Below are 72089 nucleotides of genomic sequence, written 5' to 3'. Positions count from 1 at the left end.
CTGTTTTCCATAGTGGCTGTACTAGTTTGCATTCCCACCAACAGTGTAAGAGGGTTCCCTTCTCTCCACACCCTCTCCAGCATGTATTGCTTGTAGACTTTTGGATCGCAGCCATTCTGACTGGTGTGAAATGGTACCTCATAGTGGTTTTGATTTGCATTTCTCTGATAATGAGTGATGTTGAGCATCTTTTCATGTTTGTTAGCCATCTGTATGTCTTCTTTGGAGAAATGTCTATTTAGTTCTTTGGCCCATTTTTTGATTGGGTCATTTATTTTTCTGGAGTTGAGCTGTAGGAGTTGCTTGTATATTTTTGAGATTAGTTGTTTGTCAGTTGCTTCATTTGCTATTATTTTCTCCCATTCTGAAGGCTGCCTTTTCACCTTGCTAATAGTTTCCTTTGATGTGCAGAAGCTTTTAAGTTTAATTAGGTCCCATTTGTTTATTTTTGCTTTTATTTCCAATATTCTGGGAGGTGGGTCATAGAGGATCCTGCTGTGATGTATGTCAGAGAGTGTTTTGCCTATGTTCTCCTCTAGGAGTTTTATAGTTTCTGGTCTTACGTTTAGATCTTTAATCCATTTTGAGTTTATTTTTGTGTATGGTGTTAGAAAATGTTCTAGTTTCATTGTTTTACAAGTGGTGGACCAGATTTCCCAGCACCACTTGTTAAAGAGATTGTCTTTACTCCATTGTGTATTCTTGCCTCCTTTGTCAAAGATAAGGTGTCCATATGTGTGTGGATTTATCTCTGGGCTTTCTATTTTGTTCCACTGATCTATATTTCTGTCTTTGTGCCAATACCATACTGTCTTGATAACTGTGGCTTTGTAGTAGAGCCTGAAGTCAGGTAGGTTGATTCCTCCGGTTCCATTCTTCTTTCTCAAGATAGCTTTGGCTATTAAAGGTTTTTTGTATTTCCATACAAATTGTGAAATTATTTGTTCTAGCTCTGTGAAGAATACCGTTGGTAGCTTGATAGGGATTGCATTGAATCTATAAATTGCTTTGGGTAGTATACTCATTTTCACTATGTTAATTCTTCCAATCCATGAACATGGTATATTTCTCCATCTATTGGTGTCCTCTTTGATTTCTTTCACCAGTGTTTTATAGTTTTCTATGTATAGGTCTTTAGTTTCTCTAGGTAGATATATTCCTAAGTATTTTATTCTTTCCGTTGCAATGGTGAATGGAATTGTTTCCTTAATTTCTCTTTCTGTTTTCTCATTATTAGTGTATAGGAATGCAAGGGATTTCTGTGTGTTGATTTTATATCCTGCAACTTTACTATAATCATTGATTAGTTCTAGTAGTCTTTAGGGTTTTCTATGTAGAGGATCATGTCATCTGCAAATAGTGAGAGTTTTACTTCCTTTTTTCCAATTTGGATTCCTTTTATTTCTTTTTCTGCTCTGATTGCTATGGCCAAAACTTCCAAAACTATGTTGAATAGTAATGGTGAAAGTGGGTACCCTTGTCTTGTTCCTAACTTTACAGGGAATGCTTTCAATTTTTCACCATTGAGGATAATGTTTGCTGTGGGTTTGTCATATATAGCTTTTATTATGTTGAGGTATGTTCCTTCTATTCCTGCTTTCTGGAGAGTTTTTATCATAAATGGATGTTGAATTTTGTCAAAGGCTTTCTCTGCATCTATTGAGATAATCATATGGTTTTTGTTTTTGAATTTGTTAATGTGGTGTATTGCATTGATTGATTTGTAGATATTGAAGAATCCTTGCATCCCTGGGATAAAGCCCACTTGGTCATGGTGTATGATCTTTTTAATGTGTTGTTGGATTCTGACTGCTAGAATTTTGTTAAGGATTTTTGCATCTTTGTTCATCAGTGATATTGGCCTGTAGTTTTCTTTTTTTGTGGCATCTTTGTCAGGTTTTGGTATTAGGGTGATGGTGGCCTCATAGAATGAGTTTGGAAGTTTACCTTCCTCTGCAATTTTCTGGAAGAGTTTGAGCAGGATAGGTGTTAGCTCTTCTCTAAATTTTTGGTAGAATTCAGCTGTGAAGCCGTCTGGACCTGGGCTTTTGTTTGCTGGAAGATTTTTGATTACAGTTTCAATTTCCGTGCTTGTGATGGGTCTGTTAAGATTTTCTATTTCTTCCTGGTCCAGTTTTGGAAAGTTTTACTTTTCTAAGAATTTGTCCATTTCTTCCACGTTGTCCATTTTCTTGGCATACAATTGTTGATAGTAGTCTCTTATGATCCTTTGTATTTCTGTGTTGTCTGTTGTGATCTCTCCATTTTCATTTCTAATTTTATTGATTTGATTTTTCTCCCTTTGTTTCTTGATGAGTCTGACTAATGGTTTGTCAATTTTATTTATCCTTTCAAAGAACCAGCTTTTGGCTTTGTTGATTTTTGCTATTGTCTCTTTTGTTTCTTTTGCATTTATTTCTGCCCTAATTTTTAAGATTTCTTTCCTTCTACTAACCCTGGGGTTCTTCATTTCTTCCTTTTCTAGTTGCTTTAGGTGTAGAGTTAGGTTATTTATTTGACTTTTTTCTTGTTTCTTGAGGTATGCCTGTATTGCTATGAACTTTCCCCTTAGGACTGCTTTTACAGTGTCCCACAGGTTTTGGGTTGTTGTGTTTTCATTTTCACTAGTTTCTATGCAAATTTTGATTTCTTTTTTGATTTCTTCTGTGATTTGTTGGTTATTCAGCAGCGTGTTGTTCAGCCTCCATATGTTGGAATTTTTAGTAGTTTTTCTCCTGTAATTGAGATCTAATCTTACTGCATTGTGGTCAGAAAAGATGCTTGGAATGATTTCTATTTTTTTGAATTTACCAAGGCTAGATTTATGGCCCAGGATGTGATCTATCCTGGAGAAGGTTCCATGTGCGCCTGAGAAAAAGGTGAAACTCATTGTTTTGGGATGAAATGTCCTATAGATATCAATTAGGTCTAACTGGTCTATTGTATCGTTTAAAGTTTGTGTTTCCTTGTTAATTTTCTGTTTAGTTGATCTACCCATAGGTGTGAGTGGGGTATTAAAGTCTCCCACTCTTATTGTGTTATTATTAATTTCTCCTTTCATACTTGTTAGCATTTGTCTTACATACTGTGGTGCTCCCGTGTTGTGTGCATATATATTTATAATTGTTATATCTTCTTCTTGGATTCATCCTTTGATCATTATGTAGTGACCATCTTTGTCTCTTTTCACAGCCTTTGTTTTAAAGTCTATTTTATCTGATATGAGTATTGCTACTCCTGCTTTCTTTTGGTCCCTATTTGCATGGAAAATCTTTTTCCAGCCCTTCACTTTCAGTCTGTATGTGTCCCCTGTTTTGAGGTGGGTCTCTTGTAGACAACATATGTAGGGATCTTGTTTTTGTATCCATTCAGCCAGTCTTTGTCTTTTGGTTGGGGCATTCAACCCATTTACGTTTAAGGTAATAACTGATAAGTATGATCCCGTTGCCATTTACTTTATTGTTTTGGGTTCGAATTTATACACTGTTTTTGTGTTTCCTGTCTAGAGAATATCCTTTAGTATTTGTTGGAGAGCTAGTTTGGTGGTGCAGAATTCTCTCAGCTTTTGCTTGTCTGAAAAGCTTTTGATTTCTCCTTCATACTTGAATGACCTCTTTGCTGGGTACAATAATCTGGGCTGTAGGTTATTTTCTTTCATCATTTTAAGTATGTCTTGCCATTCCCTCCTGGCTTGAAGAGTTTCTATTGAAAGATCAGCTGTTATCCTTATAGGAATTCCCTTGTGTGTTATTTGTTGTTTTTCCCTTGCTGCTTTTAATATTTGTTCTTTGTGTTTGATCTTTGTTAATTTGATTAATATGTGTCTTGGAGTGTTTTGCCTTGGGTTTATCCTGTTTGGGACTCTCTGGGTTTCTTGGACTTGGGTGATTATTTCCTTCCCCATTTTAGGGAAGTTTTCCACTATTATCTCCTCAAGTATTTTCTCATGGTCTTTCTTTTTGTCTTCTTCTTCTGGGACCCCTATGATTCGTATGTTGTAGCGTTTAATATTGTCCTGGAGGTCTCTGAGATTGTCCTCATTTCTTTTAATTCGTTTTTCTTTTATCCTCTCTGATTCATTTATTTCTGCCATTCTATCTTCTAATTCACTAATCCGATCTTCTGCCTCTGTTATTCTACTATTTGTTGCCTCCAGAGTGTTTGTAATTTCATTTATTGCATTATTCATTATATGTTGACTCTTTTTTATTTCTTCTATGTCCCTGTTAAACCTTTCTTGCATCTTCTCAATCCTTGTCTCCAGGCTATTTATCTGTGATTCCATTTTGATTTCAAGGTTTTGGATCAATTTCACTATCATTATTTGGAATTCTTTATCAGGTAGATTCCCTATCTCTTCCTCTTTTGTTTGGTTTGGTTTGTTGGGCATTTATCCTGTTCCTTTATCTGCTGGGTACTCCTCTGTCTCTTCATCTTGTTTAAATTGCTGATTTTGTGGTGTCCGTTCTGTATTCTGGCAGTTTGTGGAGTTCTCTTTATTGTGGCATTTCCTCGCTGTGTGTGGGTTTGTACAGGTGGCTTGTCAAGGTTTCCTGGTTAGGGAAGCTTGTGTTGGTGTTCTGGTGGGTGGAGCTGTATTTCTTCTCTCTGGAGTGCAATGAAGTGTCCAGTAATGAGTTATGAGATGTCTATGGTTTTGGGGTGACTTTGGGCAGCCTGTATCTTAGAGCTCAGGGCTGTGTTCCTTTGTTGCTGGAGAATTTGCTTGGTATGTCTTGCCCTGGAACTTGTTGGCCCTTGTGTGGTGCTTGGTTTCAGTGTAGGTATGGAGATGTTTGATAAGCTCCTGTCAATTAATGTTCCTTGGAGTCAGGAGTTCCCTGGAGTCAGGGTTTGGATTTAAGCCTCCTGCTTCCAGTTACTGGTCTTATTTTTACAGTAGTTTCAAAACTTCTCCTTCTATACAGCACCGTTGATAAAACATCTATGTTAAAGATGGAAAGTTTCTCTACCGTGAGGGTCACCCAGAGAGGTTCACAGCGTTACATGGAGAAGAGAAGAGGGAGGAGGGAGTTAGAGGTGACCCGAATGAGATGAGGTGGAATCAATAGTGGAGAGAGTGGGCTAGCCAATAATCACTTCCTTATGTGCACTCCACAACTGGACCGCTCAGAGATGTTCACGGAGTTATACAGAGAAGAGAAGACGGAGGAAGGAGACAGAAATGGCCAGAAGAATAAAAGGAGGGAATGAAAAGGAGGGAGACAGATCCAGCCAATAATCAGTTCCCTAAGTGTTCTCCACCATCTGGAACACACAGAAATTCACAGAGTTGGGTAGAGTAGAGAGGGGTTAGGGAGGAGACACAGGCGACCTGGTGGAGAGAAAGGAGAGTCCAAAGGGAGAGAGAGCAGTTAAGCCAGTAATCTCATTCCCTAGTGAAAAATGGGTCCTGAAGATTGGGTTCTTAAAGGTACAAAATTGGTAACAAATACATAAAAGCAAAAATTAAAAATCTAGAGTAGAGTTTGGAATTTTAAAAATATGATGTTAAAGAAAAGAAGAAGGAAAAGAAAGAGGGGAAAAAACGAACAAACAAAAACAAACAAGGTCACGAAAATTATAAAGAAAATATAGGTACAAAATTGATAACTAATACCAAAAAGCAAAAGTTAAAAATCTAGAGTAGAGTTTGGAATTTCAAAAATACAATGTTATATAAAAGAAGAAGAGAAAGAAACAGAAAAAAAAAAAAGTGACAGAAATTATTTAAAAAACTATAGGTACAAAATTGATAACAAATACCAAAAAGCTAAAATTAAAAATCTAGAGTAGAGTTTGGAATTTCAAAAATACAATGTTAAAGAAAAGAAGAAAAAGAAAAAAAAGAAAAACAAGGTCAAAAAATTATAAAAAAAAAAAAAAATATATATATATGAAGTTTGCTGAAGAAAAAAAATAGGGTCTTTTTTTTTTTTTTTTTGCAAAATAATAGGTTTCAAAAGTGAAAATTAAAGGAATAATAAAGGACTTAAAATTTTTTTTAAAAAATTAAAAGAAAGAAAGAAAGAATGATCGTAAAAATAGTAAAAATATATCGAGGACTTTCTCTGGTTTTGTTGTGAGTATGGTGGGTTCAGCTCATTTTTGGCTAGTTCCTTGGTCCGGCTTTTATTTCTCAAGATCTATAGGCCCCTTCCTATGTAGTCAGTAGTAACCACAGGGTTTTAATCTATTGCCTGTAGCTTCCAAGGCGGTTCCCTCTGTTATAGCTTCTTCTGTTTGCTGGACTCTTCAGTGTCTGGTTTCCACCCTGACACAAAGGGGACAGTGGAGGACACTTTTTTTTTTTCTTTTTAGGCTCACTTGTTCAGTCGCGCTGTGGGGAGGGAGGGAGGGATGCTGCAAACAAGTAACACTGGCGTGTGCTCGCAGTGCCTCAGCCACACTGGGTCTGCCCCTGCTCACGGCGCGTGTAGCCTCCCTGCCCACACTGCTCAGGCTCTAGGTTGTTCCACCGGGAACCACCCGTGGCCGGCCCTGCGCTGCCTGCACCTCCCAGGTCCAAGCCGCTCAGGTTCAGGCACTCGGGTGGTCCTCAGAGGCACAGACTCTGTTGGGTCTGTGTTTTGTGCCCTTCGCAGGGCCGAGCAGCTCAGGTGATGAGGTGTTTAGTGAGTGCGATTGCTGCAACTTATCGCCTCCCCACCACTCAGTTATCTAAGTGTACAACCGGCGCACCTTCTCAGGGAGATGTTGACCGTCCAGACCCCCAAGAAGTTTTAGTTAGCAAAGAAGCCTGCTTACAGTTTTATAGATAATGTCTCTCTGGGGCTGCGATTGCCCCCTTCCGGCTCTGGCTGCGTGTCACCGGAGAGGGAAGGTCTGCAGCCAGCTATCTCTGTTCAGTCCTTTGTTCTGTGCGCGGGCCTGGCGGTGTCTTAGGTTAGGGCTGGCTTTTTGCGTGATAGATATCCCACAGTCTGGTTTGCTAGCCCGGATTATTTCACTCAGATAGCGCTCAGGGTATTCAGGCCAGGTCCTTACTCTAAGCGATGCAGCCCATGCCGAGCCTCCCTGCCCAGCCCCCACTTGCTAATGGCGTGTGCAGGCGTCTGAGCTGCTTCTCCGCTGGGGGAGTTACCGTAGGGCTCGAAATCTGTGAGTTTTAATTGTTTATTTATTTTTTCTCCCTGTTATGTTGCCCTCTGTGCTTCCAAAGCTCGGCACAGATTCGGCAGTGAGAAGGTTTCCTGATGTTTGGAAACTTCTCTCTTTTTAAGACTCCCTTCCCGGGACGGAACTCCGTCCCTCCCTCTTTTGTCTCTTTTTTTGTCTTTTATATTTTTTCCTACCTCCTTTCGAAGACTTGGGTTGCTTTTCTGGGTGCCTGATGTCCTCTGCCGGCATTCAGAAGTTGTTTTGTGGAATTTACTCGGCTTTTAAATGCTCTTTTGATGAATTTGTGGGGGAGAAAGTGTTCTCCCCATCCTACTCCTCCACCATCTTGGCTCCTCCCCCTGTTTATTATTTTGATACTGAGCTATTTGTAGATTTTAGAGACAAATCCCTTGTTGGTCATCTTGTTTGAGAATATTTTCTCCCATTCTGTGGATTGTCTTTTCATTTTGTTTTTGGTTTCCTTTGCTATGCAAAAAATGTTGAGTTTAATTAGGTCCTATTTGTTTATTTTGTTCTATTTTCATTACTCTAGGAGACATATCAGTAAAGCTATTGCTGCAATATGTCAAAGAGTGTTCTTCATATGTTTTCCTCTATGAGTTTTATAGTTCAGATTTTACATTCAGGTCTTTAAACTAGTTTGAGTTTATCTTTATGTATGGTGTTAAAGGGGAAAAGGCAATGGCACCCCACTCCAGTACTCTTTTGCCTGGAAAATCCCATGGACAGAGGAGCCTGTTAGGCTTCAGTCCATGGGGTGGCTAAGAGTCAGAAACGACTGAGCGACTTCACTTTCACTTTTCACTTTCATGCATTGGAGAAAGAAATGACAACCCACTTGTGTTCTTGCCTGGAGAATCCCAGGGATGGGGGAGCCTGGTGGGCTGCTGTCTATGGGGTCGCACAGAGTCAGACACAACTGAAGCGACTTAGCAGCAGCAGCAGCATGGTGTTAAAGAATGTTCTAATCTCATTCTTTTACATACAGCTGTCCAGTTTTCCCAGCACTGTTTATTGAAGAGACTGTCTTTTCTCCATTTAGTCTTATTAAAGGATTGTTGTAGATTAACTGACCATAGTTGGGTGGGTTTATTTCTTGCTTTTGTATCCTGCTCCATTGATCTGTATTTTTTGGGGGGCCAGTAGTATACTGTTTTGATGACTGCAGTTTTGTAGTATAGATGTGGACCTTATTTGTGATTAAAACAGACAAACTGTAAAATGTGATATGAGACAATTGGAAATATGAGCACTGATTTAATTATATTAAAGAATGTATTCAAATAGCCAAGACATTATTGTTATTCAAAGAATAATGTTCCTTGGAATATTCAGGGAATATATTCAAAGAATTATTATTATATTTTGTTTGATTAAGGTACTGTGCTATGTTTTCATAAAGAATTTTTAATCTCTTAGCAATTCATATTGGAATATTTATACATGAAATCATGTAGCATCTAGAATTTACTTTGAAATAATATTTAAAATTCAAACATACTTCATTTTTTGCCCTCTGCTTTATTGATATTAACAAAACCTTTTATAAATTGAAGATTTGTGACAACCCTCTGTTGTTAAATGATTAGCATTTTTAGCAATTAAGTATTTTTAAATTAAGGTACATACTTTTTTTTTAGGTAGAATGCTACTGCACACTTGATGAACTAGTGCATAGTGTGAATGTAACTTTTATATGTATTGGAAAACCAAAATATTCATGTGACTTACCTTATTGCTGTGGTCTGGAATGGAACCTACAGTATCCCTGAAGTATGCAATACTAGATTGAACAAGATTGACCTTCAGTTGACAATTGTTAAAGCTGGGTGATGGGAGCATCAAGTTTCATTATGTTATCCTCTCTACTTTTTTATGTTTGAATTTCCCCATAATACAAAAGTTATTAAAAAAAAAAATGAAAATGCACCAGGCCAAGTCCTTTCACAGAATTCTAACAGGAAACTATTATGTTTTATAAATTTTCTAGAACATCAGAAAAGATGAAAAGCTTCTGAACTCCTTGGAGACAAGTATAACTCTAATATAAGAAGCAGACAAGGATATAGTATTAAAAAAGAAAACTCTAGGCTAATATCATTCCTGAATATACTGGTGAAAGTCACGTATAGTGAAAGAACATACACGTATAAGAGTAGCAAATTGAATATGGCAATGTATTAAAGAATAATGCAGCATGAGCAAGGTAGGGTTTATTCTAGGTAAACATGGCCAGTTCAACATTAAGAAATCACTCTGGGTAATTTATAGCACTAAAAGATTAAAGGAAAAATAGTATTTTAGAAAAGTCAATGCTCATTCATGTTAAAAAAAAAAAAAACAAGTTTATAGCAAACCAGAACATAAAAATCAACTTACACTTTTTACCCTAGATACTTCTGAATTCTATAAATGTTTAAGATAACTTATGTGTTCAATACTTGTTTGATTTTTAAAAGGTTGCCATGTACAAAAGTTACATGATCAAATTTATGACATAATTTTCCAGCTCTCCACTTTTATATTTCTAGCAACATACCCTTTGTTGCAAGACCAAAAATAATATGAACTTCAATTAGATAAATAAGTATGATCTGTATAAATTTATTTCCTATTTTATTTTTAACACATATCCATATACTAATTGGAATTCAAGGACCATGGGACATGTATGCCCTCCCAGATTATGTAAGTCATCATATTTCAGTAGATTCACACACATCATTAATTAGTTTGAATGATTTCATTGAGAAGAACCTTGTGAATTCTTAGTAGTAAATGTAATGATTCTGGCACACAGCTTTAAAATCATTCTCAAAACTTAAATGTTGTTGGCACATGAAGGACTACACTTCAATAACCAGAATGTGGAAGTAGAATATGGAAAAAGTCATCTTCTGAAAGTGAAAATAGAATGTCATTATAGCAAAATAGCTGAAGAGACAGCTTACAAATGTGCTGTTGGTAGAATTGGAAAATGACCAATCTCTGTGTCAGGAAGACATGGTTCAAATGCCACTAACTAAAATGAAACTGTTCCTTCTCCCCAATGGCTCTGTAGCTTGCCTGGCACATTGAAATGCTGCCTGTGGAATTTGTCACTGTTTTCTGATTCTCTCCTAAAGGAGACTGCATTGATTCTAGAAAACCAAATGCTCTAATCTGGATAAAAACTATCCACAGAATAAAGAAAGCTATTGTCCCAGACTTAGATGACTTAATGGAGACATATTTTGAGAGCTTCTAACACTCTGTCCTATTCTGTATCAATATTATAAATATGTAAACTGGTTTTCAGAGGGAACCTACTGTACAGATAACAGGATCCCATTGTCAAGTCAGGTTTATTTCATATGGCACTTTATTAAATTTTCCCTTGAGGAAACCAATCTATTGTTGTCAGTTTAGTTAGTGTTTCATAGTCCTCTGTAGGCTGATCATCTTTGAGCAATCTGATGGTACTATTTCTGGACCAGCTCTAGTGTTAACACCATGGAGATACCTGTAAGCTATTTTTCACATGAAGAAAACAGTAGCTTCTCTTTTGCTTCTCTTTTAATTTGCAATAGATATATACTCTCAAAATTTAAAAATCAATAATAAATATCTGACTGTGTGGATCACAATCAACTGGAACATTCTGAAAGAGAAGAGAATACCAGACCACCTGACCTGCCTCTTGAGAAACCTATATACAGGTCAGGAAGCAACAGTTAGAACTGGACAAGGAACAACAGACTGGTTCCAAATAGGAAAAGGGTATGTACGTCAAGGCTGTATATTGTCACCCTGCTTATTTAACTTATATGCAGAATACATCATGAGAAACACTGGGCTGGATGAAGCACAAGCTGGAATCAAGATTGCTGGGAGAAATATCAATAACCTCAGATATGTAGATGACACCACCCTTATGGCAGAAAGTGAAGAAGAATTAAAGAGCCTCTTGATGAAAGTGAAAGAGGAGAGTGAAAAAGTTGGCTTAAAGCTCAACATTCAGAAAACTAAGATCATGGCATCTGGTCCGATCACTTCATGGCAAATAGATGGGAAAACAGTGGAGACAGTGGCTGACTTTATTTTTCTGGGCTCCAAAATCACTGCAGATGGTGATTGCAGCCATGAAATTAAAAGACGCTTACTCTTTGGAAGTAAGTCGACTGAGCAACTTCACTTACTCCTTGGAAGGAAAGTTATGACCAACATGCTGCTGCTGCTGCTAAGTCGTGTCAGTCGTGTCTGACTCTGTGTGACCCCATAGATGGCAGTCCACCAGGCTCCCCCATCCATGGGATTTTCCAGGCAAGAGTACTGGAGTGGGGTGCCATTGCCTTCTCTGATGACTAACCTAGACAGCATATTAAAAAGCAGACACATTACTTTGCCAACAAAAGTCCATCTAGTCAAGGATATGGCTTTTCCAGTAGTCATGTATGGATGTGAGAGTTGGATTATAAAGAAAGCTGAGAGCCAAAGAATTGATGCTTTTGAACTGTGGTGTTGGAGAAGATTCTTTAGAGTCCCTTGGACTGCAAGGAGATCCAAACAGTCCATCCTAAAGGAGATCAGCCCTGAGTGTTCATTGGAAGGATTGATGTTGAAGCTGAAACTCCAATACTTTGGCCACCTGATGCGAAGAGCTGACTCATTTGAAAAGACCCTGATGCTGGGAAAGATTGAAGGCAGAAGGAGAAGGGGATGACAGAGGATGAGATGGTTGGAAGGCATCACCGACTCAATGGACATGAGTTTGAGTCAACTCTGGGAGTTGGTAATGGACAGGGAGGCCTGGCATGCTGCAGTCCACGGGGTTGCAAAGAGTCAGACACAACTGAGCAACTGAACTGAACTGAATATTTATTTAGTGTTTGGCCATTTTCTCAAAATGCATTTTATTTCTTTGCGTATCCTAATAAATGGACAACACCAAAAGGAAAAAATTATAGAAAACAACTTTGTAAGAATGGAAAGAAACTGTTCCATTTGAAAAAATGATTTGTCTATTCCCAACGGTTTGATTTGTGCAGACTTCATCCCAAGTTATCCTGTGACTGTAGAAACAGAGGATCAGAACTCACTCTGAGGACAGGAAACCAGACAGGATGAAGCTAGGGAAACTGAAAGCTACAAAGACTGGTCTGAAACAAATGGCCAGGAAATCTCAGAAATAAAACTGAAGAGTGGATAGCAACATAATTTTTTTCTAATTATGGAAGCATTTGGGGACCAGGTATCCTTGCAGGCATCAGGACACAGAAAGGAGAAATCCAGATACTAGTCAAAACTCAGTATCAAGAAGATCATCTCTTAATTGTCTGTGTGTGCTAGTCACTCAGTTGTGTCCAACTCTTTGCAACCCTATGGACTATAGCCCACCAGACTCCTCTGTCCATGGGATTTTCCAGGCAAGAATACTGGAGTGGGTTGCCATTCCCTTCTCCAGGTTATCTTCCTGACCCAGGGATCAAACCCAGGTCTCCTGCATTGCAGACAGATTCTTTACCATCTGAGCTACCAGGGAAGCCCCATAATTGTCTAATCTCAAGCTTAAACTGCCCAAATTGAACTCATTAATTTGATACCCCAAAACTCTTTTTCTGAAGTTGTCCACAACTCATTAATGGAACCACCCAACAGTGAAAGCATCTAAGAATCATAACTGATCCTTCTCTTCTCCATACAACCCTTAAGAATCTCATCCTCTTTTGCACGTACATCTTATGTCTTGACAAGGCCTGCTAACTCTATTTCCAGATATCTCTGATCTGCCCATTTCTTTCTCTTTCTAGTCCTGTCATCTTAGTCCAAGCTATTAATACTGCCCACCTCTCACATGGACCACAGTGGTTGTTTAGCTGGGTTCCCCACTTATTCTCTTACCTCTTACAGCTATTCTGCATACAGCAACCATTCAATGCCAAGTTGATGAACAGAGTTAAAAAAGCCAATTGAGACCATAGGATCAAAGCCTCATGTCAAGGATGACAAAGCAAATAGATAGAGCGTGAATTTCTGAACCATTACCTAATTTCAGCACTGCTTATTCTCAAAGAAAGAAGTAAACTTAAATATTATTTAGGCCATTGTATTTTTGTTTTTTTGCTTCTTGTTACAGTCAACTAAGCTGACTGCATCCTAATACAGATTTTATGTGAAATAATATACTTGAACATAGGACACGGTTTTAGGTAATGTCTGCCCAGTGTTTCTCTGCCTTCCATGGTGGCCTCTGTAGATGGGGTACCGTCAGCCCACAGAGGACTGTAGCCTGTGTATCCTGGGTTCTAAGAACAGCAGGTAAACAGTGATTCAAGGTGAGATGTTAGAAGAGCAAGGCCAAAGTACAGTTTCTGAAGGGACATGAAATGTACTTCAGAAGGAGGGAAAAATAGTTCTTGGGTTTCCCCCTAACATTGTTTTCCCCTAGTAGGCAGATATTCTATCATATAATTCTCTGTAAGCCCAATAAGATCTTGAGTACAGTTATGAAATGTTAAATGTACGCTCGAGAAATGTTAATGAAATTGAATAAAAGCCTTTCTAAGATGCAGACAAACTTTGAGCCCAGGCTGAGCTTGGCCTCCCTCTTTGTCAGTGAAAATTATGAATATTTAACTCAATTATAATTCCTATATTTAATATTAAACCTCTAAGCAAAAGGTATTGCATCTTTTTATATAGCAGCTAGAATAGTACTACAAGAAATGCAGTGCTTAATAAATGTTTTGGAATGATAGTGCTAATGATTTATTGAACAGAAGCTCTTAATTTTTTAAAGTCTGGGCTTTAATGCACTAAAAAGCATCTAGATGGTACCTGAAAATTATTACTGTCAATATAAGAGTCAATATTGTGTTAGATTCTGAATAATGATACAGTAAGCATGTAAGGTAAGATTATAATTGGAGAGTAGATGAATAAATGTAGATGAGAGAAATCATTGTATAGTGATTACTCCTCATAGATATTAATGATCACTATGGAAAAGAGTATAAACATTTTTGCTGTGCTGTGCTCAGTTTTGTCCCACTCTTTCCAACCCCATGGACTGTAGCCTCTTCCAGGCTCCTCTGTCCATGGAATTCTCCAGGCAAGAATACTAGAGTGGGTTGCCATTTCCTACTCCAGGGATCTTCTTGAACCAGGGATCAAACCTGCATCTCTTAAGCCTCCTACATTAGCAGACGGATTCTTTACCACTGTGGCACTTTTGCTACACCACAATTTTTATGAGACTGCAAAGGAAGTAACGGCCTTTTTTTGCTTTAAAGTAGCAAAGCTGGGGGAGAACGGCAATGGCACCCCCCTCCAGTACTCTTGCCTGGAAAATCCCATGGATGGAGGAGCCTGGTAGGCTGCAGTCCATGGGGTTGCTAAGAGTCGGACACGACTGAGCAACTTCACTTTCATTTTTTCACTTTCATGCATTGGAGAAGGAAATGGCAACCCACTCGTGTTCTTGCCTGGAGAATCCCAGGGATGGCGGGGCCTGGTGGGCTGCCGTCTATGGGGTCACACAGAGTCAGACACGACTGACGTGACTTAGCAGTAGCAGCAAAGTTGGGGAAGGTGGGGGAAGGATGGGAGGAAGGGTGGCAGAAACAGGACTTTAACCTGCATATCCTGTTCAGGTTGATTCTGAGTACCAGGACGGCAACTAGGAATTCTTTTTACTTAAGATCGCCTCAAGCTATTGGAAGAAATTATGAAGAGAACTTCGGGAATGATAGAACTCCCTGGAATGGTGACATTATTACCCCCTAGTAAGAAAAGAGACAGAAGAGGCCAAGTCTAGATACAAATTCCTTCATGTAGACAAAGAATGAAGTCTCTCTGATACAGGAGATCCCTGAGGTACCTGATACGAAGATTATTATCTTCACCCAAGCAATGATCATTTAAAAAAAAAATTATTGGCATGTAGTTGATATATGATGTTGTGTTAGGTTCAGGTGTACAGCAGAGTGATTCAGTTATACATATAAATACATTTGTCCATTCTGTTTTCAGATTCTTTTCTCATATAGGTTATCACAGATATTGAGTAGGGTTTCCTGTGCTATGGAGTAGGTCCTTGTTGCTTATCTGTCTTATACATAGTAGTGTGTGTATGTTATCCCCAAGCTCCTGATTTATTCCTCCCCCACTACATTTCCCCTTTGGTAACCATAAGTTTATTTTTGATACCTGTAAATCTGTTTCTGTTTTGTAAATAAGTTCATTTGTACCATTTTTAGAATTAGATTTCATATATGAGTGATATCATATGATATTTGTCTTTCTCTGACTCATTTCACTTAATATGATAATCTCCAGGTCCATCCATTTTCTACAAATGGCATTATTTCTTTCTTATTATGGCTGAGTAATATACCATGGAACATCAGACTGGTTCCAAATAGGAAAAGGAGTACGTCAAGGCTGTATATTGTCACTCTGCTTATTTAACTTATATGCAGAGTACATCATGAGAAACACTGGGCTGGAAGAAGCACAAGCTGGAATCAAGATTGCTGGGAGAAACATCAATAACCTTAGATATGCAGATGACACCACCCTATGGCAGAAGGTGAAGAAGAACTAAAGAGCCTCTTGATGAAAGTGAAAGAGGAGAGTGAAAAAGTTGGCTTAAAGCTCAACATTCAGAAAACTAAGATCCATGACATCTGGTCCCATCACTTCATGGCAAATAGATGGGGAAACAGTGGAAACAGTGGCAGACTTTATTTTTCTGGGCTCCAAAATCACGGCAGATGGTGACTGCAGTCATGAAATTAAAAGACGCTTACTCCTTGAAAGAAAAGTTATGACCAACCTAGACAGCATATTAAAAAGCAGACACATTACTTTGCCAACAAAGGTCCATCTAGTCAAGGCTATGATTTTTCCAGTAGTCATGTATGGATGTGAGAGTTGGATTATAAAGAAAGCTGAGCACCAAAGAATTGATGCTTTTGAACTCTGGTGTTGGAGAAGATTCTTGAGAGTCCCTTGAACTGCAAGGAGATCCAACCAGTCCATCCTAAAGGAGATCAGCCCTGAGTGTTCATTGGAAGGACTGATGTTGAAGCTGAAACTCCAATACTTTGGCTACCTGATGCAAAAAACTGACTCATTGGAAAAGACCCTGATGCTGGGAAAGATTGAAGGCAGGAGAAGGGGACGACAGAGGATGAGATGGCTGGATGGCATCACCGACTCAATGGACATGAGTTTGAGTAAACTCCGGCAGTTGGCGATGGACAGGGAGGCCTGGCGTGCTGCAGTCCATGGGGTCGCAAAGTCGGACACGACTGAGTGACTGAACTGAACTGAACTTTCTCCAGATACACCCAGGAGTGGGATTGCTGGATCATATGATAGTTTCATTTCTAACCCCCTTCTTCCTTGATGGTGGAGCTTTCTTCCTATTCCAGAAACTGGATATGCCAACATTCTTACCTTTGTATTCTCCCTCGCAGCTAGAGCCTGGAGATATATATACAACTCTGGCCAGTGGGGCCCACGGAAAGTCTTTTGGAGGTTTCTGGGAAAGGTTTTCTCATCTAATAAGAGAGAGGTGCACATGAAACAAAACCCCACTTTCTCTTCTTCCTTCTGCATGTTTTTGTGTGAGGTCATGATTGTTAGAGCTATGGCAATCATCACATGACTTGTGTGACACAAACACTTCTTTAAACACATTGAGGATAATGGGGAGGGGGAGAAAGAGCTAGGAATCTCTATATTTTTGAGTTACTGAACCCACTCTAAAAAAACCTACCCCAAGACTTCCTGTTGCAGATGAAATTAAACCCCTATTTCTTAAGCCGCCTTTAAAGCAATTGTGTCACTCCTGCAACCGAAAGTACCCTATCTGAGAAAAGTGAGGAGAGGTCTTTTTATTAAACAGGATGGTACCATGCCAGCATCCTCTAGGTAAACCCTTGGAAAGTTGTTCCAAGTATCTGAGATGAGAGGATGATGAAAGCCAGAATTCTTTTTAAAGGCATATTACAAGTTGTAATCATTAGTGGGCAATAGCCTAACCCCATACTACCATTTATGGAAGTACAAAGCCATCACATGAGCACAACTGCAGGACATGTGGCTGCAGAAGGATAACAAGCAGGCTGGAAGAGGCTACTATTCATCAGAGCAAAGAGTAGAGAGAATGACCCCCAAATCCAAGAGTGATCAGCACATTGAAATGAGTCTCTTAGAAACCTTGGGAAGGGAGGAGCTGGGGTAATTTGGAAGGAGAAGAGAAGACTGTAAATGCTAAACCATTTTGTTTGTTTCTTAAGTTGTTGATTATCCCACAAGGTTGGTGTGACTTGGAAAAACAAAAGGAAATCTAGAACAATGACTTCTTATAGAAGTGTCCATTGTATCATAGATGTGGTTCAGAAGAACAGAACATTTTAAAGTCTTGGCAAGTGCCATGGGCTTTAATTAAATTGGATTACTTTAATTAAATAACATAAAGAGACATGCTGCTCAGTTTTCAGAGTAGCACCCCTGTTCATTCTTACTGAGTCTAGATGAATTTGAAGAGCAGATCAATTTCCTTTTATGCAACTGAGAGTATGAAATATCTGTGGGGAATTCAGTCCATACACCCAATTCAGAATTTTAGGTTTTAGAGCAGATCACAATGAAAAATGGGGACAGACTCTTTGGGACTGATATTTGCCCCAGGATTAACATCCCGGACAGTTCATTTAGTTCTTTAGTTCAAAGAGTCTCTTGATGAAAGTGAGAGTGAAAAAACTGGCTTAAAATTCAACATTAAAAAAACTAAACTCATGGCATCCAGTCCCATCACTTCATGGCAAATAGATGGGGGAACAATGGAAACAGTGACAGACTTTATTTTCTTGGGCTCTGAAATACTGCAGATGGTGACTGCAGCCATGAAATTAAAAGACATTTGCTGCTTGGAAGAAAAGGTATGACAAACCTAGACAGTGTATTAAAAAGCAGAGATATTACTTTGTCAATAAAGGTCCATCTAGTCAAAGCTATGGGTTTTCCAGTACTTATGTATGGATATGAGAGTTGGACCCTAAAGAAAGCTGGGCACCAAAGAATTGATGCTTTTGAACTGTGGTGTTGAAGAAAATACTTGAGAGTCACTTGGACTGCAAGGAGATCAAATCAGTCAATCCTAAAGGAAATCAGTCCTGAATATTCATTAGAAGGACTGATGCTGAAGCTGAAACTCAAATACTTTGGCCACCTGATGCAAAAGAACTAACTCATTGGAAAAGACCATGATGCTGGAAAGATTGAAGGCGGGAGGAGAAGGGGATGACAGAGGATGAGATGGTTGGATGGCATCACCGATTCAATGGACACGAGCTTGAGCAAGCTCTGGGTGTTGGTGACGGACAGGGAAGCCTGGCGTGCTACAGTCCATGGGATCACAAAGAGTCAGACACAACTGAGCAACGAACTGAACTAAACACCCTGGACAAAGATGGAGTCCAAAATGTTTCCTAGCCTCTGATTAACAGGTGCTGTAGGTGAATGGAAAATTCACCACTGGGAAAGAAAGAGGTAACTAGTCCAGAGTCAGATAATCTTTAAACAGGTGGTTTCTTCCTGTTTCAAGGCAGATGGAACTGTGAAATAATAGATTCGGACTTTCTTTGGAGAAAACACTCTTACTCTGTTGTCATGGGGAAAAACAAGAGGGATAATGGTTAAATGAAGAAAAGAAACTAAATCTGTTTTTACTGGTGTTACTAGCCAACATTTGTGAAATATAACCATTGGGTCTTACAGTGTATCTGGCCGAGGTATCAGTGCCACATAGACTAAACAAAGTAGAGAAGGGAGGTGTAGATCTCTTTTTCTGGAAAAGGAAGTTGGTCTTTTTGGTTTAGTTTTAAAATGGAAGATACTGAATTAGGTTTGCATGCTAAGAAGTCAGCAGAAATAAAGCATTTGAAAGTTTAGAAGAGAGAAAGGGTGATGACTAACAGGAATGGGACCTAAGGAGATGCGGGGGGGGGGGTGGGGGGTGGTGAGGTGGGAAGGGGTTGGGTCCATAGAACAGGTTAGGGAGATTAACCTGGGGTAGGAGAGGCACCTCTTTCCTTGAGCCTGGAGAAAAAAGAAAAGATGTGTGGAAGCTTATATCTGTCAGGATCAACCTAGTTATGCTTCAGTAACAGCCTCCAAAATCATCACGGGTTTACAAAAAGAAAAATGACTTCTCACTCCCACTACACATCCAGAGCCTATTCGCTCTGATTTGGTTCTGTGTCACTCACATTTCAGGATTTAGGCTTGTGGCTCAATGCCTGTCTGGAATCCTGCAGTATTCGTGGCAGAAAGAAAAGAGAGAATGGCAACCACATCTGAGTTCTTAAAGCTTCTGCAGGGAAGTGGTGCACATCAGCTCAGTCCACATTTCATGGCTAAAAACTCCTTTGGTCATGACTGAGTTTAATAGGATGAGAACAAAGAAGAGGGACTTTAAATAAGGGTGAACAATGCAATAACAAGGGGCTTTGAACACGGGCAAGCAATATAATCTACCACCCCACCCATCCTGCTTTTGTTGGTGATAGCAAGAGCTCCATTCAGTCAATAACTATTTACTAAATCCCTGCTATGCGCCTGACACTACACGTGGCTCTGAGAATAGACCTCTAAAATAAAACAGACCTCTTCTCTTAAAAGCTATTATAGGAAGTTCCTACTGATGGCTTGGTTTTTCTTACATCTGCTAAACGGAGAGAGTTGTTTGGGGTTAAGGAGTTTGAGGAGAGAGGTAAACATTTCCAAAAATGCTGAGCAAAATGGGAAAGAATGCTGAGTGGGGGGAATAAAAGGATTGTCAGGCAGCATCACATTGTCCTGTTCTGGATGATAGACTCATGGTGGTATGATGTTTCCTATTGGTGCTCAGCAGCCTGAATACTCTAAAGGCAAAAACAGTAAGTTTCTGGGGGCCAGCTAGGAAACAAGGGAGGCAGAGATGATGTTGACAGTGGAAGGAATGGGCCTAGGTCTAGATAAGGAAGAAAGTGAAGTCCTCTTGGGTAAATGCTGGGCAACAAAGCCCTAGGAGGAGGATGAATGAGTGAACTAGAAAGGCAAGATATACTGACCAGAGGAAACAAGGCTGCAACTTAAGGTTTCACAGGTGGAACAGTTCTTGGTACAGAAAAAGTCCAGGGTGTGGACATTGGGTTGGGGCCAGTTGATTTTTTTTTTTTTTAAACATTTTAGTGTGACGGCTAAATGGGCCTTTTTTTTTTTTAATTGAAGTATAGTTGCTTTACAATGTTGTGTTAGTTTCTGCTATTCAGCAAAGTGACTCAGCTATGGGGCTGGTTGATCTTTATCCGGGCCTTCATTGTTCCCCAGAAATTGTTCCTGCACTTAAGAGTCATATCCATATGCAGTTTTATCTTGATGTAACAATCCAATGCTTAATATACTGGGGATAATGAATTAACTACCTATATCGTTTTATTTCCCTCACCTCCAGAACCCAGTCATTTCATAGCTGCTTTGGAAAAGAACAAAGAAAAATGTGACATTTCCTTTTGAAGTCTTCATACTTCTCTGCACATAACTATGTATACCTGCTGTTCTTAGTCGCTCAGTTGTGTCCGACTCTTTGTGACCCCATGGACTGTAGCCTGCCAGGGTCATCTGTCCATGGGGATTCTCCAGGCAAGAATACTGGAGTGGGTTGCCATGCCCTCCTCCAGGGGATCTTCCCAACCCAGGGATCGAACCCAGGTCTCCAGCATAGCAGGCCGATTCCTAACCAACTGAGCCACCAGGGAAGCCTAGTGTTTTTATATTCTTATTTAACTTAATCATATTGGAACTGATTCCTTTTCCTGCTTCCTACTCAATAGCAAAAAACTCCTTTTGACATCAAGTTTCTATAAATGTTCAGCAAATTCAACAACTATCCTTTCTTTTTTTAAAAAAAGTTTGTATTGGAGTATAACTGATTTACGATGTTGTGTTAGCTTCAGATGTATAGCAAAGTAAATCAGTTATATGTATACATATATTCACTCTTTTATAGATTCTTTCCCCATATAGGTCATTACAGAGTATTGACTAGAGTTCCCTGTGTTACACAGTAGGCCTTTATTAGTTATCTATTTTATATAATAGTAGTATGACTATGTCTATTCCAAACTCCCAATTTATCCCTCCCTCCTCCTTTTTCCCCAGTTACCATAAGTTTATTTTCTAAGTCTGTGACTCTATTGCTGTTTTGTAAATAGATTTCTTTGTACAATTTTTTTTAAGAAACCACATATAAGTGATATCATGTTATTTGTGTTTGTCTGACTTCCTTCACTCAGTATGATAATTTCTAGGTCCATCCATGTTGCTGCAAGTGGCATTATTTCATTCTTTTTTATGACTGAGTAATATTTGATTGTATATATGTACCACATTTTCTTTATCCATTCCTCTGTCCATGGACATTTAGGTTGCTTCTATATCTTGGCTATTATAAATAGTGCTGCAATGAATATTGAGGTACTTGCATCCTTTCAAATTATGGATTTCTCCAGGTATATGCCCAAGATTGAGATTGTTAGATCATATGGAAGTTCTTTATGTAGTTTTTTAAGGAATATCCATACTGTTCTCCTTAGTGGTTGTACCAATTTACATTCCCACCAACACTGTAGGAGAGTTCCCTTTTCTTTACCCTCTCCAGTATTTATTGTTCATAGATATTTTTGATGATGGCCATTCTGACTGGTATAAGGTGGTACTTTATTGTAATTTTGATTTGCATTTCTCTAATGATTAGTGGTGCTGAGCTTTTTGGCCTTTTTTTTTTTTTTTTTTTTTTGAGCTTTCATGGGCTTTTTGGCCATCTGTATGTCTTCTTTGGAGAAATGTCTACTTAGGTCTTCTGCCCATTTTTTGATTAGGTTGTTTGTTTTTTATATTGAGCTGCGTAAGATGTTTGTATATTTTGGAGATTAATCCTCTGTCACTTCATTTGTAAATATTTTCTCCCATTCTGTGGGTTGGCTTTTTATTTTATGGTTTCCTTTGCTATACAAAACTTTTCAAGTTTAATTAGGTTCCATTTGTTTATTTTTGGTTTTATTTTCAGTATTCTTGGAGGTGAATCAAAAATGATATTGCTTCGATTTACATCAGAGAGTATTATATTTTTTCCTCTAGGAGTTTTATAGTGTCCAGTCTTACACTTAGGTCTTTAATCCATTTTGTGTTTATTTTTGTCTATGGTGTTAGAGAATGTTCTACTTTCATTCTTCTACATGTAGCTGTCCAGTTTTCCCAGCACCACTTATTGAAGAGACTGTTTTTTTCTCCATTGTATATTCTAACTTCCTTTGTCATAGATTAGTTGACTATAGGTGCATGGGTTTATCTCTGGACTTTCTCTCCTGTTACATTGATCTATGTTTCTGTTTTTGTGCCAGTTCCATAATGTTTTGATTACTATAGCTTTGTAATATAGTCTGAAATCAGGATACCTGATTCCTCCCACTCTGTGTTTCTTTTCAAGATTGCTTTGGCTATTTGGGGTCTTTTGTGCTTCCATACAGATTCTGAATTTTTTTGTCCTAACAACTATCCTTTCTCTAAGGAGAGCAAAATGGTGCTTATCTCCCAATTCTGTAAAGTAAAACGGGAACATGGAAATAGAAACATAAGAAAACAAAATGGGAAAAAGAGAGAGGAAATATTTTAAATGACTTCAAGAAAACCTGTCTTTAGTTTTCTTGAGGTACAATATATATACAATAAAATTCATCACTTTTATGATGAATTCAATTAATTCATCACAGAATTCAGTTAATTCTGACATATGTAAACAGTTATATAATTATTACCACACATGTCATTTCCTTCACCCCAAACAGTTTCCTCATGCCCCTTTGCAGTTGACTTCCTTTAGCCTCAGGCTCTGACAAGAACTGATCTGCTTTCTTTCACACTAGTTTTGCCTTTCCTGGAGAAGGCAATGGCACCCCACTCCAGCACTCTTGCCTGGAAAATCCCATGGACAGAGGAGCCTGGTGGGCCACAGTCCATGGGGTCGCTAAGAGTCAGACAAGACTCAGCGACTTCACTTTTACTTTTCACTTTCATGCATTGGAGAAGGAAATGGCAACCCACTCCAGTGTTCTTGCCTGGAGAATCCCAGGGACGGGGGAGCCTCGTGGGCTGCTGTCTATGGGGTCCCACAGAGTCGGACACGACTGAAGTGACTTAGCAGCAGCAGCAGAGTTTTATGTAAATGAAATTATATAGTATGTAGCCTTTCACATTTAACTTCAAGAAAACTTTATAGATGAAAACAGCTGATAGGTTAAGAAAGGCAAGAAAAATAACAAAATAACAAATTTCACCAGTCCAAGTGTCCATTGACTTTAGCCTCATCCTAAGTAATAATTTCCAAGAAACAAATTGAGTTATACTAGTACTATTACTCGGAGAAGGCAATGGCACCCCACTCCAGTACTCTTGCTTGGAAAATCCCATGGATGGAGGAGCATGGTAGGCTGCAGTCCATGGGGTCGCTAAGAGTTGGACACAACTGAGCGACTTCACTTTCACCTTTCACTTTCATGCATTAGAGAAGGAAATGGCAACCCACTCCAGTGTTCTTGCCTGGAGAATCCCAGGGATGGCAGAGCCTGGTGGGCTGCTGTCTATGGGGTCGCACAGAGTCGGACACGACTGAAGCGACTTAGCAGCAGTAGCAGCAGTACTATTACTATGTACTAGTTATATTTTGCTAAAAATCATTAAAAATAAATACATAATAATTGACATAAAAATGCATAGCTGATTACCACTAATATGCACCTGATATTACCATCAGTGATAAACCTTTCTTAGGAAAGTGCTGCATGGAAAGATCTCAACAGTCTAATTCTAACAGTCTTATTTTCTCAGTCACTGATTTTGGCCATTGAGTCTGAAAGTGACCATCAGCAAAATTTATAAGTAGTTATAATATCCAAATTCACACACATAGTATTATAACATGTACACATTTTCCATACTTTATCCAGGCAAATAGTTGGTTATGAGAGTGTAGTATAGTCATCACAAGCATACAATAGAAAATATACCAGAACACTTTGTAATGGCAGGTCTATGAATAATCCATGTATGTGTGTTAATTCTTCTTGTATGTGTTAATTCTTCTTGTATGTGTTACACTTACTGTTATCATTTCTATTCTTATAGACTAAGACTCGGCAGCTTTGTGTGTGTCTTTATGTGATTGCAGCAGATCCAACAAACTGAGCCATTAAAGAGTGCTTCAGGAGTTAAGAGCACTGATAATCAGATTCATGAAAACCCATGTGCTTCTATAAATAATGCATTTTCCTTATGAATTAGAACTCTGAGGTGTCCCAAAGGGCCACAGATATAAGAAAAGGTCTAAGTTTAATTTAAAATTTCCTCTTTAACATTTTTAACAAATGTTATGGCTTGTAAGGCTGGAGAAAGTTATGAAGCATGATGGATAACCATTGTCAGGAGTTCCAGGTGGGTGAGTTCCACACCTACTTCTCCACTGTTACTGAGGTGAACTCAAGTCTGATTAGAATACCTGAGGCAACTTTGAAATACAAAAGTGTGCCAAGGCTGAATGGAGGGGTGTGTGGAAATAGGAGTGGTGCAGGAATAACCACCTTGATCAAATGGATGAGTTGCAGGCCTTTTATAACATTCAGAAGGAAATAAACAAGGGGCTGGATGCCCAATTTACCCTGCTTTGACTAGCTATTTGGTAGGAATAGTAGATTAATCCTGGGTTTTGCACAAAGTTGGGGGCCCATTTGAGTCTTTGTTTTTATCATTATTTGTCATGTTGTGGAGACCTATGAGAAACAGTTTTTCAGATCTCCAGAGTTATGACCAACCTAGATAGCATATTAAAAAGCAGAGACATTACTTTGCCAACAAAAGTCCATCTAGTCAAGGCTATGGTTTTTCCTGTGGTCATGTATGGATGTGAGAGTTGGACTGTGAAGAAAGCTGAGCGCCAAAGAATTGATGCTTTTGAACTGTGATGTTAGAGAAGACTCTTGAGAGTCCCTTGGACTGCAAGGAGATCCAACCAGTCCATCCTAAAGGAGATCATTCCTGGGTGTTCTTTGGAAGGACTGATGCTAAAGCTGAAACTCCAATACTTTGGCCACCTCATGCGAAGAGTTGACTCATTAGAAAATACTCTGATGCTGGGAGGGATTGAGGACAGGAGGAGAAGGGGACGACAGAGGATGAGATGGCTGGATGGCATCGCCTATTTGATGGACATGAGTTTGGGTAAACTCCGGGAGTTGGTGATGGACAGGGAGGCCTGGCATGCTGCAGTTCATGGGGTCACAAAGAGTCGGGCATGACTGAGCAACTGAACTGAACTGATACTACTTGATTTGACTTAGGTCATATCTGAATGGTCTAGTGGTTTTCCCCACTTTATTCAATTTAAGTCTGAATTTGGCAATAAGGAGTTCATGGTCTGAGCCACAGTCAACTCCCGGTCATGTTTTTGCTGACTGTATAGAGCTTCTCCATCTTTGGCTGCAAAGGATATAATCAATCTGATTTCAGTGTTGACCATCTGGAGATGAAAGAGATGGGAATACCAGACCACCTGACCTGCCTCTTGAGAAACCTGTATTCAGGTCAGGAAGCAACAGTTAGAACTGGACATGGAACAACAGACTGGTTCCAAACAGGAAAAGGAGTACGTCAAGGCTGTATATTGTCACCCTGCTTATTTAACTTATATGCAGAGTACATCATGAGAAACACTGGGCTGGAGGAAGCACAAGCTGGAATCAAGATCGCCAGGAGAAATCTCAATAACCTCAGATATGCAGATGACACCACCCGTATGGCAGAAAGTGAAGAACTAAAGAGCCTCTTGATGAAAGTGAAAGAGGAGAGTGAAAAAGTTGGCTTAAAGCTCAACATTCAGAAAACTAAGATCATTGCATCCGGTCCCATCACTTCATGGCAAATAGATAGGGAAACAGTGGCAAGAGTGGTTGACTTTATTTTTCTGGGCTCCAAAATCACTGCAGATGGTGACTGCAGCCATGAAATTAAAAGACGCTTACTCCTTGGAAGGAAAGTTATGACCAACCTAGACAGCATATTAAAAAGCAGACACATTACTTTGCCAACAAAGATCCATCTGGTCAAGGCTACGGTTTTTCCAGTAGTCATGTATGGATGTGAGAGTTGGATTATAAAGAAAGCTGAGAGCCAAAGAATTGATGCTTTTGAACTGTGGTGTTGGAGAAGACTCTTGAGAGTCCCCTGGACTGCAAGGAGATCCAACCAGTCCATTCTAAAGGAGATCACTCCTGGGTGTTCATTGGAAGGACTGTTGTTGAAGCTGAAGCTCCAATACTTTGGCCACCTGATGTGGAGAGCTGACTCACTGGAAAAGATCCTGATGCTGGGAAAAATTGAGGGCAGGAGGAGAAGGGGATGACAGAGGATAAGATGGTCGGGTGGCATCACTGACACAATGGACATGGGTTTGGGTGGACTCCGGGAGTTGGTGATGGACAGGAGGCCTGGTGTGCTTCGGTTCATGGGGTCGCAAAGAGTCAGACACAACTGAGCAACTGAACTGACTGACTGACTGATGCTACTTGATAAATATACTAAATGCTAGCTATTAAATTGTCTTTCACAGAAGGCCACTTGAAAATGAAATCTCTACTTTGTATTTGGTGATAATTTCATAGTTCTAAATTCTAATTAATTAAAAATTGGTCCTGCTTAAACATGTAGTTACATATTCGTTGTTGTTTAGTCGCTAAGTTGTGTCCGACTCTTTGTGACCCCAGGGACTGCAGCCCACCAGTTCCTCTGTCCATGGCATTTCCCAGGCAAGAATACTGGACTGGGTTGCCGTTTCCTTCTCCAGGGGATCTTTCCGACCCAGAGACTGAACCCACATTTCCTGCATTAGCAGTCTGATACCCCTGATGCCTAATTCTACCTTAGACAAATGGAGCCTTTTCTATTGGTAACATGACTTCATTTTCCTCTTATCCTCTGGAAACTGCTCTGTGTTCAAGTTGCTGCTGAGTGCAGGCCTTATGACTGTTTCTGCATTTAACAAGCAATGTTAATAGCATATTTAATTGCACTGATATTAAGCCTTTTCACCTTAAAACTGTAAATTCAATTCAAAGACTGAAGCTTAAACTTTATGCTACCATAAACAAAGCCCACTTTGTAATCAGAATTCTATTCCCCCCTCACCCCCCGCCCCTGACACACACACACACACACACACACACACAGAACAATGGTCAGTTATACATCCATGGATTCCAGGAAGCTAAGCAAAAGCATTTGTCATTTAAGTAAAATAGGTTATAGAAATTTTAAATTAATGAAGGAAGAAAGGTCCAAATTAAGAGCAAAATGGATCATTTTTCTTCTTTGAATTGTACTCTTTAATATATTAACATAATCTCCGCAAATACAATTTTTAGTATTTTAATATTAATTTAGTTTTGAAAGTAATTTTCCCTAGTAAACATAAGTTAGGTCAACCAAAAAAAGCCTCGTTTGTTTTAAACCTTGCTGTTGAAATAATTCTAAATGCATTAGTATTATTCATTACCTTGGTGAGTGCCTAGGGATATCTCACCACGTCTGTAATCTTTACCTTTACTGAATCTCCCTATAGATGGAGGCTATTGTCAGGAATCTGTACTAACTCCGAGACATAGTCTGGACTGAAGTTGCTTTTAATTGAAGAGGCCTCAGTGTTTGGACCGGAGAAGGCAATGGCAACCCACTCCAGAACTCTTGCCTGGAAAATCCCATGGACAGTGGAGGCTGGGGGCTGCTGTCTATGGGGTCGCACAGAGTCGGACACGACTGAAGCGACTTAGCAGCAGCAGCAGTGTTCGGACAATGAATCTCTCTCAATTCACAGCCTCCACCTTTACCCTCCATAAAATGAGACTTCCACTAACTTGAATGACAATTGCAAAGTTCATGTACCAGTTTTCATTAAGTTGGTTTTCCCCTGGTAACCTGTGTCTTGTAAAACCTAAATCTTAAAAAAAAAAAAAAAAAAAACTATTAATCATAGGGACAAAGGAAATCAGTTTTACGCAAAAATGCAACCACGTATGAGAACTACGCAAATGGATGGTCCACGTTTGGCTGAAGTCATCCGACGTCGTTTCATTTGCTTTTGTATTTCCAGTTTGCCAACCCGTTTCCCAAGATTGAGCGATTACAGCGATGACACAAGTCAGTCTCGCACCCTGTCAAAGACTGTGGCCCGTTGCCAATTACTCCTCGGCAAACTAGACTCAACTGGGTCTTATCCTCTGATTGTCTGTCGGGACTGAATTCAACACCCGAATTTGGGTGCAGGCTATTTTCTCGGGAAAAGTCAAAACATCCTCAAAGGATCAAAGAGCTCAGTCACAGAGGTGGAGGAAAGTGGAGCCGATGAGTCAGGTTAAGCAAACCCCTCAGCCCTTGTTCCTCAGCGCAGCGCTCCAGATTTTAAAGACGGTTAGGAGGACCAGGAGAGACACGAGGGATGAAGGCAAAAGGCTCGATCCTGAATCTGAGCCAGAGACAAAGGTGAGGAACTGCGCGAGGGGGACGGGGAGACGGACAGAGGGAGGCTCCTCAGCCCCCAGCCAGTGGCGTGACTTCAGGAGGACTCAGAAAACGGGCCAGGACTGGGTAAGGATAGGAAGGTGCCAGCGGGGCGGGCGAACAGGCTAATCGTAGGAGTGGCGAGTCTGGGAACGCCCCCCTCCCGGCCCCGCCCCCACCCCGCAGCGTAGGGCCGGGAAATGAAAGCCAAGCGTGCTCAGGGGTCACGGGCCGGGGCGGCCCCTCAGCCTCCGGCTTCCCGGGGTGGGCGTCTCCGAGAAAGGCGCGTGCCTCACGTCCTTCCCACCCCGCCCCCTGCTATCTGCGCACGCGCGGCCTCACCCCGCCCCTCGCGTCCCCGGCGGAGCGATGGGACGGGGGCGGGCAGCCGGGGTGAGGAGGCCGCCGGGAGTCCCTAGATTGCCGGCGCGCTCCGCCTCCGCCGCCGCTCCACCGCCGCCGCTTCCCTCGCCGCGTCACGGCTCCCGGGACCGCCCTCCTCTGGCCCCTCCTACTCGCTCCCTTTCCCCCTCCTCTTACCCTCCCCCTCCGACCGATCGGTGACTTAAGCAACGGAGCGCGGTGAAGCCCATTTTTCTCCTTCCTCGCAGCCGCGCCGGGCAGTTCGCGGCGCGCGGCCCCCACGCTCCCGCCCGAGATGAATGCTGCGGCAGAAGCCGAGTTCAATATCCTCCTGGCCACCGACTCATACAAGGTAGAGGCTCGGGGAGGAAGAGGGTGCGTCGGGGAACAGCGCGAGGCTGCGGGGCGGGGGCGGCCGGGCTGGGGTCTTGGCGCTGGGGAAGCCCCGAGGGAAGGCGCGGCGGCGGCGGCGGCGGGCGGGATGGGGCAGGTGAGGCTGGCGCCGCAGTTGGGAAGGAGGCTGATGGAGCAGTGATGGAGGGATGGACGGCAGGAGGCGGGGCCTGGGGGGTGCGTGGTGGGGCGGTGCGGCGAAGGGTTGAGGCGGGCCCGAACCGGTTCCCCGCACTCGCCGCCCGGGGCTCCGGGCAGCTCAGCGGCCCGACGGCCGGGGCGTCACTGGGTGAGCTCACGCCTTCCCCAGGAGTGCGGCCTTTTGGTCCTGGGCCAGGCAGGGCCGGCCTTGGTTAGGGCTTGCCTGAGGAGAGCAGGTCAGTTAGGTAACGGCCCCTGGGATTCCGCCGTGGAAAGAGGGAGTCAGGTTTGAAAAGTAGGGTTTCCCCCGCGGAGCTCAGTCAAGCAAGCTCACCCCTTAGTCGGCAGATGTGTCCCTCCTCGAGGAAGGGGTGGGCGAGGTCTAGTAGGGCTGCTGGAGCCAGCCACGTTCTTCTGCTGGTGGCCCCGGTGCGGAGGACCCTTATCTGTCTGTTCCGGGGAGCCCTGCTCGATTCCCCAGTCCCACTCCATTGGGCTCGGTTTCAAACTCCTCTTTGCGTCTGGTGATCACTCACACTCCTCATCGTCTGTTGCAAAGGCCGATCTGCCTTTATTCCATTAGAACCACTTTGTGATTTCTGTGAAAAGGAAAGTGAAACACAAGAAGTTTAAAAAAAACTGTAGTTAACCTAGAGAACATGTTGAGAGGACACAGCGTTCTGTTACTATGGCTATTGGACGCTTGTATGTATAGGTGTCCCGATCATTTTATTTGAAACTCACATACATTAATAAAGGGAAGAGTGGTTAAAGGGAAATTTGAAGTAAACTGGATTATACTTTACTAACAAGCTTTGTTATCCGGGACACCTAAAAAATGACATGTCAGACTGAAAACTCCACTTTCACAAAATAAGTTTCAGTTTTTACTTGAGCAGCATGGCAGTTTGGAGTATAGCGATTAAAGCATGTTTTCAGATTTTTTGTTCTTTTAGTTTTTTTCTTAAATATTCCAGTATTTTCGAGAATCCCATTTTACCTCTTTTTTAACTTTTTTTCCTAGCTGGTTTAAGATTCTACTTTTGATAATTAAGGTGGGTTATTATTTAAAGTAGAACCAAGTTTCTTTAAGGAGTGGTCTTTTAAATGGAACTTTAAAATGGAAATCTACACAGTTGCAAGGAGACCATAGTGCTATCAAGGATGGTTTACTTGTTCTTCTCTTGTGGTTACTTAGTTCATGGTATTTTGAGTGTTTATTTAATAGTGATTTTAGAATGGTCTCATTCACAGTTTTCGAAAACTTTATCCCCTTAACTAAATCTTTAAAATAATTTTCAAGTGTTTTAATGTATTAATAACAAGAAAGGTAAGTTTTAACTTTTAAAAACAGTGTGCAAGCTTCTTTAGTTTGTGGCTCCTCTAGCTATTGTATATAAGGAATGTAAAATTGCTTTAACATCAGTTTCCTGGGATGAAAGGTAAGAGTGGTTACCCTAATGTTTTCTAATCTAGCTAGGCATACTTAACAGCACTATTAGAATTTGTACCTATTTAATAAAGTTTATTCCTGTCCATTTCAAGTCAGACTGGTTGGTGTATTTATCCCCTTCCTAATATAAAACCTTTTAAGAAGATTATCATCTTAGTAACTAACATGTTTCATTTCCCACCCTCCCTCCCAAGAAAACCCTCAAGAGGATTCAATCAGGTTGATGTTTTATTATACCAGTGGTTTGCAGCAGTCAGTAAAATAAATTGTGTATTTTACACTTGCAATTTAGTTTTTAAGTTTCATTTTCCTTACATTTTTGGTGGTACTTATAGCCTGTTTCGGAGAAGGCAGTGGCACCCCACTCCAGCACTGTTGCCTGGAAAATCCCATGGACGGAGGAGCCTGGTAGGCTGCAGTCCATAGGGTCGAGAAGAGTCAGACAGGACTGAGCAACTTCACTTTCACTTTTCACATTCATACATTGGAGAAGGAAATGGCAACCCACTCCAGTGTTCTTGCCTGGAGAATCCCAGGGACGGGGGAGTCTGGTGGGCTGCCGTCTATGGGGTCGCACAGAGTTGGACACGACTGAAGTGACTTAGCAGCATAGCCTGTTTATCATTTTTGCTTTTTTTTTTAATCTTCTTGGATGAAGAGGAGACAGCAACGGTAATCTTGAGTCTCGAAGCAGTAGAATTACACTTCTATTTGGAAATTACCTGAGAAGATTATATACACATCCTTATCAGTACTTACATACTGTTGGCCAGTTAAAGTAGGGAGCTAGCAGCTTTGGTTGTATTGGTGGAACAGAACAGAACAAACTAAATTGTTGATTTGTTTCTTTTGCAAGGGGTGGGTTGGGTAGAACTGAAGTAAGGATAATTGGCTGTCTAGGCACTCTAGAAAGGTATTTTGCAAGTAGATAGAATAATGTCCAAGCACATGACAACATGTAGAAATTTTGTTTTTGCTTGTATCCTTTCCAGACAGTTCAGGACAATTTGGACTAAAGGGGCATTTAAAATATGTATTCATTTCTGTAATCTCTTACTTCATTATACATAATGATAAATGAAGGAAATAGATGAATGTGGTTGTTTCTTCTGTTTTCATCCTGGGTTCTTGTTACAAATGAAAAGGACACTTAATCTTAAGTGTTAACCACTTATATTTTCAAAATGGTTTAAAGAAAATTATCTACTGGGTTATATTTACATTGTGCTAATAAGCCAGCTAAGGAAAGGTGCATTGGGGCTGGCCTTAGCCATTGCGGTGCTAAAAAAGTATTTGGAACATTTTTTTGTAAAGGAAATAAGTCATTTTTTTCCCCACTTATTTCTGGGATGACCACTGATCAGTTTCCAACTAAATGAATCAGTAAAAGATTCATTTCTATTCCATTCTTCTTCCCCTTCTATATAGATAATGTCTGTAACAAACTACAGCAGAGAGTAGTTTTACCATTTCTGAACATTCTACCTGTTAGCAGGTTGAAATGGAAGATGTTGTCAATTCAGACTCAGTTGGAAAAAATAAATAACAGGCAGTGGAAGAAAGAAATCTCTAAGCAATTTACAGTTTAAGCCACGTCAGACACATAAGTTATGAAATGTGCTGTCTAGTGTGGGTTGCTTCTCAAAAGGTCATTTTAAACTGGTTATCTTGAATTCAACACATTTTCATCCATTAATTAATAAATATTAGAGACCCATTAGGTATTATAATGGGTCCCATCACTTCATGGCAAGTAGATGGGGAAGCAATGGAACAGTGACAGACTTTATTTTGGGGGGCTCCAAAATCACTGTAGATGGTGACTGCAGCCATGAAATTAAAAGACACTTGCTCCTTGGAAGAAAAGTTATAACCAACCTAGACAGCATATTAAATAAGCAAAGACATTACTTTGCCAAAAAATGTCCGTCTAGTCAAAACTGTGGTTTTTCCAGTACTCATATGTATGGATGTGAGAGTTGGACTGTAAAGAAAGCTGAGCACCAAAGAATTGATGCTTTTGAACTGTAGTGTTGGAGAAGACTTGAGAGTCCCTTGGACTGAAATGAGGTCCAACCAGTCTATCCTAAAGGAAATCAGTCCTGAATATTCATTGAAAGGACTGATGCTGAAGCTGAAACTCCAATACTTTGGCCACCTGATGCAAAGAACTGACTCATTTGAAAAGACCCTGATCCTGGCAAAGATTGAAGGCGGGAGAAGAAGGGGATGATAGAGGATGAGATGGTTGGAAGGCATCACAGATTGGATGGACATGAGTTTGAGTAAGCTCCGGGAGTTAGTGATGGACAGGTGGGCCTGGCATGCTGCAGTCCATGGAATCGCAAAGAGTTGGACAGGACTGAGCAACTGAACTGAACTGAGGTATTATAAAAGACAAAAGATATCCATTACAATCTAAGATGGGTGAAAGTTGATTTTAGAAAAGTTACAAAAGGCTGTATGATTTATGTATGGTGATTAAGCACCCAAGGTAGCTTTTTGAAAAACAGCTTGCTTCCTCATAAGTGGCAGAATAACAAATCTTATTTGGGCATTTTGGGGTTAAAGATTTGGGGCTAGATGACAATCATTCCTATGGGTAAGTTAGTCCTGCCTCAGACTTGAGCTACCAGTGTCTTCCTCTGAACTGTTCCTTGTTTTTCAAAGTTGCTTCTCCTTCACCAATTCTGGACACTTAAGTATGGTTAAAACAGCTCCAGTGGCAGCCTAAACCCTGTGAGAAGTGTGGTCCTGCTGCAGTTTGTATGTCAGAGAGCACCTGTGCATTCTTAGGATAGCGTTTTCCCAGTAAGTTTTATATTATGAATTACAGGAAAAACCCAGGCAACAGAAATAAAATCCTATATGTAAGTCATGAATATACTTCATAGAAAAACTGGATGAGGCCAGCAATAATTGTAGAGTATCTTGCAAAACAAAAATACCAGAAACTGATAGCCTTTTTGTCAGTTTATGAAATCTCTCTTAAAGGTGTGCCAAGAAAAGGTTCAAGTTGCTAGGAATTCTACCAGAGTCAAGGGAAGAGGCAGCATAATGATAATGGCTGGTTTTATAATTTCTCCCTTCACTAAAATAATATAATCCCCAAATCCTTAAATTGTATTTTGATGTTAGTAGTGCTTTATAAGCCAAATAGCAATGAGTCATTTTCTGGAGCAACAGAAGGACAGGGGTTGAGAAATCCTGAATAATATTGAAAAGAAGAAAAAATCCATTATGATTTTTGCTGTTTCTGGCTCATTACTTTTGAAAAGGTAGAGAGTCTTAATAAGTGCCTCCTACAAATGCCCTTAGATATTACACAGGTAACATAGCTTCATTTGTGACTTCGAGTCTGTTACTCCATATGCTCTTATATACACATGGTAGTGTTGAAATGTTGGCTTGTGATTATTTCTTAGTGATTATAACTGTGAAAGTAGGTTAGTAGTAGTTACCTTTGGTCATGTGATACCAATGTGGGAGGAAAGCTCTTGGAAATATATTATGTCAACCTTATAGGAAATCTAGAGAAGCTCAGGAGAAAAGTATACTTTGCTCTCACTCTATGCAACTGTAATACTTCTCATATTTCTCTTGAACTGTCATACATGGTTAATTGACACTGGGAGTGCAGTTTTTAGAAGCTTATTTTTTCATGAAGTAAAATCAACCACATAACTGAAATTTAGATTTATTAGAAGAGCTACATTTTCCCTTGTGTCTCTGTTCTTCATCACACATATATTTATGTGCTGGCGGGATTCTGTTAGTTGCAGGAAGGCTATGTCAGTTTAAGAAACATTTTTAGGGGTAGTCTTTGTGGAGAATATTAAGAGAAATTTGTTATTTTCTCATTTTATAAATTTAAATTTATTGTACAGCCATTTTCTCAAGTGGTGGAAGTTCAAGGCAGTGCTGAAAAACAATATGATTTAAGAGTGCTCTTTTGGCAGGTCACTTAATTTTGAATATTATGAAGCTTTTTGTTAGTGTTTACTTACCATACTTAAAACTAAGCTCTTGATTTCCCTACCCAGTCCTTCCATGCCTTTCCTCGTCTCAGCAAATGGCACCATTATTCACTCAGTTGCTCAAGCCAAAAATCTAGGCAACATCATAAAATTCTCCCCCTCTTTATTCCCAAATCTAATCTATCAGCCTACTTCTTCAAAGATATTGAGTCATCATCTCTCACCTGATCTGAGTTTTGGCAATAGTCTCTTACTGATACTCCTGCATCCACTCAGGTCACCCTGTAATCTACTCTCCACCTCTGCCAGGCTTGTCAAATGTGAATCAGATCATAATCACTCTAGCCTAAAGCATACCAGTGGCTTCCCCACTTGAGGTAGCCTGTGAGTCTTATGTGATCTTGTCCCTGCATCTCTCTCTGACTTCATGTACCTCCTCCTCATTCTCTAAGCACCAACCACAGTGGTCTTCATTTCTGTTCTGACCTTTCCTATTTCCTTGTCATTTAGATCTTGTTCACATGTCACTATCTCAGAAGAAGCCTTCCTGGCCTCCTATTTAGTCTCCCATGCCTTAATTTTTCATAGCATCCATCTAGCTCTGAAATTATGTTATGACCTCTCAGCCCTCACTTGGAGAAGGCAATGGCACCCCACTCCAGTACTCTTGCCTGGAAAATCCCATGGATGGAAGAGCATGGTAGGCTGCAGTCCATGGGGTCGCTAAGAGTCGGACACGACTGAGCGTCTTCACTTTCACTTTTCACTTTCATGCTTTGGAGAAGGAAATGGCAACCCACTCCAGTGTTCTTGCCTGGAGAATCCCAGGGACGAGGGAGCCTGGTGGGCTACTGTCTATGGGGTCGCACAGAGTCGGACATGACTGAAGTGACTTAGCAGCAGCAGCAGTAGCAGCAGCCCTCACTAGCCCAGTGAGACTAGGGACTATGTCAGTCTATTTTACTTCCCATCCTTAGCATCTGAACCAGTGCCTGATTACACAGCAGGTAGAGTATATATTTGTGAATGAATTAACTGTTTATAAAATAAAAATGTATTGATTTGAATTTCTGCTATATCATCTCATTTTCTGATAAAAGTTCCAAGGGGCTTAGGGTGACAAGTTTAGCAGAAATGAAGTTTAGTAAAATGAAGAGGACAGTAAACTTAGCACAACTAAAATGAGCTATTTTAGAAAATATTTACCAAGAAGCTCTGTTTAAAAATTTTTTCCCATTTAAACAATGTATATAAACAGTATATAAACAGATCGGAACATACTATTATATTTTATTCTTTTCAAATATATTGGCTGTTAGTAAGTGGTTGATAGTAAATTGTTCCATAGTTAATTGCCAGAGAGTTTGCTGATTGTTTAGCTGAATTCTTAAATAGTTCTTTTAAGTTTCTCCAAAGATTTTAGAAGTCATACGTTATATCTAACTAAGCCTAGACAACTTTGTATTTTTAATGTTTGTTTTCAGAGAGAGATTCTGAATACTTACGCAAAGGTTTTAAGTACCATAATTAAAGAACACAACTGAAGTAAAGCTTTAAAATTATATAAACGTATTTCATTATTGTCCATAACAGGAACTGTATTTGTAGGATGGAAAATCTTTAGTATACTTTTAAACCAAGGTGGAATTAAATAGCTTAGGTACATTTCCATTTAGCTTTTGACTGCTTGGTCTACTCAGAAGAAGAAAATAATTCATTTGCCTTCTAATACTTTTAAATCTGATATAGAAAAAGTAAACTATTATAAACTATTAAAGGTGCACCATTAAGTATGTGAACCTTGAAAAAGGTCCAATAACCACTGAGTCACAACTGTGAATCTTTGTTCAAATTTTACTTCTTCAGAGCTGACTTTTCTCCCACCTCACTGCTTATTCCCACTAAGGAAATTGGAGTTATTTAGATTGTAAACTGGACATTTTCATTTTTATATACATGTATATAAAATGTATATATTTATATGTATACATATATACATTGTGTACATTTTCAAGTGGTGATATCTTTTTCTAACCAGTTTCTTAAGTAGTTAAAGTAGTAATCATTTATTACTGTGATTATCATGCCTATATATACATATGCATGTTTTTGCATTTTAATGAATCAGCTAATAGACTTAATTGCTCTGGATTTTGTATTGGCTTGGAGAAGGAAATGGCAACCCACTCCAGTATTCTTGCCTGGAGAATCCCAGGGACAGAGGAGCCTGGTGGGCTGCTGTCTATGGGTTGCACAGAGTCAGACATGACTGAAGCGACTTAGCAGCAGCAGCCTCTGTATTAGCTACTTCACTGAACTACTTTTTAAATCTGAAATTTACACTGGCATCAGCCCCTGAGTTCTAACTTTAAAAAACTGACATGTACTTCTAGGGTTTTTTGTTTTTGTTTTGGCCTCGCCATGCAGCATGTGGGCTTTCCTGATGGCTCAGACGGTAAAGAATCTGCCTGCAGTGCAGGAGACCCAGGTTCAATCCCTGGTTTGGGAAGATCCCTGGAGAAGGAAATGGCACCATACTCCAGTGTTCTTGCCTGGAGAAGTCCGTGGACAGAGGAGCCTGGCAGGCTAGGGTCCATAGGATCGCAGAGAGTCAGACATGACTGAGTGACTAACACACATGCACATGAGGAACCTTTGTTCCCTGATCAGGGGTCAAACCTATACCCCCTGTGGTGGAAGCACAGCGTCCTAACCACTGGACTGCCGGGGAAGTCCCTATGCTAGGTTTTGATGAAGCTTCCATATACCTTGTAATATATAGATAACTGCCTGTGTGTGTTCAGTCCAACTCTTTGAGACCCCATGGACTACAGCCTGCCAGGCTTCTCTACCCGTGGAATTTTCCAGGTAGGAATACTGGAGTGGGTTGCCATTTCCATCTCCAGGGGATCTTTCTGATCCAGGGATCTAACCTGCGTCTCTTGCGGCTCCTGCATTGACAAGGGGTTTCTTTATACCACTGCATCACCTGGGATGCATAGATGAGCAAAACAGAAAGTTGCAACTCTTACCTGACTTAGGCAACAGACCACGTATTAACAATAAAGATTCACCTCCAAGGTTACCTGTAAGCAGCATCAGGGGGCTATTAGACAGAGTTGTAAGTTGCTTCAATGAGAAAGGAAACATATTTTAAACATTTGTGACTTTTTTCCTTTCTGTATTCATTTTAGAGTTTTTGTGTTAAGCCACAAAGATTCTTTAGGTTAAAGCCAAGTTTTACTTGGATTGAGATTGTGCAGCCAAACAGGGAAAACATTAGTTTTTCTGAAACTTGAGATCAGAAGTAAACAGGGAAAATGGTTTATGTCCACAGCAGTCGTCCATGAAACTCATCTGCAAACATTTATTCCACCATTACCCTGACTCATCACCCTATCTGTAAGCTTTAAGGCATTATTATTCCTATTTTTTCAAATAGGAAAATACACAGTATTCTTCTAGTTGTTTTTTATTGGTAAAATATTGTAACCATATTAAAATGTAATAAATTCAGATTATAATAAACACAGAAAACAAAAACAAATAAATTTTCAACAGTGGCTCTTACCTAAATTCATGGAAAAGAGATTTGTAATAACACCTCTTCATATCTTTAAATCCACAAGGATTTAATGTTGTAATTGTATAGGCATATATTTTGCAATTCAGAGGTGGTTTGAGAAAAAATTACAGAACAGGGTATTTTTTTCCACTGCTGCTGCTGTAGCTTTCATCCAGGTTTTCACAGTGTCACTATGAAGACTAGAAGAGATCGTTTCCAGTACCTCACTATGCAGATGGAGAGCCTGAAGAAGTCATTGACTATTGACTTGATGAGCGTTCCACACTTAAATAGTAACAGTACCAAATTCTGCTTTCAGTTCATTCTTGTATGTTGTATATCCCCCCAGGCAGCTGCTTCTCTTTCCCAAATGAAGACTGTTCACCAAGAGTAAACGAGATACCTTTTTTTTATTTTTCTCCCCAAGTGTCCAGTTCTATAGAGGCTATGTACTTCCTTAAATCCAGTCTGTTTATAAAAATTTATACTCGCCTGTGATTTTGAATTTAAGATACCGAAGTATTAACAGTGTCTTAATCATAATGGGGCTTCCCTGGTGGCTTGGTGCTAAAGGACCCATCTGCCAATGCAGGAGACATGGATTCAGTCCCTGGATGGAGAAGATCCCCTGGAGAAGGAAATGGCAACCCACTCCAGTATTCTTGCCTAGGAAATCCCATGGACAGAGGAGCCTGGCAGGCTACAGTCCGTAAGGTTGCAAAAGAGTTGGACATGACTTAGCAACTAAACAACAATAAGCACGACACTTACTTTTTATTCTTTATCGCCGGAAAAGAAGCTCATCAATAGCAAATCAGTATATTTTATCTAGTTTTTACATAATTTCAAGTTATTCTGTTCTTCTGGTATTTTCTAATTCAAGTATTTCTCTTTCATATAGGTTACTCACTATAAACAGTACCCACCCAACACAAGCAAAGTTTATTCCTACTTTGAATGCCGTGAAAAGAAGACCGAAAACTCGAAAATAAGGAAGGTGAAATATGAGGAAACAGTATTTTATGGATTGCAGTACATTCTTCATAAGTATTTAAAAGGTATTGCTTTTCCTAATATGTTTAAAATACTGTTTTCATATACCTCTTCATAGTTGTTCTCCTATACTGTCATATTTTATTATTTGAAGTAACTTTTTGAAGAGTCTAATTTTGATATTAATTACATTAGGGGTTCTTTTGAAATTTTTAGAAATCTGTTAATTTGAAAGCATTAAATTGTATAATTTGTATGTACTTGGTGGTCTAAATAGGAGAGAGATTTTCTGAAACTAATAAGCTTGGGAAGAAATTTAGAGAAGTGAATAATTTTCTGAGAGTCATCTGGTTTGTTGGCAGACTTTAGTCACTAATTCAAAATAAAGGATTTGTTACTGACCTGGAAACTCATTTTGAGTTGTGATAGCAGTTAGAATATGTTTATGCTAGTCAGTTTTACCTTAAAGGCCTATGTTTCAAAACTACTTGTAACTGTAGAGTTAGTCTCAAATGCATTTTAAAGAAGCAGAATCCCCAAAATAATTTTTGTACTTTATTACTTGGAAGTCCATTTGGAGGGTGGGGAAATAGTTCCAAAGGTTTCTATACATTTTGGAAAACTTCATTTTTACCTTTTCAAATAAAAGTAATCTCAGAATTGAATACAGATTAAGTTGAATTTTATGCAGATAATTTTTTCTGTAACATTGGCAGTTTTAAGATTAGATAGTTGAGATATGTTGTGCTATTGAAAATATACTTGGATATCAAAAGTACTTCATTACAACACAATTACCCAAGATGTTTTAAATAAGTTTACTAGTGATCTTATTTAGAGAGTTACCAAAGACTAATGTTACACTTCAATTTCCTTCAGCTTAAAAGCTTTATAAAGTGTTATTTATTATTAATTACAGCTAAAATATATGGCTTGTTATAGGCCAGCATTCTAAGAACTTTTATTCAGATGTCATAACTCATTTAGTTCTCACAACCACACTATAAGTAGGTATTATTCTCATTTGATAGATAAAGTTAGCTAAAGGTGTATGGGGGGGCGGGGGTGGCAACAACGTAGGAACTGTGAAAATTATTGGATTGTCAGCCTCCAAAGATATACTTTATGAATAAAGTAAACAGGTTAACCTGGAAACCACATGTCAAAGGCTTACTCTCAAATCTGAAGACTGTATAAATTAACACAGGTTTTTTAAAAATCTCCCTAGAAGTGAATTTGTTACTGTAATTTAAAATATATATACATACACACATATAAAAATCTCTTCTACTGCAAATTTGTTTTTCACATAATTAACTTTTATGCTTCTGCTTATGAGTGGTTGGAAGTGCAGATTCCTTTTCTGACTCTGCTGTTGACTCTGGGTAAATCATTTAACCTCTCAGTTCTTGTTTTTTAATCTATAGAATGTGTGAAATAGCTAGAGACATTAATCCTATGACAACTCAGCAATTCACAGCATGCCTTCAGAAATGTAAACAGGAGATGTTTATTTTTTTAGGTAAAGTAGTGACCAAAGAGAAGATCCAAGAAGCCAAAGAGGTATACAGAGAGCATTTCCAAGATGATGTCTTTAATGAAAAGGGATGGAACTACATTCTTGAGGTAAAAAATGTGTATTTTGTATTTTGGTTTTACTTTTAGTTCAAAATTTCTTGCCAGAATTTGAATAGAAGATTAGGCTATACAGTTGATCTTTGAAAACCAGGTTCGAGTTGCACAGGTCCACTTCTACATGGAGTATCTTTCAGTAGTAAATACTACAGCACTACAAGCCTGCAGTTGGTTGAATCTGCAGATGCAGAACCACAGATACAGAGGAATTGCGGTTACAGAGGCTGGCTGTAAGTAATACAGTAATACTGTAAGTAAGGCTGACTGGATTTTCGACCGTTGGCAGGGGGTGCCTCTAACCCCCACATCGTTCAAGGATCAGCTATAATTACAACTATTGTCTGTATGGGAACCTATAACTAATATCTATTTAGATATTCTTGTGAGAAGTTAAAGGTACGTTTAATTGTTTTTCCTCATGATTAGTATCAAGAATCTATAGCATGTCTAAGCAGTTTGATACAATATGTATTACAGTTTAAATAACTAGCAAATCAGAAAGGTGATTTAATCCTTTATCTGAAAATACATATGATTAAGAAAGGGCGTGGGGCAGCTTGAAAGTTTGAGCCTATTTTCTGGACTATAGAATACCTAAGAAAATAGATGGTATGAATCTATCACTATACAATTCTAGGACATTTCCTTTACTGAATAGTTAGAATAGTTTGGTACAGATCTGTGAAATGAATTTTCATTCTTTATTGTACTGTAATATCCTATCTAACACATTTGGGTTCCTTGCTTAAACTTTTGGGCATCCAAAGACATGGAAATTGAGTTAAAAGTTGAATTGTCCCCTGGCCGTTTTCTATATTACATAGATAGGTGGAGAATGGGATCTACTGACATCTTTCCATGTTAATTATCTCTAAAATGAATGTGTTTTTCATTGTAAACTACCAAACACAAAGTGATAAGAAATGCTTTAACTTTCATGCCTATATTGTAATACTGAATTTTACTATTTGGTAATTTTGGCTCCATGAAGAAGTTGGGTAAGCTATCTGCTAGTTTTCCATATCTTAAGTAAGGTCAGTAAAATCTATTGGCTAACTACCTCATTTAACTCATTTGATTTGTTTTGAGGATAACAATTATGGTTAAGTTAGATGCTGTGCTTAGTAATATAATTCTCAGTCGTCAAGGTGGTAAATCTTTTCATTTTATATTCAGAGAATCTTAGGGATTCATAGATTCTCTAGAAATAATCTTGTATAATCCGATTTTACAAGCATAGAATCTGAGACCTCGAGAATCGTGAATTTTTTTTTTTTTAATCTAGTTATCTTGTCCCAAATCACGTAAACTGCCAGGATTTCTGAAACAACCTACCTTACTAGCCAAAAGTTAACCAGCTTTTAACTTTAAAAAAGGGGAGGCTTAATTAAGTATCTAGTAACATGTAGCTACTATATCCTCAGCCTAATCTGGGAGAGACTTGTTGCTCTTGGATGTTGATTGCAAAAGTTCTAGAAACTATACTTAGTTATAGTCTACTACCAAAATAGTGTGAGGTCTACTGCCAGTATAGAGAACACCTATTCAAGATTCTTCTACTGGCAGAGAGTTCCTTTCTTTTTAGTTTGTTCATTTTATTTTGCTCTCTAACAGCAGTTCATTATTTAATCTTCCAGTCATTAGCCTTTCTTTGATGGAAAAGAAGACTACTTAGAAGAAAGATAGTGCTCTTAGAATATGTTGGAATAAACTCTTTGAAGGGGAAAGAAGAGGAAAACAACTTTGTTTTGAAATTATCTTCAAGTGACAATTTTTCTTAGCAAAAGTACTTTGACAGCATAAAATTTTAAAAATTAGTAATACTAAACTGTTAATCATAATAGCTAATTTTATTTCAGGAGGATAAACATATTCTGACCATATTACTAGCAATATAGTAAGATCTACAATTGTAATTTCTCTGACAATAAGTTTAGCTTCTGTAAAATATGTAATGGTAATGGTGTACCATCTGTTGAATGAATAATTTCATTATTGTCTTTTACCAGAAATATGATGGGCATCTTCCAATAGAAGTAAAAGCTGTTCCTGAGGGCTCTGTCATTCCGAGAGGAAATGTTCTCTTCACAGTGGAAAACACAGATCCGGAGTGTTACTGGCTTACAAACTGGGTTGAGGTGAATTGTTTTTTGTTTTGCTTTTCATTCTTAACATTAATTGTAGATGTAAAAACCATTCAACTGGAATTCTAGTTTAAAAATTGCTACTAATGAAGTTTATGTAACCTCCTACCACTTCTAAACCTCTCAGGCCTCAGTTTCCTCACCTATAAAATGACAGTTGGACTAAATAATCTTTAAATTACCTTCCAAAATCTAATCTTAAATTGTAAAAAATCGTTAACAGTTAAAACTCAGCTGGCCTCCATCTTATTTGTTGCAATCCTAAATATATACCACCATAGAGAAAGAGTATAAAAACAGCACAGGTACATCTTTAGTAACTTAAGACTTTTAGTAATCGTTTTCTTTATTCTAATCTAATCAGTTTAGGGCCTAGACTCTACCACCTGGTATTTCTCATCTAAATACATTCAAGGTTCACTATAGAAATTTCACCCTATTATCTGAGAGGTGATTACTTGGTGCTTTGTATGCTTTATCTCACTAGTTTATTGGTAAAACTAATTTGTTATATTATAAAATAATACATTTGGGATTCATTTATAAAGACTAGAAGCAGTTTAGAAAAATTTTTAATAGCCTAACAGGCTCTGAAACAATGAACAATTAACTAAAATAAAGATTTAAAATAGTTTACTGTTATGTGTTAAAACTCTGAATTGTGAACTCAGAGTAAAAGGAAACATATTAACACTTCTCATACTCCTTTACTGACAGATACTTTATTTTGAGGGGATGAAATTATAAAAAAAAGTAGAAGAGTTCTTAAAGAACCACATCATCTAGTGTATTTTACCTTCAGTGCCAAAAGATCCCAAACAGATAAATCTTACTTTTAAAATCATCATTTATGAATCACCTTTTTTCACTTTTTTTCTTTTTGGTTTTCTGGTTGAGGATTTAGTCAATAAGTACTCTTACCCTGTGTTGAATTGGAGTCTCATAAAGCAGATATTTATGACACAGAACTAGTTCCAAGTCTACCTTGCTTTTCATGTATGTTTTTCTTTAGAAAGTGAAAAATACTAGCCTTGAAAAAAATTTTAAGTACCTGTTTTAATTATCATTATTTAGATGTATTTCACTAAAAAAAAAAAGTTGATGTTTTTATAAATTGTGGACATCTTAGTTTGTTAGCAAATATATTTTTAAAGATTATTAAATACAAAATCCAATATGAGATTTAGATTTTGAAGGGAAAAAAGTTCCCTATTTTCATCTGCTTATCAAGTTTACCTTCTAATATATATTATTTAAATAATTTCAGTCCTTGGTATGTATTTTTATCTAAGGCACAAAAATACATGTTCTGAAACAGTCCCTTTCTGATAGATCCTGTGGTTTTTTTTTTAATTGTGTTTAAATACCATGTCTCCAGAAAACACTTTCTCAGAATGACTTTGCCTCTTCTGTGGGTTAGAGGATAGAGGTGGTTCATCTTTGTCTTAGCCATCTCCCACCCAAGTTTACTACCTTGTAAATCCAATCTGTTACCAAATCCAAAAAGCTTGTTATTTAAAAACTTAAGATTTTCTTCAGGAAATGCTTAATTTAAAACATTTAAAATAATAGTGCTTAGTAGTATTCTTTCCATTTCACCCTCCCAGTATGTGCAAAGTTTGTTTTTTTGTGGGGTTTATTTTTTGGCCTCATTGCACAGTTTGCAGGATCTTAGTTCCCCAACCAGGACTTGAACCAGAGCAGTCAAAGTACAAGTCCTAACCACTGGACCACCAGGGAATTCCTTGTGCAGAGTTATTAGTAAGATTCTTTTATTCACCATACACTGAATTTTAAAACCCAGTAAAATTACTGAATTGCTCTATCAATTTTAATATCAGTGCTAGAAGAAATCTTAGTCCTCAAATCAGATTTCAAAATGTATTTAGGAGAGCTTAAGAGTTCTTCAGAGGTATCTCAGACTTAAGAGGGGCTGAAGAATGAGCATGTTGGGCTAAACTTAACAGTTTCTTCCAACCAAAAAAACAAAACCTTTTTGCTGTTAAAAATCAAAGGTGACTTTATAAACTATTACACTGATCAAATGCCCTCATTTCACAGATGAGGAAATTGAGCCCTGAAGGGCAAAGGGACTAGTTAACAGAGTAGGTCCAGTCCCCTTCCCACTATACCACACCCTTTCTCATTCTTTGAAATTCTTTATTCTGCACAGTAATGATATAATGAACACTTCTTAAATAAAACTTACAGGTTCTTTTACTTTAGTCTTAGTTTTCAACTAAAAATTTTATCTTGATTTGTGTGGGCAAATTTCTGTTTTGGAGAAGTTTCCAACAAGGCCTATTTTATTAGACCTTGGATTAACCCAAACTAACTTGCCTTTTTTTCCCTTGCTTACATCTACAGTGATCTTTTTTAAAGGGGAGTGATTTTATTAAGAGTATAATTTAAGCTGATTTTGTTGGACTATGGAAAGGAAATGGTGATGTGAAGGATCACTGTGTCTCATAGTTATTTCTCTCCTTCCCTGGCATTTTTCGAGGGGTAAGGTCAATCTTCTACCTTTATAACTCAACTAGAGTTTTTCACATTATGTTTTCTATCTTTCTCATACTCTTAGATAATATCATTCTAAGTTAAAATTATGAGTTGATTGAATTAAATCAGCAAATGAATATTGATTACTAGTTATATACCCCAGAAGTGCTGGGCACAGATATTAGAGTAAGGTATGTGTTACTTAACAGCCTTTGGAGGAGGAGCAATTTATTCTTAACTAAACACTAATACAAGCACAAACGCTAAATTGGTAGCAGAAGTAGTGAATTCTGTGTATGGAGGAAAAAAAACCTTTTCCATTTCATGAAGGTATTCTTCATGAAAGAATGAAGAGTTGAGGTATTCTTTGGACGACAAGTAGCCCAAAGGAGACTATAGCAAAAAAGTGGAATATATCATAAAGGATAAACCTTTAGATGATAAATAAGGCAAGATTGCAGAAGGCCTCAGATTTCAACATGAATTGGCCTTCTTCCTCTGTGGAATAGATAGCCACTAAAGCATTTTAAGGAATGACACAACCTGAATAAAACTCTGCTTTAGAAGGATAACCAGCAGCAGTATAAAGAGGAAGAGAAGCTAAAGATTAGTTAGAAGTAGGATACTCATAGGCTGGGGCACTGGAATCACTGAAATTACGAAAGAAGAATTTCAGAAGCAGAATGCTTAGGTAAGAGGTGATTTGTCATAGAGTTCAAGTTAGGAGTTGCATCAGTTTTCTACTGTTATATAACAAACAACCCCCCACCCCCTCACAAAAATGCTGTTATTTCTCATGATTCTGCGGTTGACTGAATGGTTCTCTGCTGGTCTTTCTTGGACTTACGTGTCTGCATTCAGGTAGGGGTTCAGCTCAGATAAGGGACAGTCTAAAGTGGCCTCACTCCCATTCATGTCTGAACCTCAGCTTAGGTAACTGGGACTGTTGGACCTCTTTCCTTGACTTAGGCTTCTTTACAACAGGGCAGTCTCAAGGTTCTAAGAAAATGAGAGTAGAAGCTATAAAAAACCTCTTGAAACAGAAGCTTGGAAGTTATAAATATGGCTTCTGCTACATTCTTTTGGTCAAAAGCAAATCATAGGAACATCCCAGAATCAGGGATGAAGAGATAAATTACACCTCTTGATGGAAGGAGCCGCAAAGAACTTGGAGCCATAGTTAATCGCAAGAGTCTAATGCAGTTTTTCTTTTTAGGGGACTGAGTTGGGAAGTCCAAGAATAAATAATCTTTTTATTTTTACTTATTTTATTTATTGGTCACTTAGCTGGTATTCAGTAAAGGCGTGTTTTGTAAAACTTAGAAAGTAGCTTTTTGAGTGAGCACAGACTTGTCATCTTAGCAGCTCTTTCTAAAATTTTTTTTTTTCCTTTCTAAAATTTGAAGCTGCTGTAATAGCAGGCTATCTGGTTTACAAAAAGAATAGGAAATTATGATCCTAGAATGGAGGAGTGAATTCCTAAGTCGTAATAATTAATATAGTTGCTATGATTAGACATTTTTTGGAGTTGCCTGGAAGCCAAGGAAAAGGGGAGAAAACCAAGAGACAGTTCTTATCAGGAAGTAGCAAGTCTTAGTATTAGAAGGTAGCAATTCTTTCATTTCCTCATTTGGAAAACTCTATAATAGGAACTGAATTACAAAATAGGGACCTCAGAAGTAAACAGCGTATGCAGAAATGTTTCATGTGGCTCTTTTATAATGACTTTTGATAAATGCCAAGGACATAAAACATAACTCTGTGAATTGAATTGTCTAGTACTAAGCAAAAGTATCTCACATACATAACCTTCCAGTAGTCATATTAGATCCAAGGAAAAATTAGATCCAGTACTACCTAGAGGAGTGAAAAAATAACTTCTCTAGGTGTATACTATTCAAGGTGCAGTCCATGGACCAGTGCTGGTCCATGAGGTCTTCAGTGCAAGTCTGCATGAAATATAAAAATCAAGGATAAGCATTTAGAAACTTCTATAGCAATTGCCTTAGCATCCAAGTGTGAATATAGTTTATAAAACTATTGATCCATGATAGATTGAAAATAAATACATTGGTCCTTCATCACAGATAGTCTTCATAAAATTTGCTTCTTTGGAGCTTTGGATGGAAAAATAGGTAATTCAACATTCTCTACTGTTTGGGGCCTAGTTTGCTTATCCTTCGTATTATGGATTTGAGAGCTGAGCTCGGCACTGTATCTGAAATACATGTGGTAGGCTTCCCACCATACAGCTGAAATGTCCAATTGGTATTTCTACTAGTATGGCAGTCCAGGACATAACTCCAGAGAAAGCTAGGATTTTCCTCAGAAAGAATCCAATTTTTTATGTATTAATGTTTGTGGTTAATTTTATTACTACAGACTATTCTTGTTCAGTCCTGGTATCCAATCACAGTGGCCACAAATTCTAGAGAGCAGAAGAAAATATTGGCCAAATACTTATTAGAAACATCTGGTAACTTAGATGGTCTGGAATACAAGTTACATGATTTTGGCTACAGAGGAGTCTCTTCCCAAGAGGTAAGAAACTGGAGGGAACCTCAATAAAATATAGATTGTTGGTTAGGTTACCAGTATAAAGTTTTAGGAAGTTACTAGGAAGTTATATGGGAAGTAGGTCACATTTTGAAATTCCAGAAATTCAGTCAAGGATATTAAATACCTAATATGTGTCAGCCTCTGTTAAAGATACCTGAAATAATAGTCTTCAGTAAACATCTCCCTCCTTTATATATCTGATGGATGGATGGACAGATGACTAAATATATGTAATAAACATGTCAGATACTACTACTGAGAAGCACAAGACAGAGTAGTGGAAAAGAGGATGATGGGAAGTGCAGGTAGATTACTATTATTTAAGTAGGTCTCTTTGAGGAGGTAACGGTTGACTTCTCTTTAAAAATAACTGAAGACAGTAACTCCTTTGGGGGCTATGCTCTGTACTTCAAGTATAGGTCTTTTTCTTTTTTTGGAATTTGGTTTATGGTTTATTTTGCAGACTGCTGGCATAGGAGCGTCTGCTCATTTGGTTAACTTCAAAGGAACAGATACAGTAGCAGGAATTGCTTTAATTAAAAAATATTATGGAACAAAAGACCCTGTTCCAGGCTATTCTGTACCAGCGGCAGAACACAGGTAAAATTTCTGTTTTCATCCTTCTGTTATCTCACATTGGTTTTTCATAAATAAGCTTCTTCATTTTTGTAACTGAGTCATATTTTGTTTAACTACACAGATAGGTACTACAGTAAATCTTCTTTATACTGTATATAAAAACTGGTGTCAGGAAGGTAGACAAAACTTTTAACTGTCCTAATAGAAACAATTTAGGAGTTCTTTTTCTAACTTTTATATTGCTCTATGAGTTTTATTGTTTAAAAAATGTTAGCTTCTCTATTGCCATGTACAGATAAGTCATGTACTTGAAGTCTAGAAGCACTCATTGTGACACCTGGTCAGTGTTCTCTCTTTCCCTGCTCTTCTACATAACTTCACTTATCTTTGTTCTGGAAATTATCTTCTGAGCCCAGTACCTTGAATTGTAGATGAGCGAGTTAACCCTTTTGATGAAAGGAAGAGTGTTCAGATTCTTAGGTTTCCTCCATTCAAGTTAAACTAGAAAACTATTATAGTCCAGGCTATAGCTGCTCTGGTTCTAGAGTTAATTTTACTGGAAGTTAGTGGAGTTTTTTAAATGTATGCCAATCCTTATTTCTGATTCATACAACAAGAACACGGTGCTAAAACCAGCAATGAGTAAAGCTGAGCTTTGATCCCAGCAGTCTACTGGATGCTACAAGGGATGGAAAGACATAAAGAATTAATCCTATCTTTTGGATAAAAAGTACACTAGCAACATTCTGCTCTGTTAAAGTGCTCTTAAAATGATACAATTAAAGTACTGCAGCAGTGCAGAGGAAGGAGAAGTAGGGTCATATTCCACTGGTAGGATGAAGAAAGGCTTTATAGAGATAGTATGTAAATATTGACTTCTTGAATGTTTGGTAAAATTTAATGGCAGACACTACGGGATTCTTTATTCTCTGAATAAATATTTATTACGTACCTACCGTGTGTTAAGCATTGTCATGAAAGAGGCAAATATGGATGTGCTTAAGGAATAAGGACTGAAATGTATCTTGTACGGAGATTTTGTAGGTAACGTCAGGTGGGCTGGAAAGACAGGTTAATAAGTAAAAGGCCTCAAATGTATTTTCACATTGAATGTGCTGGGTTATTCTAATTCCATTTTCAAATGAGGGTGGGCATTTAAGTTTTTGAGCAAAGAAGTAGTGTCAGAAATGTTGTAGAAAGATCACTTTGATAGTGGGCTATCTTATGAATTGAAAAATAGAGAAAAATGAGAAGTTAGGGTTTATAGGAAATGTTGCAATAATTTTGAGAGATGATGAGATTCAGAACCAAGTGTCTAAATAAAAGAAGGGGATAAACATGAGCAGAGGCTTGGGAGATGAAATTGCTGAAATGATGACTTGAACTGGGGCTCAATAGAAAGTGGATTCAGCTAACGTTTACTAGCATTGCTCTCTTAGTAGGGACTTGAAATATTTTCACATGTAAGTTTCAAGACTAGTGAAACTAGGAAAATAAGAGTGACATTAACAGATCAAGATTTAAGGGTTGCAGTATTTTAATTTTTGGTCTTAGATACATGCATACCTTTTAAAAACTTACTAATACAGTACTAATAAAGAGTACTCTGTATTAATGGTTTTGTTTCAAAGTAATAACATCATGAGTGTGATACTACAAATCTGAGAATAAAGATATTTTCTTTAGGAATTTCATGTTAATACAGGGTGAAAATCTACTGTTTTTATAGCCTCATAATATTTATTACATCTGCAAATCTGACTCCTTAATATATCAGCTGTTCTTAAATAGATAAGTCTTTTTAAACAACAGCATAGTACAGTGAAAAGAGCTCTAGATTGAAAGTTGGGAAATAGGAGTGACCTTACAGCTGACATACTGGGTGGCCTTGGGCAACTCATTTATCTCTCTGTTCTTCATTTCCTCCATCCAAGCCAACAAAAGGAGGAACAAAAATTTTTGCATTTCCAACATCAGAAGGTCATTGAGGAAAAATGAACTAACATCTAAGATAACTTTAAAATAAGAAAATGCTAAAATTTAGAACATTGCCATTATTGTTATATTTTCTTAAAGAATATATGAATATAGACTTAGAAATATTCAATTATATACCTCTTCCTCAAACTGGAAATGTATCAAATATGATGCTGAAAATTGGAATGGTGGTATAAGTAGAAGTCACTGACCAAATATTTATGATCTCTATATACCAAATAAAATAGGTGTTATGATTGCATTATGTGGAGGGTGCTCTAGGAAATGTCTATGGGATGATGAGATACTCATTTTCCTCCCCAACAAAATGGATCTGGAGTCTGCGGGGGGCGGTGTGGAGGTGGGGGAAACCTGGGCTAAGGTACAGATTTTGGAAACTCACTATAAGGGTATTTTTAAAAGCTTTGAGTGGTTTTCACATAGGGAGGTATAGAGAGACAGACTAGTGCCCAGGTCATACTGAGGAAGGCGAGCACAGCCTCTAGGGGCAACAGAAGAGGACCCAAAGAAATAGGGGGAAAAAATCAAAACATGAGATACGTCAGTGAAGTCATTGGAAAATAAAGCTTCAGGAAAGTTCAAATGCCAAAGAGAAAGCAAGTAAGATAAAGACTAAACTATTAAGTTTTCTAGAAGTGATACACACAGAGTTAGATGACTGCATTGAAATAACCTCTTCAGAGTTGGTTCTTACATTGCAAAGCTCTCCAGTGCTAGTATTCTTTGAGCTTAATTCTCTCCCTTACAGAGAAAGAAAGAAGAAAAGTCCTGTCCGACTTAGTCGTGTCCGACTCTTTGCCACCCCATGGACTATAGCCTACCAGGCTCTTCCGTCCGTGGTATTTTCCAGGCAAGAATACTGGAGTGGGTTGCCATTTCCTTCTCCAGGGGATCTTCCCAACCCAGAGATTGAACCCGGGTCTCCCACATTGTAGGCAGGCGCTTTACCATTTGAGCCACCAGGAAGTCCCTTACAGAGAAGACCATAGCAATTCTTGATTTGAAGAAAGAGCTTTCTTTATCCATGTCTTAATTTTCCTTTCAACCGGTAGGTGCTTGCATGAAGTGGAGAGTAGGCATCATAGCTACTTTGTTCACTATAAAATAAATTTTATATAAATATGCTCTCACTCCATTTCAGTAGTTCTGGATAGCGAAGTCTGTATGTATCCCTGAAGTGTACATCCTCTGCTGTCCCCAGCATATCATTGACAGCATGAGAGAAGTTGTTTACTTTAGTCCTTTAGAGGGAAAAAGAAAACAGTTTCAAAAATAGTATGACTCTTTAAATAGTTTGGAGATAAACATATCTGCATGGGATTAAATGAATGGGTTGTTTCACTTGCCATTATTTTACTTTGGAAAATGAAGTAGAGGCAAAAACTAATAAATTAGGGAGAAAGTAAAATTACTGGGCATGAGAAAATCATAACAATTCTAAAATTATTAGGTTCTCATTAAGAATTTGTTATTTATATTATAAGTTAATCAGCAAGTACTTTAGTTAAATGCAGTTAATCTGTTCAAAAAGGACAGTATAAAAATTACTGTTATCATTCTTGCCTAATAGAAACTCTCACACTATTTCCCATCTTAATTATGTTTAGCTCAAACTAAATATTGTAATTCTTACTTCCTGGGCATATGTTAGTTAGTAGATAATCTATAAGTAAAATAAATGCCTATTACAGGCCAATTAAAGATACAACAGGTAAAGAGTTAGTTAGTTGACTACATATATGCATGATACAGTATAAGTAATTGCCTAAGTAATTGTCTTTTAAGTGTAAGGTTTTGAGAGTAAGAAAGATAAAATATATGTCCTTATTATTATTGGTATATGGTTTTGAAAATTCACAAAAGGGAACTGCATTGCTTAGTGAAATAATGGGAGTATGTGTTCATTCTTTCTAACATCTTAGCATAATGTATATAGTATTTAACAGGTGCTTTTTTAGCTTACTCATTTTAAATGAGTTAGGTTCAGGAGTACTAAAAAAGAAAATAATATCATTTATCCTTTGGTTGAATATGACTTAAGAGTTTGAATAACTATTGGAGAGATTACTTGTAGTCTTAAAAATTGGCCAAAGGGTGGTTTGGTTTGGCTCAACTAGTATTCAACTAACCTCTTGATGTGCATTCATTAAACTAAATCACTCACCTTCTCTGCACTGTTGATGGTGTAGTATAGTAAACATGAGATATAATTCAGGAACAGATAATGTGTCTACCTAAGTAAATCTGTATTTTCATTTTGTTTTCTAGTACCATAACAGCTTGGGGGAAGGACCATGAAAAAGATGCTTTTGAACATATAGTAACACAGTTTTCATCAGTGCCTGTATCTGTGGTCAGCGATAGCTATGACATTTATAATGCGTGTGAGAAAACATGGGGTGAAGATTTAAGACATTTAATAGTATCAAGAAGTACAGAGGCACCACTAATAATCAGACCTGATTCTGGAAATCCTCTTGACACTGTATTAAAGGTAAATTTTAATACGTAACTTGATTATTAAAAGTGCCAATAGACCAGCTGCATCAACACTACTTTTAATTTCATTCATACACACACCATTTCAGAACTATCTGGACCAGTCCCCTTATTTTAGAGTTGCAGCCCAGAGAGAATTAATAGATTTGCCCAAGGTCACACATTAATAACTAGAGAAAGTATTTCCAGAGTAAAGGGTTACTAATATGTAACTGTCAAATAGACTACTAAGTACTGTTGACTGTTGAATACTTTCTTTTCTACTTACCTTGAAGATTAATAAATCCCATTACCATTTTTAACCAGTCCTGTGATTTGGTTACCAAGTTTGTGGTTTCTTTCTCTGCCTTTATCACAAGTTATTGCTGTACCTTTGAAGGTTTTAGTGCAAAAGAAGTATGTGCAAGGTAATGTGGAACAAAAATAATTTGAAAATACTTTTCAAGTAGAGATTCTTAGTGATACTACCGGTCCTCAAGGTAGCCTTTTTGTCTTTTTTTTTTTCTTCTTTCTTTTTTAAGTTTTTAGGACTTGGTTTACCTTCTTTGAAAAGCACTAATAGAAACAGGTTATTGATGCTTACTACTAGAAAAATAGTGTGTTACATGCTTTGCTTAATTGTGTCATTGAATCTCCGAAAACTTTATGATCCGTATTACAACTCTTTTTTTATAGACAAATAAACCAGCTTAGGTTAAAATTCACTTGCTGAAGGTCAGACAACATGTAATAAAATAAGCCAAATAGCCAGCATAGGTCTTTATGACTATCATACCATCTCTCTTTACCACACTGTTTGCCAGCTGATGATTAGGTGATGAATTACCCTTTAAAACAGTGGGGTGTAGAATCAAGGAGGTCTTTTCCTATCCTGTTAAGTAAAAGACCAGTCTGATGGTTTTATCTTAGCCTGAAATATGAACTGATTTGGTTTAGCAAACTGAACAGGTTTCATGTTTTTTCTGTTACCTAATAAAAATATACAAACCTAGTTTCAAGAATCAACTGAGTTACCATACGGAATTTTGTCATTGTTAGAATATTAAACCAGTTTATTTAGGAAAAGGGAGTGATGGTTGGGTAGAACCCTTGAATCTCTGAGGAAGCTTTCTGATAAATTTTCAGTCAGTGTTGAAGTATTTCAGCTGCTACCAAACTTTCAATAGTTAGTGAATGAGTTGCACAACTTGCATATTAAGCAATTTGGCTTAAAAAAAATTGGTGTTATTGTTAAGTGAGAAGGACTTCAGAAAATTCAGCTGGATTCATGTTTGAGTTACATCAGACAAATTACATTATTGGCACAAGCAGAAAAAAATCCAACTGAAAAGTATCATCATGAGTTTTTTAAATGATGTTTTATATACCTTTTAAAAATATTATATTTACCATTGTAAGTTTCTAATGTTAAAGGATTTTTTCTCTGAATCTAATTAGAAAAATGTGAGGGAAAAATACTTACGTTTTGAGCCGCTTTACAGCATAAATTGGCTTGATAGAAAATTGCATGCCTGTTCTAAAAATCAAATAGAATTGAGATGAAATTTTAGAAGGCTTATACATGGTAATATAAAATTTAAGTAATTAAATTTTTATATTCAAGATTGTTAGCAAAGTCTTTTTAACTTTGGAAAGTTTTTACACTTTTTTTCAGTCTTAGTTATTTTGTGTTGGATGTGTATTTTTCCAAACAGGTTTTGGATATTTTAGGTAAGAAGTTCCCTGTTACTGAGAACTCGAAGGGCTACAAGTTGCTACCACCTTATCTTAGAGTTATTCAAGGAGATGGAGTAGATATTAATACCTTACAAGAGGTATGTATTTTATATTAAAAAGTTTCAATAAGGTAATTCTTATAATTAAACTGTTTACTAATTTGATAACAATAACAATAATTTAAGTACAATTGTTATTCTTTTAGTAAGACAGTGTATGTCTTTTCTGTTAAATGCTTAAAATTTATAGATAATAGTAACTTAAAATACAGACATACCAGCCAAACCATACTCCCAGTCCTCATTGGCCACTGTGGATGATGAGCCCAAAGAAGTGTCACTAGGAAACAAGAAAATGCCAAAGAGTACTCTTTATATGTAAAACAAAAAGTCTTAACTTTTTGTTTCTTAACACTGTACAAATAGGTCTCAGTTTCAATAGAATGGAACTTCACATACTCCAATAATGTGAAACCTGAATGATACTACTCTTTTTGATACTGTGCTTTTTCAGATTTATAGAATGGTTTGTTACCTCCTCTAAATTTAGCATTGACTGTTATCACTATTGTTAGTCAAACAGTGTAAGTTTTATATTATCTTAAACCATTTTCCTCTTTTTTGTTTCTCAAATAAGTTTCTAAAGAACTATACTTTTAATATGTAAAGCACTCCACAACAATTAAGACTATCACTGATACCATGATATAGATTGTCAACTATGATAAAGCACTGACATTTTAATGTATACTAGTTTCAGATGATATCCACTTGTATAACACAAGTTACCAAAAGAATTTTCTGTTTGAAAGGGTTGGTGTGGTTAGAGGAAGGTCAGTACTCCAGTTATGAACAGTTTGTTTTCTAAAGATTCATTTAAAAGAAAGAACTATTGCATATAACTCTCAGTACTTCTGTGGTGACATGTATTTAGAGTTCCAAATGAGGTCTGAAATAGATCTCTTAAAATAACAGAAATGAGGTTTCTTCCACCAGCTCTTCCAAACCGCCTTGCCTAAGATAAGTGGAAACTTCCCCAGCTCTTCTAAGACATTTGGTGTTGGGGCATCCTAGGGGCTTTGATGTACAAAGGAAGAAATAGAAGAAAAGTCTTCAGCAAAGAGGAGGACCTGAATATAGAAATCTCAGTTGGCATATTTAATTGCTGTTGTCTTCTAGCTCAGCTGAATTGAAGGTTTCTGACATGGTGTCAGTTAAGAACTAGTACCCAGCCTCCGTTTCAACAGGTCCCTTTCAGATGAAGAAACCTGGGCAAGGTACTGTTTAACAGAATATCTACCAGCCCAGTGCTCTTCCCATTGCTTATCCCTGTCCTTCCTTATTCTTAGGGGCAGCTCTTTAAGTTCGGTTGTTCCATCGGGTATTTGAACTTCTCTTTAAAAACTGAAGCTCTTTGGCTTTTCTTTTTTTTTCATTTTGCTAAAATAAAGTTTGAAAATGTATATGCATTTTTAAAGTTGAGAATCAGTTCAGAACTTGAACCTTTCTTAAAAAAATAACTCCATAAACAAAAAGTTAAATCCCAAGACACACATTCTCTGGCATTGGTAAAACCTTAAACAGAATGGTCAGAGAATGAGTAGTTTGTGTTAATACATGCACTCATTACCTAAAGGATAATACCTGCTCTCTTTCCATATTGGAGATGGGTCGAAATAAGTTTTTAGAAACAAGGAAAGGAATTTATATAGACTTTTTGTCTAGTCAGGTTTCCTTTTAATTTGTATGTGTAAAATTTTTTAAAGGTAATATTTCCTCTAATTCTGTAACATCCAGTAACATTAATAGAAAAATTCACATAAACTTTAAATTGTCTAAATTTCGCAACTTGTGATGGTGAAGCTGTATGGGAAGAACACCTTAAAGAAATTGGTCCTAAAAGACAGAATATGACATTAGGTGGTACTGTTTCTTTGTTAATTTCTCATTCTTGTGCTTCTGAGGTGTACCTAAAATCAAGTGACAGGTCTGAAACTGTTTTCTCTATATTTTACCCAGATCTCCTTACCCTCCGTCTGTTGGTCTCTGTTTCTTTAACTCCATTTTTCTGTTCTACTCCTTGTGTTTCTTCTGTGTTGAAATTCACTTATTAGAACTTTAATTTCACATTGTTTTATAAGGTTTTCGTTATTGTTTTAGTTATACTTGGTTTACAGTTCAGTGAGAAAACTCAGGGCCCTTGAGTATTTTGAGTTCAAGTGTAATAATAAAAAGACATGAGAATTACTTTAAAATAAATTGCATATGTCTCCATCTTGATTCCTGACATACAGCAGGAGAGTTAGACTGAGACTTAAAAAGAAAGTTGCATTTCTAAATGTGGATTTGTTAAAAGATGTAGGTCCTTGGAGTTTATATATTTGTATCTTATAATGTTGAAAAGTGGTAAAGAATCTGCCTGCCAATGCAGGAGATATGGGTTCAAGCCCTGGATCAGGAAAATCCCCTGGGGAAGGAAATGGCACTCCAGTATTCTTGCCTGGGAAATCCCATGGACAGAGAAACATGTTGGGCTACTGTTCATGGGGGTTGCAAAAGTCAGGTACGACTTAGTGAATAAACAACAGCAACTATTCCTCATTTAGATAAGAGGTCAGTTTGAGACTCTTGGTATTGGGAAGTATATGACAAATCTGTATGAATAACTCACATAAACCTATTAAACTTGATTTTGATTTTCTAATCACTTCTGAAAGTTCTGTTTAAATTTAAAAACCCCATACTTTATAATTACTTCCTTTTGACTAGTATGAAATTAAAAGAATGGTTATTAAACTTTATCTGCTACCTTCTACCATAAAAGTGATTGAGTATGTTACATAAGAAGAAAGACACTAGTTAACCAAGTCCTGCCTGGGAAAAAGAAATGCAAATAAGATTGATAATAAAGTAATAAATTAATGTAAAATTTAAATTATGTGTCCCTTGAAAGAAATAGTCTAGTTGTTAGAAGTCTGTGTTTATATAGGTCTCTCTTTCTGGCTTTTTAGATAATTCTGCCCAAAAAAATGATCCAGTGATAAATCTTAGCTCCCAATCAGTTCATAGTTTTGCTTATGGCACTAGGGTACCAGCCAGGGCCAGACGACTGCCAGTGCCTCAACTCTTAAATTAGAGGGAGTACTTTACACTTTTTTTTTAATCACTAATATCTGATGATTTTAAGCACCCCCATTACATGACTTGCACTGTGACATGTGACAACATGTATTGAAATTTATTAATGATGAGTAGAGTCACAGAATCTACTAATTTGGGGCAAATATCTGGGCCTCATTGCTTGTGCTACTGGCATCTGGGCAGTGAATTAAAGAGGTAGATGAGAGTTTACTCAAGTAACCTTGTGTATTGATAGCCATTTTTTTCTACCTCTCATTCCCTTTATTCCCCCAACCTAAACCACAATCGCTGGTAACAGTACAGATTCAGGAACTTTGAATGAAATCCCCTCCTTCTACACTTATTCCTGGGCTTCCCTCTTTGAGGTGGGTGGGTCTTTTAAAAGAAAAAAAGTGGGATGTAACTTCATGTAGGCCTTATTCTTAGCTCATTGTTTACTGTGTTATAAACAGCTTTAGATGGTTTATTCATCAGTATGGCCCATGGAAAAATAACTTCTTTCCACTCCCAAATTACCTGACTTTTTAAAATTTTCTTCTTTAATCTAGATTGTGGAAGGCATGAAGCAAAAAAAATGGAGTATTGAAAATGTTTCCTTTGGTTCTGGTGGAGCCTTGCTACAGAAGTTAACAAGAGATCTCTTGAATTGTTCCTTCAAATGTAGTTATGTTGTAACCAATGGCCTTGGGGTATGTCCTTCAACTTCTACTCTTGTGTTGTTACTATCGTCTTTATGTGTAGGCCTAGAATATGCCTGCTGCTGCTGCTAAGTCGCTTCAGTCGTATCCGACTCTGTGCGACCCCATAGACGGCAGCCCACCAGGCTCCCCCGTCCCTGGGATTCTCCAGGCAAGAACACTGGAGTGGGTTGCCATTGCCTTCTCCAATGCATGACAGTGAAAAGTGAAAGTGAAGTCGCTCAGTCGTGTCCGACTCTTAGCGACCCCATGGACTTCAGCCCACCAGGCTCCTCCGTCCATGGGATTTTCCAGGCAAGAGTACTGGAGTGGGGTGCCATTGCCTTCTCCGAGAATATGCCTAGAATACATATATTGAATGCAATAGTCGAAGGATAATATGGTCCTGAACTACTACTGTATTGTACCCCTGACAGTACTCAGAAACGGGAAAAATAAGAGATAGTAGGTGATAACTTGACTTCAGAAAAGGAGAAAGACTTAGAAAAAAGAGGAAAAGTGAGAGATAATTTAAGAGAGATGATGCAGGTCAATTCATTTCTACTCCTTCAGTGTATATCTTTGAATCAAGAAGTTGAGCAAATTTGAGTGAGAATGTCAGCTCACCTGGGCTTCCCAGGTGGCGCTAGTGGTAAAGAACTTGCCTGCCAATACAGAAGATACAAGAGACTCGGGTTGGATCCCTGGGTCAGGAAGATCCCCTGGAGGAGGGCATGGCAACCCACTCCAGGATTCTTGCCTGGAGAATCCCTATGGACAGAGGAGCCTGGCAGACTACAGTCCATGGGGTCACAAAGAGTCAACGACTTAGCATGCACATACAATCATGTCAGCTCACCTAGCCATCATGCATTAAAAATAAGCAAATATGTAAACACTGTCAATATTTTAGGAAGGTGAACTGTGAGGTTCTAGTTGTGACACTAGAATCATTTTCTGGTAGTCTTAGAAGGGGGAACCCAAGCTGCAGGCAGCTGAACAACCAACTCCCTAGTAGCTCTTGACAAGCTCTTAGGAGTCTGTATCAAAGGGTGTGTGTTCAGTTCTGTCGCTAAGTCATGTCTGACTCTCTGCGACCCCATGAACTTCAGTACACCAGGCTTCCCTGTCCATCACCAACTCCCGGAGCTTACTCAAACTCATGTCCATCGAGTCGGTGATGCCATCTCATCCTCTATCGTCCCCTTCTCTGCCGCCTTCAGTTTTTCCCAGCATCAAGGTCTTTTCAAATGAGTCAGTTCTTCGCATCAGGTGGCCAAAGTATTGGAGTTTCAGCTTCAACATCAGTCCTTCCAATGAATATTCAGGACTGATTTCCTCTAGGATGGACTGGTTGGATCTCCGTGCTGTCCAAGGGACTCTCAAGAGTCTTCTCCAACACCACAGTTCAAAAGCATCAATTCTTTGGGGCTCAGCTTTCTTTATAGTTCAACTCTCACATCCATACCTGACTACTGGAAAAACCATAGCTTTGACTAGACAGACCTTTGTTGACAAAGTAATGTCTCTGCTTTTTAATATCCTGTCTAGATTGGTTATAACTTTTCTTCCAGGGAGCAAGCGTCTTTTAATTTATGGCTGCAGTCACCATCTGCAGTGATTTTGGAGCCCAGAAAAATAGTCTGTTACTGTTTCCATTGTTTCCCCATCTATTTGCCATGAAGTGATGGGACAAGATGCTATGAGTTTAGTTTTCTGAATGTTGAGCTTTAAGCCAACTTTTCACTCTGCCCTTTGACTTTCATCAAGAGGCTCTTCAGTTCTTCTTCACTTTCTGCCATAAGGGTGGTGTCATCTGCATATCTGAGGTTATTGATATTTCTCCCAGCAATCTTGATTCCAGCTTGTGCTTCATCCGGTCCAGCATTTCTCATGATGTACTCTGCATATAAGTTAAATAAGCAGGATAACAGCATGCAGCCTTGAGGTACTCCTTTCCCAATTTGGAACCGGTCTGTTGTTCCATGTCCAGTTCCAACTGTTGCTTCTTGATCTGCATGCAGGTTTCTCAGGAGGCAGGTCAGGTGGTCTGGCATTCCCATCTCTTGAAGAATTTTCCACAGTTCGTTGTGATCCACACAAAGGCTTTGGCATAGTCAGTAAAGCAGATGTTTTTCTGGAACTCTATCGCTTTTTCGATGATGTGTGTAGGGGATCCTAAAGAAACATGGATTGGTTCCCTACCTTAGTTCACCTCCATCATTCTTTGGGGAGTTCTAGGTTTCCTTCTTCTGCTCCTCCAGTTGCCTTCTACCTTTCTGATCCTAAAACACTGTGCTCTAGGTCTCTAGGTTCTCAAGGTTGTCTTTGCTTCTCATGGTAACAAGATATCACTAATAGAATAAAAAGTAACAAAAGGGGAAAAGTTATGAAGTGAGCAAGCCTTTACTGTAGTAAAATCCTAGTACCCTTGCCACAGATTATAGAGTTGACATGGATTTATTTTTCAGTAACATGCATGTGCTTGCTATACTTAGATCAGTTTAAGGGCAATGCATAATAGAAAAGGGGATACTTTAAGGGTCACATTGCTGACCTCAAAGACTTACCTCAGATGGAGTTATTAGTATTCTGCACTAGTATGAAAGGATTTCAAAGATTTGGATTTGGTTCATACCTTTTTCCTGACAGAGGATTCTCTCCTCCACAACAGGCTAGAGTTATATCTCTAAGAGCTAGATGCAGATTGGCTTAGTTATACCTGCAAAGTACCTTAAAATTTATTTAAATTTTATATATACTTTTTTAATGTGACTTGAGTGAACATTTCTGAAGATTAGTCTTCTATTTCTCTAACTTTAATTTGGATTCCAGATTAACGTCTTCAAGGATCCAGTTGCTGATCCCAACAAAAGGTCCAAAAAGGGCCGATTATCTTTACATAGGACACCAGCAGGAAATTTTGTTACACTTGAGGAAGGAAAAGGAGACCTTGAAGAATACGGTCATGTATGTATCTATGCTGATTGGGGTTTGTTTTGTTTTTTAAACAGTAATAAGTTCACTTTTCAAATTAAGAAAGGAGGCTTTTTCTTGGAGGACAAGAGTGTTATTGTAAAATGTTTACAATTGCTGACCTAGCCTACCAAAATAAGATGAAAAATAAGAAATGGCTAGATAATAAATATGAGACCTTTACATTGGGTGAAATATTTTATAAGGAAAAAAAAAATGATGTTCCATATAGTTACAAGAGAGTGAGTGAGCTTCAATAAGTGTGTGTAGTTAATCTTACTCCTATTGCCAATTAGCAGTGAATCATTTCTGAGCAGGAATAGTTAGGCATACTTAAAGGATGCTGGTCTTAGACTATTCATAGCTGTCCATGTTACAGGAAAACCGTGGTAATTTTAGTAGATGAAAGAAGGGCTTTCCAAATTCCAAGATATTGTTAAAGATGATTGCATTTTTTCAAAACAATAGAATCCAGTTCAGATGGTTTTCTTTAGTCTCATTTAATTCTCACCACAACATCTATGGGCTAAAAAGGCAAATTATGTCATCTTAATAGTGTAAGATATGAAAACAGACTTGATTCAGATTATAACTAATAAATGAACCAAGTTTTCTGATTTAAGTCAACCGAGCTAGAAATATTTATAGTATGCTTAGTCTGTATGCTCATTGACATAGAAGATTACACTTATATTCGACTTCTAGTTTTTATTAATAAGCCACTGGATTGAACAAGAAAATACTCCTTTTTAGAAGGAAACTACTCATAATTGATAAAAATCATAAAAATTTTATTTTTATTATATAATAAAATTGATTTTTTTTAACTTTTGATTCTTTATACTACATATATTCTGCTTATGTTACTTTTATTATATTCTTTTAAGATTTTAAGCCATAATTATTACAGTAAGATTTTTCTGTTATCTTTAATGAGAAATACATACAAGTTCCTAAAACCTTTAGAATTAGATTTGTTTATATATAGCCTGTTACACAGCCTTCATTTAACTCTTCTATTACCGAGACTTTGCTGTATTAGTTTACCCCAGCTGGACAAAAGTTACTTTAGACGTGGTCATAACTGTGACTAAAACAAGACATTGGTTTTAAGAGTATGTGGATTATACTCTAGAACATTTGAGTCAGTAAGCCATTTATGATCATCTAGACATTATGATTTAACAGGAACCACCCTTCCTCAATAGATTATATTTAAATTTTCATAGTTAAATTCATAAAGAAAATGCCACAGCAAGAGCAGTGTGATTGGAAGCAACACACTGATAGCTAAGATTGTTTCAAGATGGTGGAGTAGGAAGACCACGAATTCAACTCCTCTTATGGGCATGCTAAAATTATAACTATTTACAGAATAAATAATGATGAGAAAGGGCAGAATCTACCAGGAAAAGATCTACAACTAAAGCTATAAAGAAGGAACTATGACAAGACAGGAGGGGCAGAATCACCATATAGTCAAGACCCATATCCCCAAGTGGGCAACCCATAGGAGAATAATTACAGAGGTTCTTCCAAAGAAACAAGGGGTCTGAGCCCCACCTCAGCCTCTCCAACCTGGGGGACCTTGCATTCCAGAGAGTCCCAAAAGAATCAAATTCAAAGAGGACCACACCAAGACACACAGTAATTAAAATGGCAAAAACTAAAGAGAATATTAAAAGCAGCAAGGGAAAAGGAACAACTTACATACACAGGAACTCTCATAAGGTTGTAATCTGACTTTTCAGCAGAAATTCTGCTGGTGAGAGGGATGGCACAATATATTTAAGGTGATGACAGAGTAAAACCTACAACCAAGAATATTCTGCCTGATAAGACTTTCATTTAGATTTGATGAGATCAAAAGGTGAGCTGAAGTTCAGCATCACCAAACCAGCTTTACGAGAAATGTTAATAGGAGTAATCTAAGCAGGAGAGAAAAATGCTGTAACTAGAAACATAATAATTACAAAAGGAAAAACCTTGTCAGTAAAGGCAAATGTATAGTAAAGGTAGCAAATCAAGCATTTACTAAGGAAGTTTAAAAGACAGTAAAATCATCTATATCTGCAATAAGCAGTTCAGTGATACACAAAATGAGATGTAAAATATGTCAAAAGCAGTAATGAACCTAAATGTAAGACATGATTCCATTAAACTCCTAGAAAAGAACACTCCTCAATGTAAATCATAGAAATGTTTTCTTAGATCAGTCTCCCAAGGCAAAATCGATAAAAGGAAAAATAAACAAATGGAATCTAATCAAAAGCTTTTGTACAGCAAAGGAAACCTACCAAAACAAAAAGACAACCTACAGAACGGGAAAGTATTTGCAAATATGACCAATAAGGGGTTAATATCCAAAATACCCAAGAAGCTCTTGTAACTTAATATCAAAAAACAATCCAGTCAAAAAATGGGCAGAAGAACTGAATAGACATTTTTTCCAAAGAAGTCATACAGATGGCTAACAGCTATGTGAAAAGATGCTCAACATCGCTGACTGTTAGAGAAATGCACACCAGAACCACAAAAAGGTATCACCTCACACCTGTCAGAATAACAGCTGTCATCCAAAAGTCTACAAATAACAACTGTTGGAAAGAATTTGGAGAAAAGAGAACCCTCATACACTGTTGGTGGGAATGTTAACAGGTACAGCCACTATGGAGATTCCTCCAGAAACTAAAAATAGAACTATGATATGATTTAGCAATTCCATTTCTGGGTATATATCCAAAGAAAATGAAAACACTGATTTGAAACATGTGCATGAAATAATAAACCCACACATGAAATAATAGCACCATTATTTACAGTAATCCAAGATATGGAAGCAACCTAAGTATCCATCAACAAATGAATGGGTAAAGAAAATGTGGTGCATGCACACACACGATGAAATATTACTCAGCCGTTAAAAGTGAAATTTTTGTCACTTGAAGCAACATCAATGGACCTGGAGGCTATTATGCTATGTGAAATAAGTCAGAGAAAGACAAATACTGAATGTTATTACTTGTATATGGAATCTAAAAAAATAAATGGATATAATGAAACAGAAGCAGTGTCACAGATACAGACAACAAATTAGTGTTTACCAGTGGGGAGAGGGAAGCAGGCAGGGGTAAGGTAGGGAAGTAGGAGGTACAAACTTACATGTATAAAATAAGTAAGGTACAAAGACATACTATACAGCACAGGGAATATAGCCCATATTTTATAATAATTTTAAATGGTTTATAATCTATTAAATCATTACATTGTACACCTGAAACTAATATTGTAAATCAACTATATTTCAATAGAAAAAGGATAAAAAGGAAACAACATAGTGACAGAAATATTAGATAATGTTATGTGCTCACCTTCAGATGAAATGAAAAACTGGCACAATAGATTACTTCTATGGATTTTTCAAGAAAAACTAGAGGCAGATAATTCCTTACTAAGATAGGAATGCTTTGCCAGACTCAAAAGGGAATTTAGTCTTAATTCTCTTAATTTGTCTTTGTTATTCTTATATGGATCAAATGGATTACATGTGTCAGTGACTTCTGGAATATACACAGTCTTTAAAATCAGTGACTATGTATTAGTCAAGAAATCAGTATCTATTAATGTTTCTGTTTGGGTTTGGTTTCTTATTTTTAGGGTTGACTTTTGTTTGTTTGATGGGTTTCCCTGGTGGCTCAGAGGTTAAAGCGTCTGCCTCCAATGCAGGAGACCTGGGTTCGATCCCTGGGTCGGGAAGATCCCCTGGAGAAGGAAATGGCAACCCACTCCAGTATTCTTGCCTGGAGAATCCCATGGACAAAGGAAGCCTGGTGGGCTACAGTCCACAGGGTCGCAGAGAGTCGGACCTGACTGAGGGACTTCACTTTCACTTTCACCTTGTTTGTTTAAGGCAAAAGCTTATGATTAGTAAGTTTAGTAAATTCCAGGTTGGTAAGTTTAATCGGTGTTGAGTCTCTTGGCTAGGAACAGGGACGGTCTGGCAGGCTTTCCTTGCCGATCTGTCCGTCATGATTATTAGCAACAGCCATAGTGCTTCTGGGCAGCCAAAGCAGTAAGCATCTACTAGATTTGTTTTGCCTTTAAGGAAAACTGTTTTAAGAATGTAATACTTGAATCATTCCTTTTCAGAAAGTTAAACATGTCTACATTCCATTTTAGATCTGGGTCTTGCCTCCTCTGCCTGCTCCATCAGCATCCTTTCTATATAAAATCATTTCATAATTTGAACATTATCAGCATGTCTGTATTTGACTATTCAGTCTAATTCATCTAAGCATTACTGAAAAATTTTGTTTGATGGCCTAATATAACCATTAAATTTCAATATTGTTATATTTGTGTAGGATCTTCTTCACACTGTCTTCAAGAATGGGAAGGTGACAAAAAGCTATTCTTTTGATGAAGTAAGAAAAAATGCACAGCTGAATATCGAACTGGAAGCAGCACCTCATTAGGCTTTGTTTTATGACTGGGTGTGTGTGTGTGTGTGCCTGCGTATGCGTGTGTGTGTGTTTACGTGCATGCACACATGTGTACCCCTGTGTGTGTGAGTATGTAATACATAATGTTTATTGTACAGATGTGTGGGGGTTCTTTGTGTTTTATGATACGTTACAGCCAAATTATTTGTTGGTTTATGGACATACTGCCCTTTTCATTTTTTTCTTTTTTCCAGTGTTTAGGTGATCTCAAATTAGGAAATGCTCTTAACCATGTAAAAGATAATTGCTAAAGTAAGCTTTTTAGGGCCCTTTGCCAATAGATAGTAATTCAATCTGGTATTGATCTTTTCACAAACAACCAAGAAACTTTTATATATAACTGAAGATCACATAAAAACAGATTTGCATAAAATTATCATGATTGCTTTATGTTTATATTTAACTTGTATTTTTGTACAAACAGATTGTGTAAGATATATTTAAAGTTTCAGTGATTTAACAGTCTTTCCAACTTTTCATGATTTTTATGAGCACAGACTTTCAAGAAAATACTTGAAAATACATTGCCTTTTGTCCATTAATCAGCAAATAAAACATGGCCTTAACAAAGTTGTTTGTGTTATTGTACAATTTGAAATTATGTCAGGATATACCCAACAGAATTACTAAACCTCACTGCCCCTTGTAGACTATGTATTAATCATTCTACATTAAAGAAAATAATGGTTCTTACTGGAATGTCTAGGCACTGTACAGTGATTATACAAGTTGGTCATTGTATTGTACCAGTGAAATGCCAAATTGACAGGCCTGTACTGCAGTTTTATATGTCAGATATTGCCTGTGGCTCTGCACCTCAAGATTTTAAGGAGATTTTTAGAGAGAATTTCTGCTTACACTATAGAATATATACATAAATGTAAAATATTGACAAATATGGAAGTAATTATTTTAAAGTAATTACACTTATGAATTTATTTTTCCTATTCTATAGTTGCTATGACTGAAATGAATTAGTGGAATGGGTAGTGAGTGTACTTATTTTAGATGTTTTGATTGTTATATTTTTCATTAAGTTTTTCAAAAATTGGATATTCGATTTTATGGACATCACTTACTAATTTTAAACTGAATCCCTCAATAAATAATGCTCAAGCAAGTACTTACTTAAATGAAGATAAATTATCCCAAATGAAAAATAAGATGACATGAGTTTGAAAAGAAGAATCTGATCCCACAGTGGTAATTTGGCTGAATTCAAAGTGTTCAACATTGACATGTTCTAGAGCGATTAACTACTAGATTCTGAGTCAGTCATCACACCTGACTAGAGACCAGGGTTTTGTAGATTCCTTTCTGTTCTAAGGCTGTGGCCAGCAGGCCAAATTCAGACTATTTTTTTGTAAATACATTCTGTCTATGACTGCCTTCTCCCAACAACAGTGGAAGTTGAATCATTGTAATAGTGATCCTACAACCCATAAAGCCTGAAATGTTTATTATCCGGCCCTTTATAGAAAAGTATGTTAACCCCTGTTGTAAGAAAAAGAGTGTGCCTTGATACATAGAGTTTTTCTCTTTTGTCTTCTCTGTTTTCATTTAAGAGTCTGGTATTAGAAGACTATTTAGAAGAGCTTTAACAATATGACGTTAAAGTGAAATTTTACAAATTGAAAAGCCATATATTATTTGTTCTAAACAGTTACATGAGAAGGTATTTTGTCACTAATCTAATTAGAGATGTTATCTTTATTAAGCATCTTTTATAAGCATTATTAAGAAGAAGATGGATTTTTGCAGATGATTCTAATTACTTGTCTAGTAACAGTAGGCATCAGCCACACTCCCAGGAAAAGTTTTCATCCTGTAATCCCATCCCTGGTAAAAAATAATTTTAAAGTGATTACTGTTTTTTAAATGTATCCAAGTGAAGAGTAATAGTAAGAAGAACACATAGTTCTTCATAAAATGTGCTAAGGGGCTACAGCAAAGGGAAGGAAACTTACCAATAACAACTTTGATAACCACTCATAATTTTGATTTTATTAAACACTGGAATTACACTATAGACAACAGTCTTTGTACAGTGAATTTCAGCAATTGTAGAGTATCTAGAGGGGTTTTAATACTTTTCACTGAATGCTAAAATCTGTACATTTGTACATGGCCAATGATTGGGGGGATGGAATGATTAACTGTGTTAGCTTTCAGCCACTTGGAATTGATTAATCCCAAATCTCCATCACGTAAGCACTTAGTATTTTGGCCATCTCCATTCTGAGACGCAACTGGTTAACGTGGATACCAAATAGAGCTCTATTGTGTCACCTGTAAATCAGCTTAATCTTTCAGACAAAAGCAAATGGCATGTATGAGTTTGCTCTAAATCATTAGATTTGCAGTTAGCAATTAATCCCCTTCAATTCATAATATCATGAAATATTTGTATTTTAAATAGAAGATAGGAGTTCTGCATTAAGACTCTTTATTTGTACTCTATACTTAAAATGGTTTTAATGATTATCCCTTATTTCTTTTCTTGAAGTAAATTGTTATGAAAATTTTATAAGGAAATCCATCTTGGAAAACTAGAAAGAGAAAACAGCAAGGTAATTATTGTTCTGTTTGCCATAATTTAGAATTCAAACTTAAACAAGTATTTTGTAGTTTTACATTCCTTTTTAACCCATTCAGTGGAGAATGTCAGCTTTTCTCCCAAGTTGTATGTTAAATCAATCTAATATGTATTCAGCATCAAAGATAAACATGTAATAAACATGGAAATAAAGTTTAGCTCTATTAGTTAAATGTTAAATTTGACTGTGTGCTTCAAATAATGGCATTCCCAGAGTTACCTTTTTTAGGTATTCTTCCAGTTCAGAGAATTAAGAGAATGAAAGAGGGAGAAATTTCTAGGATGACTCTTACTTTCTGCCTTGTGTAACATATGGCAGTGCCTTTTAGTAAAGACACTGGAGGGAGATCAGATTGGGGGTCAAAGAACACAATTTGTCAGATAAGATTTGAGATGCCCTCTCAGACATTTAAATGTGGGTTTTAGGTGGTTGAAGACACAGATTTGGACACGAATTTGATGTATAGATGGTCAATGGAGACTTAAGAGGATATGTCTCTAGGCAGGGTGTAGAGTATGGCATAAACAAACCACAGGCTGTAGGCCAAATCCAGCCCACCATCTGTTTTCTAAATAAAGTTTTATTGGAACACAACCACGTCGATTAATTTAATTATTGTTCATGGCTGTTTTCATGCTACAATGGCAGAGTTGATTAGTTGTGACAGACTTTATGGCCTCCAAAGCCTAAAATAATTTATTATATGGCCCTTTAAACAAAAATGCATGAATCTCTGCTATAAAGAAAAGAGGGCTTAGGGCAAAAGCATAAGTATTCTCAAAACTTAAGTGGCAGATGAGCCAGCAAAGGAGACTGACAAGCAGTAGCTAAAGAGGTTAAAGCCAGGAGGAGAATCATGAAAGCCCAGGGGAGAGGCATTATCCTGCACAGGTGTTGAATACTACTGAGAGATCAAGTTCAGTGAGGGATGTGAAAGCAGCTATTGGATTTGACCTCTTGGTAGCAATAGGCAGCTTAGAGACCTTCTCTCCCAGTAGTAGAGGAGGTAGAGGTCAGAAAGAAGCTACTCCTGAGTGCTGGATGTATAGAGGAGGAGCAAATGAGGCAACAGCGTGTCTCCCTTTCCCTTTGTAGCTAGTACTTTATCTCTGAGAAGGATGTGGGAAAGCGGAAAAAATTGAAGACCCAAGAGTTAAAGAGATCAGTATGGTATTAGGTTCCAAAAAAGGTGGAGGACCATGGAGTCCAAAACACAGGTGAAAAGATCGACTAGATGTCTAAGAGTGTTTGTAATCTAGAAGATAAAGGAGAAGAAACCAGACTGTGTGCAGGCTTTGGTTTTCTCTGAAATTTGAGACCAGAGCAGATTAAAATGGATGTTTTAAAACAATTCTTACGGAGAGTCAAGTGGCCACAGGTACTGGAGAACTATAGAATGGTGACAGAACTTACAGTGAAATCTGCCTCTTGTGGTTTTATTTTTGTTCCTCTCCCTGGTAACACCCTGATGCCTAGGTACAGAGAAGATAGGTATATGTGGGATTTTTCCAGGTAAGTCTGATAGAACAAAGGATAATAATTTAATAATTACTAAAATTGAGTTGTTGAAAAATGGTCCTGTGGTATCTAAATGGAATATGTTAAGGATGTGAAGGCAGCATACAGTGTTGTGAAGACAGCAGTCTGACGGCAGCTCTGATCTACTGGGAGTTGTTAAGCAAGTCAGGAAGAATAAAAAACCCTCGCCTGATCTGAGAGGAGCAAGTTTACGCTGTGGTACAGTCTAAGGAATGACCTTACAGTGGCTAAGTGAGAGAAAGATCACTGGAGACAAAAGCAAGGTCACAAAACCTAGAGATAAGTGGGTTTGATAGGTGGACATTTTAATTATCCAGAGTCGTAGTGGAGAGGAAAACTAAGTCAGGTGCCAGTGTGCTCACAGAACAGAAGGGGCCAGGAGGCAGCAATAAGGAGGGGTGTGAACCTCAAAGGATCAGGCAGTAGAGACCACTGACCCAGGCAAGCCTGCAAGAGGAGGAGCTCCGCCTCTTGGAAGTGGTCGGACAGGTGTGGACAAGTGAAAAGTTGATTAAGAAGTGCTCTGTGTGTTGCCAGAGTCAATGTCCTTTATCAGGTGCTCAAGCAATATTTGAGTTAATGAATAGACAGAAGGAAGAAATAATCTAGATTTTGAATTTCTTGGTTTCAGTAGCTTCCCACAACATCCCTTCCACTGCCACTAGTCCCAATCCCAAGGAAAGGGCCAAAGAATGCTCAAACTACCGCACAACTGCACTCATCTCACACGCTAGTAAAGTAATGCTCAGAATTCTCCAAGCCAGGCTTCAGCAATATGTGAACTGTGAACTTGCAGATGTTCAAGCTGGTTTTGGAAAAGGCAGAGGAACCAGAGATCAAATTGCCAACATCCACTGGATCATGGAAAAAGCAAGAGAGTTCCAGAAAAACATCTATTTCTGCTTCATTGACTATGCCAAAGCCTTTGACTGTGTGGATCACAATAAACTGTGGAAAATTCTGAAAGAGATGGGAATACCAGACCACCTGACCTGCCTCTTGAGAAACCTATATGCAGATGAGAAAGTAATAGTTAGAACTGGACATGGAACAACAGACTGGTTCCAAATAGGAAAAGGAGTATGTCAAGGCTGTCTATTGTCACCCTGTTTATTTAACTTATATGCAGAGTACACCATGAGAAATACTGGGCTGGAAGAAGCACAAGCTGGAATCAGGATTGCCAGGAGAAATAGTAGCCTCAGATGACACCACCCTTATGGCAGAAAGTGAAGAGGAACTAAAAAGCCTCTTGATTAAAGAGGAGAGTGAAAAAGTTGTCTTAAAGCTCAACATTCAGAAAACTAAGATCATGGCATCTGGTCCCATCACTTCATGGGAAATAGATGGGGAAACAGTGGAAACAGT

The 72089-nt window shown here is 37.9% G+C and overlaps 1 protein-coding gene across 2 annotated transcripts; it reads left to right on the top strand.

Annotated features, from left to right (window-relative positions):
* The first annotated feature begins 29096 nt into the window (after positions 1-29096).
* Positions 29097-69776, top strand: NAMPT (nicotinamide phosphoribosyltransferase). Of its 2 annotated transcripts, NM_001244141.1 has the most exon segments (11): positions 29097-29491; positions 39570-39726; positions 41184-41287; positions 43306-43434; positions 48322-48480; positions 48962-49098; positions 53344-53569; positions 55269-55388; positions 58979-59119; positions 61943-62077; positions 66448-69776. In NM_001244141.1, coding segments are annotated over 11 exon segments (1476 nt in total). In that variant the 5' UTR covers positions 29097-29434; the 3' UTR covers positions 66559-69776.
* The last annotated feature ends 2313 nt before the right edge of the window (positions 69777-72089 follow it).

This window comes from Bos taurus, chromosome 4 (assembly GCF_002263795.3).
Source record: "Bos taurus isolate L1 Dominette 01449 registration number 42190680 breed Hereford chromosome 4, ARS-UCD2.0, whole genome shotgun sequence".
Lineage (NCBI taxonomy): Eukaryota > Metazoa > Chordata > Mammalia > Artiodactyla > Bovidae > Bos > Bos taurus.
The sequence above is the reverse complement of the archived record's forward strand: the minus strand, read 5'-3'. Positions and strand labels throughout refer to the sequence as shown.

Coding starts and splice junctions, on each gene's coding strand:
- NAMPT (XM_010804167.3), top strand. CDS start 29,435: ATGAATGCTGCGGCAGAAGCCGAGTTCAATATCCTCCTGGCCACCGAC. Junction 48,481..48,961: donor GAGGAGTCTCTTCCCAAGAG/GTAAGAAACTGG, acceptor TTTATTTTGCAG/ACTGCTGGCATAGGAGCGTC. Junction 49,099..53,343: donor GTACCAGCGGCAGAACACAG/GTAAAATTTCTG, acceptor TTTGTTTTCTAG/TACCATAACAGCTTGGGGGA.